This window comes from Cryptomeria japonica, chromosome 11 (genome assembly GCF_030272615.1).
Source record: "Cryptomeria japonica chromosome 11, Sugi_1.0, whole genome shotgun sequence".
Classification (NCBI taxonomy): Eukaryota; Viridiplantae; Streptophyta; class Pinopsida; order Cupressales; family Cupressaceae; genus Cryptomeria; species Cryptomeria japonica.
Genome location: NC_081415.1, coordinates 692,746,682 through 692,818,770, shown reverse-complemented (window position 1 = coordinate 692,818,770; position 72,089 = coordinate 692,746,682).

The window sequence follows — 72,089 nt, the reverse complement described above, 5'->3', positions numbered from 1 at the left end:
TTCGCTTATTTTTCACCTTCCTCTAATTTTCAACCTCAATGCACTAACAACTCTATCAGCACTTCAAATTCAAGATGAAAAACATGTATATAGTTGTATTTAATCTTGGCGTGAACTTTCCCTCCAAAACTCTAACTCAAAAAATTATTCTATGTGCCAATCTATTCATTCCTCAAATCTCGATGATTATACTGGTGGGACTATCTGTTCATGCCATAAATCTCACCAGTTCTCTAGCAAACATTCTAACTTCAACTGACACTTTCTAAATTAATCAGATCTACATTTCACCATTGTGATCTACTACCAGTTGTTTTCTTTATATTGGTGAACCTGCTTTACTCAGCTCAACTACCGATTGCTTCAAGTAAACCAGTCTCTGCTCACTATTCAAAGATTTTAGTCCCTTGTTCCTTATCGATTCACTATTATCCTTTTTTCATTAGCTATGATGATATTAGAATTGGTATTGCCATCAATGACAACTTCTTAAGTACCTCAAACTTCATCATGCCCACTATGATGCCAATAATCTCCCCATTTGGCATTGGTGGCAAAACATCTAGCTGGATTGAACTGGATCTCCCCATGTTCTAATATCTTCTATTCTTGCTAATTCTCTCCCTGTTCTCAGCCTTCTCTCTCGATGCTGCCTTTTTTGCCAGTACTTCTCTGCCACTCTACTAGTACTACTCTGTCTCTCTACTAGTACTACTCTGCCTCTGTAGTACCCATGCCCTAATCAATTTCTAATCTCGGTTTAATCTTAGTTAGTTTATCATAACATAATGATTATAGTCAGATGTGTTGATTTAGTGCATATCTGTTAATGTGTTTTTCGCACCAGTTGTATGCAAGTTGTTTAGTGTTCCTATTTCGTGGTATTAATATCGAGCTAATGCTTTCATTAAGTTTATATATGTATGCATGTATGACTCTTGGTTGCAGGAGATTTCAGATACAGTACCGCATGAGTGCGAGGTTCGTCTTCACCTGGATTCATAGGTTTGAGTGTACCTCTTTAATCCTTAGAGTTGGATTAGGTGGTCGTAAGATCCTAGTTGACCATAGTCGTGCTCAAGTGAGCATCGTCAGTCATCGTCGGTATTCCCTTTTGTTTGGATTTTCGAGTCGTCTGTCTGGTTGACATTCTTGGTTTGCGTGTTTGGTGTGTATGGTTAAATTGATTAATTAGTCCTTAGTATTTAATATGATTAAATATGTCTTTGTGCATTAAAGATTAATGGACTAAATTAAACAAGATTTCTTTATGTGATTTATCGTTAACCTAAATTGCTCGATTTAAATTAGGAGCAAGTTCAATTAAATGGTTAAATTTAATTATTAAATGTATTATGTTTATGCCTACGAAAAGAAAGATTTAATTTTAATTGAAATAGAATTAATTTTATCTTCTTGGCATTTTGGAAATAGAAAGGTTAAATTGAATTAATTGAGAAAATCAATTTTGAATTGAAAAGCAATTTAATTTGTTGATATAGTTGGAAAATAGTGATTTTTGGGAATTATTTTAAATAAAAATTTTAAATCCAAAAATTAGATTTTTTGGTCAAACTTCTCCCATTTAACCTAGACCTTTGGAAAATATTGGGGATGGAATTTTTTTTTTTGGAAAATATTGGGGATGGAATTTTTTTTTTTGGAAAATATTTTGGATGGAATTTTTTTTGGAGAAAAATAGAAAATATTTTTGGATGGAAAATTTGGGGATTTTGGAAGGAGGAGGAATTCTTGAGCTTGCAGGTTGGGCTCTTCAGCAAATCTCTTCCAGAATTGCATATGAAGGTAGGATTCTAAATTGTTTTCTTGTTGCCAAAAGAATTTATTGTTCTGGTTGAAAGAAATGAATTTATTATTGAAGAATCGGTCTGATTGATGAATAGAGTAGAATGGAAATAAGATCTTGAATTATCCCTCTTTGATTTCATTCCTTGTCTTCAAATCAATTTCTGGTTTGCTAAGAATGATTTAAAAATAAATAAAATTGAAATTTAGTTGGGGGTTTGGTAGATTTGATGTTAAATTTGTGAAGATCAATCTTATTTTGCCAATTTGGCGTTGTTTTGGAGAGTTTTTCCTTCCTAAATCTGGGCATTTGAAATTGCCAATATTGGAAAAAAAAAAACTCATAGTTTTTTGAATATAAAAAAAAAAATAACAATAAATTATTTTTTTAAGTCTCTGCTGAGCTGAGACTGTATTTTTCTGTGTTCTGTTAATTTTGTAACAGCAGATTTTTATTTCAAAAAAATTTAAATTAAATTATAAAAAATATATATATATTGTTTTACGTGAGGTGGGGGAGCCAAGGCTCAACCCCAACCTCACGCTTGGGCTGCCAAGAGCCATATGGATGTGGGGACCATTCCCTTTTCAAAGGAAAGGGGAACCACGTGGGTTGCCCCTTACCCTTTTAAAAGAAAAGAAAGTTTCTTTTTTTATTATTATTAATTAAAGTTTCTTTTTATTATTATTACTTTTAAATTAATGTATATTATTAATAATATATTAATTTTTAATTACTAATTAATGTATATAATATATATATATATATATATATTAATTATAGTGAATTATAATTAATGAGTATTATTAATTATATATTAATTGTCTTATTAATTAATGTATAATTTTTTAAATATATATTAATTGTGGTTGAATTATGAATTTATAAATTAAGGTATATATAGTTAGAGATATATATACTGATTATTATTTTAAGTTTGTATATTTGTTTAAATATACGCAAGGAAATATTTTGGGTAATTTGGGAGATGTTTATCTATTTTTGGTTTCTTTAAATGTATATTTCCTTAATTTGAAGAGAGTAACTTGGTTCTAAAAAAAATGAATTTTGAGAAATTGTTTTCGAACCAGTGTGAGAATGATGTTTTATTTTGATGAATAAATATCATATTTTAATTGATTTATGTTTATTTATTTATATTCATGTGAATTTGGTTTGAAAACTCATGATGACGTATTTATGTAGTTTTATGATGCGAATGAACTTTACTGAGTTAGAAACCATGAATGGCCTGTGCCTAGGCAAGGTAGACAAATTGCAATCAAACTTAGATCAATTAGAAAATTGGATCGATTTTAATGTTTAAATCAATATGGAAAAAGATTGTCTTTTCCGGTTATTGCCTATGCAAGTTTAATTTCTGTATTCACTTTTGCTTAAGTAATGGAAAGCCTTGCTTTGTTTGATTGGACCCGGTTGTAAGGTTGATTTGGGTACCTGTTTTAGTCCTTGGTTCCAAGTTGACTATTGTATTGTGGTGGTGTTGTAGTTGGTCATATTCTTTATGTGGGTGTTGAATGATGGATCGTGGTTGACCATAGTTGGTCAGGTCTTTGGTTAGAGTATCGTCTATCAATGCACGTCATATGATGTCGTGTTTGACCAAATGGTTGTTTTCTCCATTTCAAACTCCGTTTGCTTGACCATGTGTGTTCCTTAGTTTTTGAGTTCGTCTGAGTATAGTCTAGTGTCGTATGGGAAAGTGGCTTTTGATTGGGGGCCGCACCCAAAGTGGTTGCTAGGTAACCTGTCGAAAGTGAGTCTAATAAGTGATAACCTAACAGTAGATTAGAATGTTAATCTCTAAGTAAGATAATTGTGCCTCACACATGGGACAAGTGCTAACATAGACTCGACATGCTGTGAGAAGCCTTGAAATGGCAAACCATCATCCTTGTCTTCACGAGAGGAGGTGTGGGTCCACATGAGGCTTGGATGGGCCGCAGGTTCGGACTAGGTTGCCAGGGTAACCCAGTGTATGGGGCCGAAACCTATGAAGACCTGCCATGGTAAACATTCTAGGTTGTGTGATGACACTTGTCCCTACATTTGCTAGTGTGTTGTTGTATTGTCTGATAGGAGTACCTTTGTGGGTCATCCTTTTGTCTATGCCCTTGTAAGTACTTGGTTTCATGTCAGACCTTGGGTGGTGATGACTCAGTTTTGTGTATGCTCCAATGGACCTTTGTATTAGCTTTGATTATGTTCAGTTGGATCCTTTTCTTTTTAGGGATCGTTTATGTATTTATTGATCGATGCGGTTGTTTGTATATTGATTATGTTTCGCCTTGATGGCCAGATTGTAAATGGTGTAACCTCATGTATTCTTAACTTTATTAATTATCAGAGGGGTCTTGCAGTTGAGCAGACCTAGAGATGTAGCCCTTTAGAGGTGAACTCTGAGATCATCTTGGTGTTATGTGATGCTTTTATTCTTATATTTCATGTTTAGTGTTAGCATGTATGAATGCCATTTTGATCGAATGCATAAGTGGTTTAGATGAGATTTATCATAGATGCATGTATGCAATCATCTTTTAAAATGCAATAAATTGGAATATGAAAGAATGTAACTTAGAGTAATGGAATCTATTCAGTTTTTGTTAAGGAAATTAAATATGCATGGAAAGATCTCATATGTTTATGATAAAATTTTAGTGTGTTAGAATAGTAGATGCATGGCTTATATTTTAATGAAAAGCTTGAATGTAGATTATGAATAGATCTTAATGGATGAAACTTGTCTTGTGATTTATATTTCCATCTTTTGAAAGAAATTATCCTTGTGTAAGAATTATCTCGTTATAAGATAATCAGCTTATTGGATTTATTAGTGTGTTAAGTGAAATGTGTAATTAAGTAATCACGTTGGGAAACTCTGTAGGTGTTAGTTGATGTCTTCCGCTGTGTAATCTGAACTTTGGTATCTTGTTGTATCTTAATGATGTGTTTAACTTTTAAAAAAAAATTATTGCACTCTATTCTTATGTTTTGGCTTAATCCCTTCGGGGTTTCTTGGCAGGGCATTATAGCCTCTCTAGTCATTCATCCTCATATGTCCAATCCACTATACATTTATTGTCCCCCTTTTTGCAACAATGACAAAGAATAAAGGAATCAAAGTATACAAAATGATTTATGAGAGTAAGTCAAAATTTTCTTTGAAATTGACCTTAGCAGCCTCCAAAGAATTCCCATGTAGGCTTAAATTGTTTCATAGTGATAATTTGTCCATGCAAGTGTGTGACAAAATCCTCCATGTCATCCACTATCTTGCAGTCAGGTCTACTGATGAGGCCTTCTTCTTGTTTCACATTGCCTTGTAATAAATCAATGAAAGGGGCAAGATAGCACTTAATCTCTAGCAGTTTTAGAGCTCGTTTCTCCTATTCCTCTTACAACTTGTTGATTTCATGAGTAAACTGTTTTAATTTTTCATTGAAAGTTGCTACTAAGCTTGTAAGAGGATCAAAAGAACTTAGTAGATCTTGAATTTCCTTTTGAGTCTTTACTCTTTTGTCTTCAAGATCTTTGATGAAATTGGGGAAGTTTGAGAATCTGACCAATAATTGGCCAAATTACTTTAAGATTGATTTTACCTCTTGAGTGGTGGTAGAGAGAGCAAATTTTTCAACTAATATTTATTCCATTAATTGCTCACCTCTTCTGGTTTCATACTACCTTGTTGCAACCTTCTCCAAATAGGTTGCCTTTGAGCCGATTTCTTTGACAAAAGTGCCCAATTGATCTATGATAGTTACATTCTCATCAACAACAATATCAGGAATGAGATCAGATAAGATTGTCTTTACAGTATTAAGAATTCTTGCCTTCTTTTTCGTTGCTTTAAGTTTGGCCTTTTCAGCTTGAATTCTCAATTTTTTTGGAACTTTTATTAACTATTTGGGGGTCATCTTCTTGATATCAATTACTGAGTCTTCCCATTCTTCCTCCTCTATTTACTTTTTCTAAAACTAACTTCCTCTTTATCGGAGGAGTGTCCACCACTGTTTTCTCACCACCGGATGAAGAATCTTCTATCTTCTTCTCTTGTTCTGGTTCCTTGGTCTCCCCTGGACCAATATCAGTTGTTCCTTTTTCCTTCCTTTCTTGTTCATTCTCCTCTATTCCATCAACAGATGGTATTGATGAGTCTATCGTCTTGGGGTTTTCTTCCTCTGCACCTTTTTTTGGCAAATGAGGTTCATTGCCAGTATAGTATGTTGTGGGAATATTTATTGTCACTGGATTCCTTTGAGGTTTTTCCTCATAAGGGATTACCTCAATTGTAACTTCATCATCTCTGGGATGCTTGGTTTGATCAGTTCCCTTTGCTAGTGTATCATCAATATCAATAGTTTTTGTGTCAACTTGAATTTCATTCTTAGAATGTTACCTGCAATAAGTTAGTTTCACAAAATACCAATGGAAATACTACAGGGAATCCAAATTCAACCAATGAAACTACATGAAGTACATATGAAATAAAATACTAATATTACCTTCATGGATTATGTCACATTGTGTCTTAACTCCAATGTTCTTGGTTGCAGATGGTGTGCTCTCAGACAATGCACTGATGGCTTCCAAGATGGCATATGAAGAATGGACTAATAACTTGTAGTTAACTGATACTATGATATGCAAATACTACATGAATATGCTAAAATGATTATGCTAAAATGCTAATTGCTATATAATTATTCTATTACTATTTGCTTCAAGATTAAAACTCATGGATGCAAAAATTAATTTGAAGACTAACTCTCTCTCAACTAAAGCTCTTGATTTTATAGACCTTGACAGGATGAGATGATGCAACTTAGATCAACTATTATGATCAGATCTACAGATTTGGATGGCTGTGAGAAAAGGTGAAGGTTGAGAGAAAGGGGGAAGAAGAAGACAAGTGTCACTCATCTCACCTTGAATGGGTTGCTGAATGAGGGAATCTAGGGATCGTTAGAGAAGATTTAGGCATGATAGGACAAGTGGACTCAAGTCCTTCCTAAGATGTAGGGGGTGTTGGAGAGAATATAGTAAATGGTTATGAAATATGTGTATGTACACAATTTTCATTAAGTTTGGAAGTTGGAGATAAATGATGAGTTAATATTTAAGAAATATTAATTTCTTTAGCCACATGTTGGATGAGTGGGCAAAGGGAAGATGAAGTGGAGATGGAAGGTGAGTTGGAAAAGGGATTTAAATAATTTTGAAATTATTTAATATTTGAGACTATAGGATAGGAGAATAACTATTAAATATTAGATATTTAATTGTTTGGAAAAGATAATTAAATATTAGATAAAACTTGGTTAAAAGGATAATTAAATATTAGATATTTAATTAATTAGAGGAATAGGATAAATGAATTATATTAATTAATAGAAAGACGTGAAAATGAATTAAATAAATTAATCTTTTCAAATTAACTATTTAATAGAAGAAAAATCATTAAATAAATATAAAATATTTATTTAATTGCTCATAGCCATTTTTATGTGTATACATTTTGCCTCTCTTTGAAATGATGTCGAGACAATGTTGTTTCAAAGATTAACTCAAGTCTCGATAATGCGCCTGATGGAGATTGAAAATCCTAATTGTGTGCCCCCTTAGGAGATTGATCGTGAAAATGTTGAAAAATCTAGTTTGAACGATTAATCTCATGATATTTGATAAAAAATTTAGTCAATTAAATTCATTTCTAAACAACAAATTAAATTGCCCCATTCAATAGCATTAATTACACTTCCAAAGAGTAAATATAAAATTAACCAAGGTTAATTTTTATTTCAGTGTTATCTTTGTCAGCTTGTCAAGAAAATATTCTTGGTGAGGTGGCAAAATGGTGATTCCTATGGAGAACCATCAATTTGAGCGTGTTCAGCGATATCAGCAACCTCCCGAGTATGGGTATCCGATATGTATCTTATCCTGAGCTTTGTTTACAACTTCTTGTTTGACTTTGCATGGTTTTAGGCGCGTTTTTGAATTTTTTTAAAATTTTTTTGTGATTTTTGGCATTTAGGTTAGCACATTTGTATTTTGTTTTAGCGCATCTGCAATTAGGTTTAGCGTATTTGCATAAATTAGCGCAAATAATCTTTTTGTTAGCGCATATGCATGGGATAGCGCAAATGTTTCGTTTGTTAGTGCTTTTGCTTTGTTTTGCGCATATGTTCATAGTTTTAGTGCATTTGCACAAAAAGTTAGTGCATATTCCTCAGTTTAGTGCTTTTGTTCAATAGGATAGCGCTAATGCTCAAAATTGATGTTTTTGATAAATGCAAAAACTAAAAATCACTTTAATGGTTAGATTTAACGTGTTTGATGCACATGTATGATGAATAGGGACTTGACTGATTGATTGATTGATTTGATTGGATTGATTGATTAATTGTGTGATTGATAGATTAATAGATTGTTGATTGATCACTTGATTGATTGAAAACCATGATTGCTAGGTTTTAAAATGATTTGATAGCGTAAGTTGCTTCAATTTGATGTGATAGATTTGATAGCATAGATTGCTTCAGTTTGATTTGATAGATTTGATAGCTGATTGCTTCAGTTTGATTTGATAGATTTGGTAGTTGATTGCTTCAGTTTGATTTGATAGATTTGATAGCGTAGATTGCTTCAATTTGATTTGATAGATTTGATAGTGTAGATTGATTCATTGACTGAATTCTCTTGAAAAATAGGAGAAACTTGATGTTCTCCAGTGTCTGGAGAAATTACCAACAATACGTCATTTAGTGCTAGAGTTGACACAGCCTGAGGCTAGACATATAGATGCCTGTGAATTAAGCCATCTTTTGTATATGCCTGAGATCACGCATAATAGAGGATTGTTGACAGCATTAGCTGAGAGATGCCACAGTGAGCATAACACTTTCCACTTGCCTACGGGAGAGATTAATGTGACACTCGAGGATGTCTATAGGATTCTGCACATCCCAATGACTGGCGAGTTAGTGCAGTATGATTTTCAGTATCAGTTTGGGACAAAGGATTGCAGAGCCATTTTTGCTGATGAGAGCATCTTGCAAGGAGAGATCCGATTGGAGGATATGGTGATGTATTACGAGACTATTTATGTGATTCTTGCTGGTTTGTTTGGAGGATTTATTTGTCATGATAGGCGATCATGAGGTTTTTCTGTTGGATGGGGTGAGATTCTCCTAAGTATGATGCAGCATCATACTTGATATGCTTGGGGTGTTTGTATGCTCACACATTTATATCATGATCTTCACTAAGTGGTGTATGATGAGAGTGCTATTTTGTCTACAAGATGCACTTTATTGCAGATCTGGTGTTGGGAGCACATTGCTATTACTCAGCCTATCCATCATAGAGATCATGGAGAGAGACAACCATATGTATATTTTTATGCAGGTATCCTTACTCAACATAAGCTGGGTAAGATGGAGTATTGGTGTTGGGTGCTTGATTCATTGGATAACATTACTTGGAGACCATATGTTGATTGTGAGCCATGGATGGATGATGCACAAACATTACCATTTATCATGTAGAGTAGATATCTCATTGGTCTAACTCCTTATATTGTTGAGCAACATTTGATTAGTCAGATTCTGAGATACTTTGGGATGATCCAGCCTATGCCTATGGGTGTGACGATAAATGTTCGATGGTACAGAGATAGGTGAGATTGGGGACCTTCTTTGTCATTTAAGATTGCTCGTGCGGAGTTTCTTTCTACTCCGAAAGTGTCTTATGATATGAGATTTCACATTCTTGATCCTGCGGTTACTGCAGATTATGCTCAGTATATATTAGCTCATCCATTTCCTCATATTACTGATCCAATAGATCCTCCTCCTAGCTTAGGAGATGAGGATGATGATTCAGATGATCTAGTTTTTAGGAGACGGAGACGAGAGCTTAGAGCTTCTTAGGAGGCTGAGGGAGGTGGAGATGAGGGTGGGGATGGAAGTGGTGGTGGTAAGAGACCTGGACGGAGGGGAGGTTGACTGAGAGTCCATGGAGAACCGTTTGGACCGATTGGTAGGATTGGGAGACCATGTCCTATGGGTGAGAGCGATGTTGGATGGATATGGAGGGAGCATGGTAGGGAAAGCATGAGATCACGGAGAGGATTTCCATTGACAGGAGGAGGCAGGATGACTGGACTGGATGGGGGTTGCAGGAGAGGCATTGATTTTGGACAGATTCAGCCAGACCCTAGGGTTATTGCAGTGCATGGTGGAGATGATGAGGATCCTGATGATCATGTTCCTCTCATTAGATGATGAGTTCAGAGAGTCACTTGGACTGAGATTCTAGTAGTTGGACATGTTGGTGGTGAGGAGGGGATTGGGATTCATGCACCACAATAGGATTTGTCAGAGCAGGATGCACCAGTACATGATATGCCAGAGCAGGAGACCATTGATAGTCTGAGAGCACAAATTGATCAGCTTTGAGCACAAGTACAAACTCTTATGGTTGAGAGGGATAGAGTTGTTAGGAGACAACAAGATACTCAGGGCCTTCTTGATCATATTCAGCAGGTTGGATCAGGTACTCTCTCAGCTGACATTGTTAGAGCACTAGTTCAGGCTGGGAAGGAGACTTCCAACTGGCGACGATGATATGAGGAGGCAGTTGTAGAGAGCCAGAGAGCAGGTAGTTATCATACCACTATGTTGATGGATACTAGCAGTGGTGGGGTCATGGGACCTCCTCAGAGGAGTGGTGAGCATGGGAGACAAACATCTGGAGGATCTTCTCGCCCACAACCATAGAGATGGACAAAGTCAGGTGGTAGTGGTACAAGACAGTCGTGACTTGATTTATAGCATTTGTATTGTTTATTTGATATCATTGTATAGTTGGACTTTTATTATTTTATGATGATCTATATGCAGACATGGACTCTATATGATGATGATATTTATTATGCATGTTACTCTATTTGATGATTATGCTTTATATGATGATTATATGGATGTATGATTAGATGGATGATAATATTTATGCATGTTTCTCTATTTGATGATGATGCTTTATATGGATGATGCAATGATAAATGCTTTTGGTGATTATCAATTTTGATGATTCTTGGATGCAAATGCAAATGATTACTAAGTTAACTGATATGTAAATGATGCAAAATGCAATGATTGATATGGAAATGCAAATGAATGATTACTTTAATACTTATGATGATGCAAATGCAAATGATCTACATGAAGTATTTTTGATTTTATATGTAATACTTATAATGATTATGAATCTAAGTGCAAAGATGTAACTAAATGATCTTTAATGAACTTTTAATGATAATACAAAATACTAATGATGACACACTACATGATTAATGAAATGCACTTAATTTGAATGCAAACTAATGCAATGATTAAAATGAATGCTTATAATGCAGAGGAATAATGAGCTAACTAAAAATTGTACTACCATTCTTCATATGCTATCTTTGTAATGGTGCTATGATTTCATCATTGAGCTTTAAAATGTTGTAAGAAAATACAAGCAACTTGACATAATGATTCAAGATGACCTGAGTATTCCTTACATGGATTTTGATATAGAAAGTTAATACAAGCAACTTGATATAATGGATCAAGTTGACCTGAGTATTGCTTGCAGAACAGACAAGGATTATCTCCTTTCATGCATGGCTTGGAACATCCTCCTTGATCTTTTGCCGATCATATCCTGAGACAAGTACATATCATAGTAATAGATAAATCACAGACAACAATTAAAGAAAATAATCATGCCTCATCATAGATTCTCTATTCATGGACATCCTTGAGTTGCATAGAGTACATGATTAGAAATAAAATCAAGATATAAACATTGAATCTTGTATGTCATTCACATGTTCTAATGGTCATTAACTGATATAACCATCTTGATGAATGATCTCTGATAATCCTTTATTACTTGCTAATTGATTCTTCATTTCCTAAGTTTGATGCTTCAATTGTTGATGAAATACCTTGATTTCCGTTACTTTGTTGCTCATTATCTGTTTCAAAATCCTAGGTGTTTTTGGTTTTTCTAAGTTTTTCGAATGTTTTTGGATTTTCAAAGACTCAAAAGATCAACTTAGCAAAAGGAATTAGGATTTTTCCACCAGTGGAAACAAAAATTTATTATTGATATATGAATTGATCAAGATCCAAACCATGGCAGAATAGAAATGCAGATATGATTGATTTTGATAAAATCTAAGATAGTGACTATGACAAGTATGTCAAAGATTGATAATTGTTGGTAAGCTGCATATTTCTGTTGATGGTTCAGAGCAATGGATGCGAAGGAGGGAATGGATAAGCTAAGATAGATGGAAGTGATAGATGTGGTAGGATGGAGTAGATAGGTGCACAAAGTGATCTCATAGATGGAGGAACTTACTTCTTAGATAGTGCCCGTTTACCAGGTTTTCACCTTCTAAATTTATTGCATTTTTTTGGATTTTATATGATTTTTGTTGATTTTTTTAGGACTTTATATGCCTTTTGTTGATTTTTTCAGGACTTTATATCTCAAGCATAGAATTTATTGAGATGGATAGAATAGATAGGCTCATCAAACCAATCACCTTCAGGGGTAGATAACTTGTATGCTTCTGATCCATATGTTGCTACTATGACAAAAGGTCCTAGCCAATTTGGTTCAAATTTTCCCTTCTTTTCCCGTTCTTGCTGATTTCTTGGATTCTCCCTTAGAACTATATCTCCAATCTGGAAAATACGCGGCTTGACTCTGTGGTTATAGCTTCTTGCCATTCTTTGTTGGTATACTTTCAAATGTTCTATTGCATTTTGTTGACATTCCTAAATCAGTTCTAGTTCCTGGAGTCGGGAGACTCATTGTTCTTCTTCTGGCATAAGACCTTGCAAGGATAGTTGTAGAGAAGGTATCTCTACCTCTATAGGTAATATGGCTTCTGATCCATAGACCAAACAATATGGAGTTTCCCCTGTTGGAGTGCAAACGCTATTTTGGTATGCCCAAAGAGTGGGATTTAGCTGAATGTGCCAGTCCTTTCCATCTTCATTGACTGTTTTCTTCAAGATTTTCAAGATAGTTTTGTTTGATGCCTTAGCTTGACCATTTCCCTATGGATAATATGGAGTAGAAAACCTATGTTAGATATGAAACTATTCACATAGCTCCTTCACATCTTGATTTTTGAATGGTCTTCCATTATTAGTAATAATGGTCATAGGAACTCCATAGCGATAGATTATATAGTTCAAAATAAATGATGATATTCATTTTCCTATCACTGTTGTTAAAGGCACTTCTTCAATCCATTTAGTAAAATATTTAGTAGCAGTTATAATAAAGTTATGTCCATTAGAAGATGAGGGATTGATCTTTCCTACCAAATCAAGGCCCCATTGTGAAAATGGCAATGATCCTGTCATAGGATATAACTCTTGTGTTGGTGCATGAATGATATTCCCATGGATTTGACATTGTTTACATTTTCTAGCATATGTAAATGAATCTCTCTCCATAGTAGGCCAATAGTAACCCATACGAAGAAGTTTCTTAGCCAATGTTGAACCACTTGAGTGTTTCCCACAAATACCTGCATTAATGTCATAAAGAACTCTCTTAGATTCGTCTTTTTCAAGACATCTCAACAAAGTACCATCTAGACCATGCCTATATAGGATATCAACAATAATAGAATAGCGAGAGGACTTATGGATAAAATTTCTTCTTTGATTACAAGATAATTCAAGAGGAAGGATATGATCTTTTAAATACTGATAAGTTTGACCGTATAAGGATTGACTGGTTCTGATATATGGCAAATTCGATAGGTATGCTGGGATTCAATGGTAGGGGTTAAGATATCTTCCACGAGAAATTTGTAATGTTGTTGATTCTCCTTATTTTGAAAGAGAGATGCTATTGTAGCAATTGCATCTGCTGCTTTATTCTCATTTCTTGGAATCTGGGTGAACGTTATTTCTTTAAAGTGTTCTTTAAATTTCTCTACCAGTTGTTTGTATGGCATAAGCTTATCATCCTTTGTTTGATATTAATCATTTATTTGGTTGATGATAAGTTGTGAATCACCATAGACATGTAGTTCTTTGACATTTCATTCAATGGCCATTTTAAGCCCTATAGCTAATGCTTCATACTCTGTAGTATTATTGGTGCATTGAAATCGTAGTCTATACGATTTCGGAATTGTGTGTGCTTGAGGTGTGATGGAAAAGATTCCTGCACCTGATCCATATTGTGTATAAGAACCATCAAAGTACAGTTCCCAAAAGTTTGTACTTACTATCAAGATATCTACATCAGGAAATTTGATATGCAAAGGCATGTCATTTTGTAAAGGTGCATCAACCAATTGATCAGTGATGACTTGTCCCTTGATAGCTTTCCGGTCAACATATTTTATGTCAAATTCACTCGGTATCATAACCCATTTGGTTAGTCTCCCTGTCAATGTTGACTTACTCAACAAATATTTGAGAGGATTTATCTTTTCTATTAGCTTCACAGAATGAATCAACATATAATGTCACAGCTTCTGAGTTGTAAATACAACTACTAGACATGTCTTTTCAATTGAGGAATAATTTAATTCATAGCCAACAAGCGTTCTACTTATATAATAAACTTCTCTTTTTTTCCTTCATCATCATGTTGAGCTAGGAGAGCGCCTAATGATACACTTGTTGCTGAGAAATAGAATAACAATGGTTTCCCTTTGGTTGGTGATATTAGTACTGGAGGTCTCATAAGATATTCTTTTATTTGCAAAAGGGATTCTTCACATTTTAGATCCCATTTGAATGGAATATTTTTATGTAGAAGATGGGTAAATGAAAGACATTTATCTACTAACTGAGAAACAAATCTCTTGATTGATTGCAATCTTCCTTATAAAGATCACAATTGACTTATGTTCTTAGGTGACTCCATCTTCATGATAGCTTTGACTTTTTCAGGATCTACTTCAATGCCACGAGCTGATATAGTGTACCCAAGGAGCTTTCCAGAGGTTACCCCAAATGTACATTTCTTTGGATTTAATCTCAATTGATATCTTTCCAGCCTATCAAAAATCTTGCTTAAAATGTTCAAATGTTCTTGTCTTGTATGAGATTTTGCAAGTATGTCATCGACATAATCTTCCATAAATGTATGCATCATATCATGGAAAATTATCGTCATAGCCCTTTGATAAGTCGCTCCTGCATTCTTAAGCCCAAATTGCATAACATTCCAACAATATGCTCCCCATGCATAGGTCAAAGTTGTCTTCTCTTGATCTTCAGGTGCGATTCTTATTTGATTATATCCTAAGAAGCCATCCATTAATGAAAACATCTCATGTCATGTTGATAAGTCCACTATGATATGAATGTTTGGTAGCAAGAAATCATTTCTTGGACATGCTTTATTCAGATCTTTGAAATCTGTACAGACTCTTATGCTTTTATCTGGCTTTGATACTGGTACAATACTTGAAACCCATTCTAGATAAGCAACTAGTCTTATGAAACCCACTTCTAATAGTTTCTTCCGCTTGGTTTTTACAAGAAGAGAAATGTGCATCTTTCTTAGCTTCTGCTTAACGAGTTTTGATTTTAAATCCATATTAAGATTATGCATGATAAGATCTGGATTAAGTCTTGGCATATCTACATAAGACCAAGCAAAATTTATTTATCTTTGCATAAATAATTCCATGTATTCTTTCCTCTCATTTTCTGACAATGAGGCAACAAAATGAAGTATTTTAGGATCCTTCAAAGTACAAATGTTTACTGCTTCTATTGGTTCTATCAGGATAGCAGATCTCTCTTGAAAATATGCAGGAAGAATGTCAAACTTTCCATCTTCTGGCACCTCAAGGAGGTTTTCACCATCAGATACATCCTTTGTTTTCTCTTTTGATTGATCTAATCTTTCCATGAAATGGTTTTCAACAATAGGTCTCTTTCCTTGTTTTATTTCGCTTTTGCGACTGGAAAGTTTGGCATTCTCCTAACTATGAGAAACATCACTTGATTCTGCAATGGAAGATATCTTAGGATGGATGGGTTCAACAACGTTAAGGTACACGGCTAAGTCATGATCAATGGAAAAGACATTCAACTCAGGATTGTCTAAATTATCCCAATCAATCAATTCAAGATGAAGATGGGGTGAATCATAATCACTGTCATCATTAGGTATTTCAACATTCATGACATAATGATCATAATTTGGCATAGAATAGGTACTATCATAGATTAAATGTTTTTGAGAATTGTCTTTCTCAAGCATTTCTGAATTAGTCTTAACAAAATCAATATTAGCATTTTGTAGTTCACACTCAAGTGGTTCTTCAACTGATGTTTGTCCCTTAAATGAATGGATTATATCAACACACGCATCTTTAATATTGTAAATTCCTTCTTGATTGACCTCATTTGAATTTTGGAGTTGACATACTTGTGTATATGATAAAGAGGATTCTTTTGCTAGATTTTGTCTCCTTTCAAAATCAACTTGTTATGGACTGATAGTCAATCCAACTTGACTATCTCTTAATTCTTCTATGGTTCTACCATATCTGGATACATCTTGTTCCTGTTTTGATGAAAATATTGTATTTCTAGATGCTTGATCTATCTTTGTTTGTGCTTCTTGTGGCATTACTTCTTTGTCTTTGTCATTTCCTTTCCTTTATGCATACGCCTCTTTTCTCTGAACTCTGAGTGTTTCTTGCCTTCTTTCTAATCCATCTTTTGTTTTGCAGTAGACAAGTCTTCTTTCATGATAGCTGCTTGGTCTTCATTGTGTTCCTTACTCAATGTAGTAGATAAGACATCTGGACCCCATTCATACTCATTGGAATCTGTCTCGGAATCCTGATTTAAGATTACTCCACTATACCATACTGGAATGTCATATGGTGCAAAAAGTTCTCTGATTTCTGCCATCTCTATTTTTATTGCTTCTGGAATATCTTGTTCAGATTTTGCATTTGTTTGTATTTTCAGAACTCGTTGACAAGATTTTTCTTCACCTTTGATGGTAATCTCCTCTTTTTTCTTTTCATGTTCTTCTTGCTTCTTTTGTTTATTGGTTACTATATCAGCTGCTTGATGTAGCTTTTCATGCCAATTTTCTTCTTTAGAAATGGATTTCTTCTTCCATTTATGTTGTTGATGATTATGTCACCTTTGATTGGATTTTAGATATCCCAGCCCAGATTTATCTTATGTGGATTGTGAGTGCGGACAAATAGGTTCTGAAATACCTTAATGTTGCTTATCAATTGGTCCTTTTCCTTCATATCTCTTTTTTTGCATGATTTCATATCCTTTGCCATATTGTTTTATGGGAATATTGACTTATGTTGTTGTTTCTATAGTTTTATCTTCATCCTTGTACAACCAACCAAGAATGTCTTTGTCTTCATTTTCCTTTTCAAGAGTTCCAACACTAACAAATATTCCTTTAAACATATGTTTTGATCTTTCTGATGGCATTGATTGAATATCTGTAGGCTTTACATATGACTTAGGGGAAAGTGGAAAATTATTCAAATAATACTTTCCCATTCCTTCATCATTTAACTTGAGGTTTTCTTCAAAAGTTTCCCATAAATTTTCTTGAATTTATTTGGTAGGATATATTGATTCTCTATTATGTGGAACTCTTGTATCTTGTGTTAGCTTCAAATTATTGCAATATTGACTGAAATCTGCCATTATAGTGATCTCTTTTCCTTCATGAGGAAATTTCATACATTGATGATATGTAGAAGGAACTGCTTGCATCTTGTGAATCCAGGGTCGTCCTAGAACAATGTTGTAAGAGAGGTTCAAATATAAAACCTGACACAATGTATCCTTTTCTACAGGTCCTATTCTTATTGTTAGTACAACAGTTCCTTTAGAAGAATGTTTTGCTTTATCATAAGCCTTGATGGTTATTTTCTTTTTCAGGTCTACTACATTTTCTGAATATCCCAAAGCTTTTATCAAACTTAATGCACAAATGTTTAAGCCAGCTCCTCCATCTATGAGCACACATTTGACACGATTTTTATTAATGGAGACTTCAACATGTAAGGGAGCATTGTGAGGATGTTGCAAGGATGCGTCATCATTTTCAGAAAATGATAAGCAATGAGGAGCTACAAGGTGTCCCACCATGTTTTGGAACTGATCTACATCCAAATCTTTTGAAACTATTGTTTCCACTAAAGATTTCTCCAAAATTTCCTTATGCATAGGTGAAACCTTGAGAAGTTCCAGAATTGACATTTGAGCAGGTATTCTTTGTAATTGCTCTACTAAATTGTATTGTTGTGAAGTGGATGTTGGGTCTTTTGCTATACCTAGAAAGGTAACTTTTGCTTTGCTTCTCATGATAACATTGATTGGTTTTGAAGATGAATTATCTTTAAAAATGATCACATTTACCACATCATCATATGTATAAGTGTAATTCACTTTGGCTTTTCCTTTGTCATCTTTTAATTGGGATGATTCACCTTCGTCATAATTTGAAAGTGGAGTTTTGAAAGCCAGGTGTGACTCATTTGTCTTATCGCTATCCACTGTGATGGTTCTATTATCGATTAGATCTTGGATAAGGTGTTTCAATCTTTGACAATCATTTGTTAGGTGTCCTTTATTCTAATGATAATTGCAAAAATGATTGTCATTCCATCAATTGGGCTTGACCGATGGTTCATAATTTCTTTCTTCTGGTAAAACAATCAATTTGTTGGCAAGTAGATTTTTTAGAGCTGATTCTAAAGGTTCTCCAATGTTTGTGAATTTCCTCCGAGGATTGGAGAAAAACGACTTGGCTTTATTATTTTCTGGATTGTTATTGCTTGGGATTTGACTTGATAGATTAAAAATTGGTTGTTGTTGTTTTGTAGTACTATTATCGTCATTTCCTTCATTGTTGACATTCCTATTCTTTGACCAGAACTTGGGTTTGTCATTGTTGTTGTATGAATTATTGTAAAGTTTTAGTTCTCCTTTCTTTACCATTGCGTTCTCTATTTTCAAACCATTCTCGATCATTTTGGCAAAAGAGGGAGGACATTGCATCCTTAGTCGATAACTCATTTCACTGATAAGATTATCAATGAATATGTCCATTTTTCTTGATTAGGTACATCTCGGGGATACCTATTAAACATGCATTTCCATTGTTGCAAGAAGATCATAAAGGATTCACCATTCTTTTGTTTAACATTGCAAAGATCTAGCATTGTTATTTCATTCTTTATATTATAGGAGTATTGTGAAATGAATCTATTCACAAGTTCTTCAAAAGATTTGATTCCGGATGGTAATCTTGAAAACCACTCCATTGATTGTCCATTCAGACTCCTAGGAAAAAGACGCATAAGGTAAGTTTTATCATGAGCAAATTCCATGCTCATAGTACAAAACTCCCTAATGTGATCTTGAGGATCAGATTTTCCATCATATTTTTCATATTTAGGAATCTCGCAATGTTGCGGAAATGGTATCATATTCAAATTTTTATCACAAGGATATGGGTATATATCTTCTAATGAATACTTCTTGGAGCTTGTCCCATTTTGCATGTCTTGTATCTGTTGTTGTAGAGTTTGTATTTGTTGAGTAAGGTTTGACAATGGATTATCCACATAGTTTCTCCTTGTTTCTTCATGAGTTCTCTTACCACTACGCTCTTTTCTTTTGTCATCCCTTTCTTTCCTTGTTTCTTCATTGCTTTCTTTGTCCACATCTTTGTTATTTGGCTCATCTATGTTTTGGGTGTTACTTGCCTCCGCATCTTGTTTCAAGCTTTCTATGTTAGAGTCTTGTGGTAGTTTAGCTCTAGATTTTGCCACCATCAAGAGATATTTTCTTTTTGTTTTGCCAACAATTTTTCCATTAGCCTATCAAAATTGAAATCTTGCTCAAGATCTCTAATGGTGCTATAGACTGCTTCTTCGTCAATAGCAGTAAATCCAAAAGTTTGGAATACAGGATTATCTTCTTCCTCCATTTTTTGTTGTTTTCTAAGTTGTTCCTGTTCGGCTCTAATACAAACTGGTATGTGATTATTTCAAATTTATTGAAATTTCCAAAGGATAGAGTCAATAGGTGATTATTGGTTTAGGAAGATATGCCTTGTTGATTTTGCCACTAATGTTTGTTCGTTGGGATAAAGAATCTCTTTGTTGAAAAGCACATCTTTGCAAAATTTCACCGTCAAATTTTGTACTGCAGCCACGTAAGTAGTGACGAAAACGGTGTAGGAATGTCCTATGTTTCAATAAGATCTTGTGATTGATATACAAGAATCTTATCCTTTTCTGAGTAGCTTTATAATTGGGTTTTCTTTTCTTAAGGTGATACTTAAAAGTCATATAAGCATTTGAAATTTTCAAGTTTGTTTGATTCCAAAGTTGGTGCAATTCTGATTTTTTGATATAACCTAGGTTCAAAATAGGAAAGATATATCCAAGATTATTGAACCTAGTATAAATTGATCAAGCTTCGTGATAGAGGATTTGATTATCCTGATGAGAGACTTGACAATGGATGTTGATATTTTTGCACTTAAGATGTTTGAATCAATAGCTTGTTGAATGTTGATGTTTATGGAACATCTTGGGAATAACCTGTGGGATTAGTGACCTAGTTGTTGAGCTAGTTTGAAAAATACGTGATGGTCTAGAGAAAAGCCTACTTCAAAAATTATTTTGATACTAACATTTTGATACTCTGTTTTTGATCTGGTATTTCAAGTATTGGAAAGCTTTTGTATTGATCTTTTGATCAAACTTTTTCAGCAATTTGTTGGATTTTTGCTCACTTGTAGATGATAATTTTCTTCAATTTTTGACCATTTGGAACATGTTACAGACATAGAAGACACAATGTTTAATAAACAAAATGCATAAGCAACTACAAATCCTATGGCAGGCTGAGACAATAATTGTTGAATCTCACATGGGGTTTCCCCCGAGGCTACGCTATTCAAAGCGGATATTTAGATGCTTGACCCCACTGGCTCCACCCTTGGCACTCACTTCTTTGGGGCAGCCAAGCACTATTTTCCATGAAAACTCCCTATGGAAAAATTTATATCTTTACTAGGAACCGTATGTATGTGAGCCGCTTCAAAGGTCCGACCTCCTGAGCCAACAACTAGAAGGATTTTGGCAACTAGTACAAGTGGTTTTTAGTAAAGGCTTCCAGTCATGTGGCCATACATGTGGCACTTTTAGCTCTATAAATACAAAAGGTTCCCAGCCTATAGAGGTTACGCTCCATAGGGTTTATGGGGAAACATAGTGCCGGTATGAACTTATCAGCACATGTTGTTTCGGACTTTCATCACAAACACGATTTATTTATAGTGGATTGGAAGGATTTAGTATTAGCCCATTTCCATTTTAGGTTGTTCCCCTCTCACTGGCCCCCTCAAGGAAGCTCAGGAAGGTAGGCCCTCTAAAGGATTTAATTGCTTGAAAGTAAAGAAATCATAAAAGAGTGGGTTTGGATTTTTGGTCACCCAATTAAGGGGAGAGCATATACCTACCACTTTCGAGACACAAAATATAAGTGTTGTTTTTAATCCTTTCAAAGCAATTGTTGGCTAAGTCCCATTTGGAGATGTTGCTCCAACAAGCACACTAGTACGTTTGGGCCTAATTTCCGACGGCTAATTGTCAGATTTGCGATGACACAACATCGGACTTCCAACCAACTTTACTGTCGAAAACTCATCATCAGGCTTCCTGACGATGCCATTTGTGTTGGTAGTCTAATGATGTTATGAACTCCTCCAACAACGGCTATATTTGCACCCCTGGCCACAAATTTTGGCAGATTTCCATCGAATTTCCAATGGATGCTACGTTTACTCCTCGACGACTGTCCGACATGGAAGTGACATCGGATATACGACGAGAGATGATGTGGGTCAAATGGCTTTGTCATTGGTGAATGAAAGCATTGAACGAGTTCTACTTTTAAAAATTGCATAAAACATTTATTATTTATTTGATTCAGTGTTATTTGCAAAAAATGATTATCAATGATGTTTTCTTTCTCCAAGAATTGTCTAGGATCTTTCTGTCAAATAATATGTAACATCAAATGACTAAATCTTTTCTTTACAAATGCTTATTTTATTTAATTATTATCTGAACGTGAATTAAAAGTTATATCTGTATGGAAGCAGAACATACAAGCTGAAGAGTCATGTGCAAGCAAATTTCGTAAAAGAAAGCAAGCAGGCATTATCTTGAATGACATGGAAACAAGCTCATCAGCTTCCTAGAAGAGACCAATTGGAGAAAAGCAAAGGAAAGTGTTAAAGAATGATAAATAGATAGAGAGTATGCAATACAAACAAACAATGTCTGGAGTGTGTGATGTGACATCTCTAATTTATGTTCGGAGGGACTAACTGGTTTTGGAGTTCCTGTGAAACCTATTGGACCACGCTTGGAGGAAATCAATGTGTTCATGCAAGGAGCACCTTTTTTCCATTATGAGAATGATGCTTTTGCACCAAAGGATATTTGGAAGTCAATATCCAAAAATTTCTATAGTGTGGAACCAGAGTTGGCAGACTCGAAGTAATTTTCAGCTTTCAGAAGACCAAGAGGTTATGTACACAATCTCCCAATAGAAGGGTGATTTCAAGCATTACCTCTCCCCCCCATGACTATTAGGAAGCACTTCCTCAGACAAAGGACTATTGGCCTCCATGAGATCAATGAAAAAAATCAAAGCATAGACTCTAGACGATGTGGTGGTGTTCTTCGTGAGGAACTCTACACTATAATTGAAAATTCACAAGGGAAACTACAAGATAGTGAAGAGAAATAAATTTTTGAAAAGTGGGAAGAATGGATCTTGGTTTGGGTGGGGCCAAGTCAGGTGGCTCCTCTAGAGGTTGACAAGATAGAAATCATATTAGGATTTGAAAAAGATCACACTCGTGGAACTTCATGTGCGACTGATTGATTGCGGTGTTTGGGTAATGCATTCCAAATAGATACAGTTGCATACCATTTATCTATCTTGATTAAAGACTTTTATCCTGATGGCATTAAATTAAAGTTCTTTCTCTTCTATCTAGCATTGGTGGAGAAGAGGTTGCTTTGCATCGACCTGACCTGCCAATAGGTGGTAGGTCAGATCGATGCAAAGAAACCTCTTCTCCACCAATACCAGATAGAAGAGAAAGTACTTTAATTTAATGCCATCAGGATAAAAGTCTTTAATCAAGATAGATAAATGGTATGCATATGTATCTATTTGGAATGCATTACCCAAACACCACAATCGATCAGTCGCACATGAAGTTCCACGAGTGTGATCTTTTTCAAATCCTAATATGATTTCTATCTCATCAACCTCTAGAGGAGCCACCTAACTTGGCCCCACCCAAACCAAGATCCATTCTTCCCACTTTTAAAGATTGTATTTCTCTTCACTATCTTGCAGTTTCCCTCATGAATTTTCAATTATAGTGCAGAGTTCTTCATAAAGGACACCACCACATTGTCTAGAGTCTGTGCTTCAATTTTTTTCTTTGATCCCATGGAGGCCAATAGTCCTTTGTCTGAGGAAGTTCTTCCTGAATAGTCATGGGGGGGAGAGGTAATGCTTGAAATCGCCCTTCTATTGGGAGATTGTGTACATAACCTCTTGGTCTTCTGAAAGCTGAAAATTACTTCGAGTCCACCAACTCTAGTTCCACACTATAGAAATTTTTGGATATTGACTTCCAAATATCCTTCGATGCAAAAGCATCATTCTCATAATAGAAAAAGGGTGCTCCTTGCATGAACACATCTATTTCCTCCAAGCATGGCCCAATAGGTTTTGTAGGAACTCCAAAACTAGTTAGTCCCTCCAAACATAAACTAGAGACATCACATCACACACTCCAAACATTGTTTGTTTGTATTGCATACTCTCTATCTATTTATCACCCTTTAACACTTTCCTCTGCTTTTCTCCAATTGCTCTCTTCTAGGTAGCTGATGAGTGTGTTTCAATGTCATTCAAGATAATGTTTTCTTGCTTTCTTTTACGAAATTTGCTTGCTCATGACTCTTCAGTTTGTATGTTCTGCTTACGTACAGATATAAATTTTAATTCATGCTCAGATAATAATTAAATAAAATAAGCATTTGTAATGAAAAGATTTAATCATTCGATGTTACATATTAGCTGACAGAAAGATCCTAGACAATTCTTGGAGAAAGGAAACATCATTGATAATCATTTTTTGCAAATAACACGAAATCAAATAAATTAAAAAATGTTTCATATAATTTTTAAAAGTAGAACTCATTCAATGCTTTCATGCACTGACGGCAAAGTCGTCTGACCCACACCATTATCCATAATAGAACAAATCAATATAATAGGCTATTATAAAGAATATATACAAAAATATGAAAGAACATTAAATTACCATTACAAACCCATAAACCATTAAATAGTGAAAATAGATATAAATTTGTAAATGTCTCCCTACAAACATCACAACCATAACCAAAACAAAAAAATTTCTTACCCGCAAAAACTAAGTAGCTGGTGAGTTGCGAGTCTACAACATCTCTCAGATGATCAAACCGTTTCTTAATTTTGTTCTTCTTATTAGTCAATGGATTTAGTTGTGTGTACAAGTTTTCTATTTGAAGCCTTATGTTTCCCTATATTTGAGACTTAATAAAATTCTTGTGAGTAGGAAATTGATTCAAGAGTTACGTGTGAAAAATTTGGCAAAGTAAATGATGGCAATCAAACTCAAATTTTATCTGTCTTGAAAGCCTTTTATCCTGATGGCATTAAATTAAAGTTCTTTCTCTAATTTATGGTGATCTTTGGAGTAGAGGTTGTTTTGCATCAATCTGGGATACATTTAACTTGTGTTGTATCTATGGAAATATGTATCATAGGTCGATGCAATGCAACCTCTGCTCCACCAATACCAAATAGAAGAAAAAGTACTTTAATTTAATGCCATCAGGATAAAATGCTTTCAAGACATATATTAGCTATAAAAGGAAGCCTACCCTGTCATTTGAAAGGGTCTACCTATAAATCAAGTGATCTCTTAATTATAAAATCAATTCAATTCCAAGTGAACAAGCAATCAAGCATTGAAGGAGAATTCAAGTTGGTGCAGGTACATTTGGAAGACCAAAGGACTCAATGAATTCATTAAAGACTTTTGAAGATCTTAGGAGTGAAGAGCCAATCAATTATGATGTCTTAAGGTCCATTATGGTGAATGTAAGAGTGGAGAAATTGCTTGCTAAGGAGCAGCAGTAGCAAATCTACCTTAAGGAGGGGCACATTTTATGATTGACAGTGTTTAGACATTTCAAATGAAAGGTGAATCCATCATCATTTGGATGGTATAGTGTTTGAAAGAGGGGTCTAAAAGAAACCCTACTTTTAAGGGTTTGTGAGAGGCTAAATAAGGGATTTTGTATCTGAGAAGGTTAAAACTTGTAAATAATTGCATTTCCTTAGTTTTGAATCATATGCTTTCGAAAGCAACCTTTTGATAGTAGATTTTGTGTACCATCCTAATCCAAAAAGCATTATTTTTCTACATTTGATAGTAATTTCTAAAATCATTCATTTTCTATATCCGATTGTTTATAATGATAAGAATTTGATTGTTCCATACACTTTCCTTTACTATTTTAAAAATATCATCGACCAAAATATTGTGCAGCAGTATTATGGAGTGCATTTCATCATACCACTTTCTTTTCAAAGGCGACTGATCAATTGCACTGTTTGGGTAATTCATTCCAAATAGATATAGTTGCATACCATTTATCTGTCTTGATTAAAGACTTTTATCATGATGGCATTAAATTAAATTTCTTTCTCTATTTTTTGGTGATCTCTGGAGTAGAGGTTGCTTTGCATCGACCTGGGATACATTTAACTTGTGTTGTATCTACGAAAATATGTATCCTAGGATGATCTAATGCAACCTCTGCTCCACCAATACCAGATAGAAGAGAAAGTACTTTAATTTAAAGCCATCAAGATAAAATGCTTTCAAGACATATATTAGGTATAAAAGGAAGCCTACCTTGACATTTGAAGGAGTTTACCTACAATTCAAGTGATCTCTTAATTATAAAATCAATTCAATTCCAGGTGAACAGGCAATCAAGCATTCATCCAAAATTGAAGGAGAAATCAAGTTAATAAAGATATTTAATAGAGGAGATATTTAATAAAGATATCATCTTTCAAATTAAGAAATGGGTAGGAGATTAAGAATACAAACCTTCCATATTGCACACTTCAAGGTATATTCAAATTACAAGTTACATTTATAGGGTCTGTCCTATTCGAGCTAGCTACTATTTCAACACATTCTAAAACATGTATCTATTTCTATGCAATAATTAGTAGTAGCTACATAGACTAGCATGGTACATAAGTTCTTTTCTAATAGTGCCCTTCATATGAAATTATTTCAAGATTATTTAGTTGTATCTACCTTCTTAAGTTATGCAAACAGAGATTAGATTAGGTTTTGTATCTACTTTCTTGCTTTGTAATTCTTGTTGTGTTTAATAAATTTTTATCCCTTTGGTGAAAAAAAGGAGGTTGATAATAAATATCTATGTTGTCTATTAGTTGATTCCCATCACAATAAGTGGTTAATACTAATCCAAAGTAACACTAACAGGAAACTTTGATGACAATATAATACACAACACTATTGAACTTACCCCTGTCTCATATAACCCTATGTTGGCTAGGCCCCACAATAATTAGAAGATCCTAATTACTACTATCCTAAACCTTGCATTGACCATCACAATTTCACAGTGAGTTGAGTTAATTAGTCCATTAGCAGTATTGGGAAAGAGTTTGGTATTGAGTTAGGTGTTGGTGGAATGTTTAAGGAGGTACACTATCATCATAATTAATGTTAGAGAGTGTTGTGTGAAGAAGAATGGCCATGAAAGTAGTGACTGTCCTAAGTCTTTGAGACTGTCACAAAAAGTAAGTGTTGCAGCCGTGAATCTTCCTTTGACCTTTGTGTGTTTGGGAGGGTAAAGTCCCATGGTGGTATATGTTGAGTGGTTGGGAGGGTAAAGACCCACATATCAACTATCTACTTTGACATCCTAGGATGGTGTCCACCTACTCTAAAACCTTGTGGGCACTCTCTGTCTGATACTAACATATACATAGCATGTACCTCTCATATAACCCTATGTTGGCTAGGCCACACCATAATTAGAAGATCCTAATTACTAAAAACAATAGATTCTCCCCTAAAAGGTTGTTGAGTCATAGAAGGCCTAGTTTGATAGCCCTATAGTCTCTCATACCTAAAATATCCTTGTGTCGATGATGGTCAAATGTGACTACTATTGGTATTTTGGAATGGTTTTGTCATTGATGTCAACAACTACTAAACACTTATCAACTCTGGCACTTTGGAGAATCAGCAACATTCACACGCAAGCAAGTGACTCATGCACAGTCACCAGTATCTAGTACACCGGCAAGATATAATGATCACCGACACTTGGAATGATATGGAAAACACTTGGTTATGTCGAAGACATTGTGTGGACACTTTGTCTTAGAGTTTTGTTTATTGGTACATTAGCATTTGCATATTTGTTGTCACCGGCAAATAGGTCCAGGTTACAATGGTAGGTTTATCTTTTCTAGATCAGCATGGCATGCTATGGAGATGACTTATTATTGTTGTAAATGCATTAAGCCGACATATTTAATCGGGTATTGCACTGGGTATTAATTGATATGTAAATTAATTTTATTGCAATATCTTGTAGAGCCGACCTACTAAAATTGGTCTTAGGTTATGGTACAAATGTAAGATCTTATTTGTAAGATCAAGTGTGGAATATGAAAAAGGATTGTGTGAAGGTATTTGCGAGAATAAGAAGAGCTATACACGCAGACATCATTTGAAGATTGAAAGAGGGTTTTTGTGAAGACAATCAGGACTACACCAGTACTGAATCTAGCATATGAAGATGCTAATTTTAGCAGTACATTCTTATTGGATTTAACCATCCAATTGTAGTCAGTGTGACTCCCATTTTGTGATTGAGCAATGAGCTCTAGGAGATTGGCCTTTCTGCATGTGCAGACCCCATTTATGTACACTTACTATCAGCAGTAGTATCATCTGATTGTGGGTAAGGTTTCCTATCATGGTTTTTCCCCTTACAGGGTTTCCACGTACAAATATTGGTGTTATGTGTTGTGGATGACTTTGTCTTTATGTTTCATGCACTAATCCTTACCGGTATAGCAATTAATTGTTAAAATTGTCTATCGGCATATTGAACTAGTTTACCGGTATTAAGCATTAAGTTGGTTAAGTTGTTTTTTATTGAAATTTATTTGACAAGTGATTCACCCTACCCCCCTCTCAGTTGTCTCCGGGACCTAACAACTACCCTATGGTGCCTACTATGCTCTAGACCTTTATCCCTAATATTGATACTATTGGGTTTTTCTTTGTAAATCATATAGTAAGTCTAAATTATTCTTTGAAGGATGGGGAGGCCTATGGACACTTTAGATCCTGAGTCAAGGTTACAAACTTCTCTCATGCCTCTTGTGTCCTCCCATGTACCTCCTTTTCCATAAGAGACTTTGCCATAGCAACCCTAAGGTCATTTGGATTGGCCATGTGTAGGAAAACTGAAATTTTGGGTTTTCCACCCCTAATGAAATAATTGACAAGTAGCTTGTCTTGAATGTAATCTACAAACTACAAGAACTCACAAAACTAACTCTCATGTTGAGCCACTATGAAACCTTATTATGTAAATTGTGAAATTCATCTATGCATCTCTGTCAAAAATATTTTGAAATAGAACACACTTTGAAGCACTCCAAAATGGTATCTGGAGAGGGTTTCCAATGTGAGTTGGTGCATTTTATCCTCCCAGTACCACAAGGTGGAATCAACTCCTCTCAAAAATTGCATTGAAAATTATGCCTTTAGGTTTCTCACATATAGATGCAACCTGAAGCATAAGTCCAAGATAAGTAACCAAGACTTATCCTCAACCCCATTTGTGGATCTTAAAAATGTAGAGGATTGGAGATGAAGCAACTCTTGAATATGATCCATTGGCTCATGATATGTGCTTGATATAGTCTATACCTCTTGTATTTATGTATGATGAGGCTAGGTAATATGTATTGATCAATATTCTATCTCCTCTATGTGTATTTCCCAAATTCAAGGTGAAGTCTTAATAAGCTCCCAAGATGCAAGTATATGCTCCTCTACTACAAGTGGATCCTCATGGCTTGTAAGATTTGAGGTCCATACTCGGGCTACTCATCTTGGTGAAAACTCTCAAAGTGATATGACCCTTCCTTCCATTTGCTACACCCTATTTTCTAACCCACACCTTATAACCTTTACCTCACTTCCTATCATTATTACCTTCCATCTACCTTTCATGTCCCCTATCTTAACCTCCTCCACTTTCCTACATCCTATCCTAAACCTTAACCTCATACACACTTACTTTTACTTCACCTACCTAACCCCATTCCATCCTTCACATCCTTTTATCTCCCCCCATTCACTTTCCTACCTTCCAAACCCCTAACATATCCTAACTTACTCTTTCACCATTACATCCTTCACCACTTACCTCCCTATCTTATCCTAACCCACACCTCATAACCTTATACCTCTTAGCTTCCATTTTATACCACCTTCCTAATGGTACACTTATGCTCCCTTCCAAAACACTAACAAAAAATAGCACTCAATCACTACACAGTGCTCTCACGGTTCTGCAACAGGGATTTTGTGTCACAACCCTATATACTAGCATCCATAATTAGGATATATTTTACATAATGGCACTCGATCACGCAGGTTTAGGTCATCCCTCTCCTTAATTAGGATATATTTTAAAAATGGAGAGTAGTGTTAATATGTTTCAGGCTAACTATATTGTTCATCATTTAAAATGTAGTGTTTAATTAATATATGATTGTGGGATTGTTCAACGGTTTAGGTCTTGTAAGAAATTCTTCTTTTAAATTGATCATATCATATTACAGAAACCTCTCACCATCTCTATTATTGGCAATTAATCTAATAAATCTATAATAAACTTTGAATCTAAATATTTGAATATGTATAACAATGAATTTGTTGATTATGCCCTACCTTTTTCCTGTAGCGATTAAACCCATAGGGAACCTATGTTTGCCTCCCTCCTTTGTGTTCATCGGGGGATGGCCCCTACCTACATGTTCCCTATTGTGATCCCCATTGTGATCCCCTAATATGCCCCGAGACAACAAACTAAGATACCTTGGGAGGGCCTTTAGGTAGGCACTCGTTCGCTCGATCGGGAAGGACAGCTTACGCAAATAGTTGTAGTCGAAGCCAATGAAGATGGATGGAGATTTGATAGTGAGTGTCCAGGAATCTGAGTTGTTTCCAATGTGGCTTTGCTTGCTTCTTTAGGTCAATAATTCCCATTCATTGGGAAAGAACAGAACCGAATCGTACTCCCTCCACTTCCAACCTGAGCTGCAAAACCGGTTGGTTTCACACCAATGATCTTCCTCGCCACAGCCTCAAGAGTAGGGATTTGGGACCCAATAATAACTTCTCAACTTACTAGACCCCCACCCAGGACTTCTTGAGCATGTAATCAATCCAAATTCTTTCGCTGGAATCGGCATGGGAGGAACCACTTCATTCCGCGGCTGGAGCACTAGTAGTAGATAGCTAGGATAGCTGATGATTAAACCCACAAGTTCCCTGTAGAGGCATGATTTTGTAATGGAAGAGGCGGCATGAAGAGGCAGGATTTTGTAATGGTAGAGGTCGACAAGACGAAGAGGCAGGATTTATGAAATGACTTGGTCTTTTTTTTTTTTTAAAGTAATGCACACAGTCATCGAAATTTCGATGAATCCAGACAATTTTTCTATAAAAACCCAAATGTCATTGCAAATTCCTTCTCTGTCAAAACCAAATGTTGCATTATCATTGTAATTCCAACGAAATCAGGCATTTTTTCAAAAAAAATCAAATTTGATCACAATATACCTTCTCCATCGGAAACCTCCATCAGAATTTTAGGCTAAATGTATTAGTGGCATGGTGTTTATTTTAGCCTTTTTTAAAAGTCTATGTGCAACTATTTTAGAGAAGTTACTAAAAATGCAAGTTGCATGTTGTCAATTCATCCTCTTAGTTAAACTAAATGAACAAGATATGATATGTTACTTCCCAAAATAAGGCTTTTAATTAACTAGATGATGAAATGCATAAAATTTGTCTTAAATACCATCCTGCACATGCATGTTAGTAGTCTGAAAAATCTGATTTCTTGGACATTCGGACCTACAAGAATTTTTTGTTAGTTTGTAAATAGAAGTGCTAATCTAACATATGCGCTATCTTCTTGCTCAAAAATGCTAACCTGTAGGTCAAAAGCGCTAACCTAGACTACAAAAGTGTTGCTCTGTGGATACAAAAGCATGATTTCTTTGACAAATGCGCTAACCTAGGACACAAATGTGCGAACCTGTGATGCAAATGCGTAGACTTTAAGACAAAAGCACTAACCTAAGATGCTTATGCGCTAACCTATGGTGCAAATGCACTAACCTAGAATGCAAATGCGCTAACCTAGGATACAAATGTACTAACCTGCAGAACAAAAGCACTGTCAGAATTCACACATGCGTGAATTTGTATTACAAATGTGTTAATTTTACTTTTTGCGAGATTTTTAAGCTATATGCGAGGTCTATGAGCCCCACAGTGGGCGCCAAAATGTGTCGAATTGAATTTCATTCTCAGAATGTTACCTGCAATAAGTTAGTTTCACAAAATACCAATGGAAATACTACAGGAAATCCAAATTCAACCAATGAAACTACATGTACATATGAAATAAAATAATAATATTACCTTCATGGCTTATGTCCCATTGTGTCCTAACTCCGTTGTTCCTCATTGTAGATGGTGTGCTCTCAGACAATGCACTGATGGCTTCCAAGATGGCATATGAAGAATGGACTGATAACTTGTAGTTAATTGATACTATGATATGTAAATACTACATGATTATGCTAAAATGCTAATTGCTAATGATTATGCTATTATTATTTTCTTCAAGATTAAAACTCACAAATGCAAAAATTAATTTGAAGACTAACTCTCTCTCAACTGAAGCTCTTGATTTTATAGACCTTGAGAGGATGAGATGATGTGGCTCAAATCAACGGTCATGATCAGATCTACAAATTTGGATGGCTGTGAGCAAAGGTGAAGGTTGAGAGAAAGGGGGAAGAAGAAGACAAGTGTCACTCATCTCACCTTGACTGGGTTATTGACTGAGGGAATCTAGGGATGGTTAGAGAAGATTTAGGTATGATAGGACAAGTGGACTCAAGTCCTTCCTAAGATATAGTGGGTGTTGGAGATAATATAGTAAATGGTTATGAAATATGTGTACGTACACAATTTTCATTAAGTTTGGAAGTTGGAGATAAATGATGAATTAATATTTAAGAAATATTAATTTCTTTAGCCACATGTTGGATGAGTTGGCAAAGGGAAGATGAAGTGGAGATGGAAGGTGAGTTGGAAAAGGGATTTAAATAATTTAAAAATTATTTAATATTTGAGACTATAGGATAGGATAACTATTAAATATTAGATATTTAATTGTTTGGAGAAGATAATTAAATATTAGATATTTTATTAACTTGGTTAAAAGGGTAATTAAATATTAGATATTTAATTAATTAGAGGAATAGGATAGATGAATTAATTAATAGAAAGACACAAAAATGAATTAAATAAATTAATCTTTTCAAATTAGATATTTAATAGAAGAAAAATTATTAAATAAATATAAAATATTTATTTAATTCCTCATAGCCATTTTTATGTATATACTATTTCAACAATTGATTTTTGCTCAATCGGTGGCTCTGCATCATTTGTCAGATTAGAAATATTTGACACAACATCACCTATGATATCTTTAACTGAAAATTCATCAAACCCATTAGTGGTGTCCTTGTCTTTTCCTTTTCTCTTTCCTTGAGCAGCTGTTTTTTGTCATTGTTTCACTTCTTTTTCTATTTCCTCATTATCTTCCTTTTGCTGGATAAAAATTGTTTTCCATGTGTCAACGCCCTCATCATGCACACCTTGAATGTCTCCTATGGCCACTCTCCCCATTCTGTTCCTTATTTTGAAGTGGTGTACACATTCTTCGACCACTAAAGTTGCTTGATTATAATCCAATTCATGTTGCACTTCCATGAGTACCTTTGTTCTATGTTCCTTCTCAATTGCCAAGGCAGTTTTCCATCTCCCTTCAATGAGATTTTGTAAATCTAATGGAATTAATCCATGTAGTTCACTAGGGGTTCTGCATAAATTATGTAGGTTCTAGATGAGTGCATCTTCATTTTTTATTTTGTTTTCCTCATTGCAGAGGGGATACTTTCTCCCAACACCAGCTAAACCTCCATATTCTTTAATCCCATGGACCAATTCATCAATAGTTGGAGCTACATTCCTACCACTTATTCTGACCTCTTTAATTACCACATCAGACTGTGTGTCAGAGTTATCATCCTCCTTTTCATCTTTCTTGGGCTTCTTCTTAGCCTTTGTCTCAATTGACCTTTCATTCTTTTTCTTTCTTGCATATGTGACTCCTACCGGTCCACTTCTACCTTGGGAGGATGTAGGAGTATCTGAGTCCTTTTCTTTCATATATGATGTCGGTTTGCTGGATGCAACACCCTTGGATCTTGTCCTAGACATTTTCTTCTTTTCATCTATTTACTCTTCATTTTTGCTTGATTTTTCCCCTATTTGCTCACTTGTACCAGTGGAAGCAGTGGAACTGGATGCTTCACCTCCATATTTCCTATCTAAGGTGTCAATTATTTGCCTAACTTTCTTTTGAATGATAGGCTCTTTGAGTTCCTTCTTAATTTTGGAGCTTTCCTCCTCATATGTTCCAAATCTCTTAGCTTTTCTGTCTACCAGTTTAGATAGTAACATGTTTGCATATATTTTGGTAACGTATCTCCCACTCTCATAACCCATAGTGGGTACCCAAAAAGTTCTAGGTTCAACTGCTTGAATGATGCATCCTTCAGTATCAACAAGAAAGCAAATAGTGTCCTTGTATTTTTGAACTATACTGGTTGGGATTCTTTCTCTTTGATGCATTCTAGTTTGGAATTCTATAAAGTAACCCCTGATGAATACTAAGAGGGGGGGGTGAATTAGTATACAAAAAAATATTGAACTCAAACTCTTAAACAATTTAGTAGTTAACTACTATAATAGATTTACTAACAAACCGGTTAAGACAAATGCAAACCAAACAACAAATAAATCATTCACCCACAAGAGAATAATCACCATAACACAAGATATTTTTGATGTGGAAACCCAAATGGTAAAAACCATGGTGAGTAGAAACTCACAAGTAACTATCTGTAGAATAGAAACAAAATTGGTTAAGGTCAGTCTGGTTAAGATCATACAATGTTCTTCACCATAACAGATCCTTTTAGGAATCTAGATCTCTGTTAGGAGATAAGTCCTTTTAAAGACTACCTTGTGAGAGGATTTCAGATTCATAGTTGTGAACCACCTTGTTAGAGGATTTACAAAGGCTTTGCTAGGCCTACCCAGTTAAGGGTTTTAGACTTGTTGAAGATATGAGTAATCAACAAGTAGATGATCTAGATACTAGCACAATATGCTTGGTTAGATCCTTGATAGCTCTTTATTAATGCACATTTAGCATTACTTCAATCTTCAATATCTCCACACTCTGTTTCTTCACACAGACCTAATCATCTCTTCTATAATCACACATACAAAACCCTCATCAACTCCTAAAACCCTAGACATCATATCCTTATAAAGGAGTTTGATTTCATGTTGGTCCAATAAGATTACATTACAAGTTCCTAGGTTTAGTGCATGTAGACACATTTGGTAACATGACACAAAATCACCGCCAAAGTGTCAGTGGATGATAACTCATCATAGAGTAATATTGTTTCATTACCGATTACCGGTTGTCAAAATGAAGACTGGAAAAATGTTATCTACCGCTTTGTTCCTTCGTACCACTTTGAGATCCTTGAACCGGTTGAGGTCTTCATACCCCTTTGGGTCTTCAGTTAGTTTGTGACCGGTAAACACCTTCTGCGAAACATCGATAGTCTAAAGACTATAATGCATAATACCGGTTGGAACCATTACCGATTGAGCATAACTCATGCATAAAGAAAGAGATCATAAAACAAGTGTGTGTCCATCAATGAAAATCACAACATCATCAAAAATGCCAACAATCTCCCCTTTTGGCATTGATGGCAACACTTAGGAAAATTTTGACATCTAGATTTTTTACTATAAAAATATCCCACAATCAAAATTACTCCCCCTACGCATATACATTAGCCCTTTTTGCAGACAATATGAGGTATACTACTCCCTTAAAGAAGTAACATGAAAGTATACATAACATGCATCAAAATTTTAAATACTACTCCCCCTTTGCCAACAATGACAAAGTAATGCAGAGTAACCCCTGTTTCTCATTAACATTAAAATAAGTAAATGTTTATGACAATAATGAGTGAAACTTATCAAAAAAAAATTTAAAATCCTGCATAAAAGTCTCCATGGCTAATGACCATGACTCAAGTAATGAGGTAGCAACCTCACTTTCCATCTGCATCTGTGATACTTGTTCTTCCATGGCATCAATTTTACTCATCTCTTGAGGTACCATTAAAACTTCTAGCTTAAGAAAGCACTTCTGAAGAATTTGCAGTCTAGGTAATAAAACTAGTTGAAGCTCGTGCAAATCTCTTGTCCAGTTGCTAATCTCCAATTCTATCCTGACAGACTGAAGCTGATACCGGTGAACAGTTTGCCCATGTTTGGTGAAAGAGTCATAAGGCGTCTTAAAGTTGCTTATGCCTACAAATCAGATTGCAGTTTATCCTTTTGTACAAGAACATCATCAAAAAATAGATTTGGTTGGCTTATTTTGCTCAACAGTAGTTTTTCCTCATCCATAGCATCTCTTATATCCTTCTGCTATTTCTGAAGTTGAGACCAGAGCTCATTCAGTTTCTTAACTAAGGCAGTGTTTAGTGCCTTTTGATGCTTCTTCTATGCATTAGCTTCAACAACTTCTTCCAGGCATTGTACCTGGTCCTCTACAACTGTACATAGAAGTTTTAGTTTGGCCATAGAGGAATCGGTAACGGGGAGGTTGGTACCTGCAATCAAACTAGTAAGGGTGTCAATCGTAGTGTGAATGACATCCTGCTCCTTTTTCCTCCTCAATGTTTCTAGTCTTTCTTGTGCTAGCTTTATGCCTTGTAGAAGCTTTGATTCATCTACAAATTGGAGGTCAATAGGACTGGTGATGTCAGCTGGTTTGGCTTGACCACCGATTGCCTTTGGAGTCTCTGCTTGTTTGTTCTTTTCTGCTTCCTTCTTCTCTTCTGCTTTTTTCTTTTCCTCTTCTTTCTCCCTTTGCTCTGCTTCATGCTTTTTCTTCTCTTCCTCCTTCTTTCTTTCTTCTTCTTTTCTCTTTTCCTCTTCTTGTTTCTTCCTCTCCTCATCTTTCCATTTCTCCTCTTCTTTCTTTTCCTCCTCTTCTTTCCTCTTCTCCTCTTCTTTCCACTTCTCTTCTTCTTGTTTCCTCTTCTCTGCATCTTGTTTCCTCTTCTCTTCATCTTGTTTCCTCTTCTCTTCATCTTTCTTTTCTCTTCCTCTTTCTCTGCTTTCTCTTTGTCATCCTTTTCCTTGTCCACCTTCTGTTTCTCTACTTCTTCTTTATCTTGTTTCTCCTTCTGTGTGTCCGGAGTGGCATCTTCACCATCTAATGCGTCCACATCAATAGTGTCAACCTATTTTGTAGCTGGTTCTCCTTCGCCATCAAATGCCTCATCCGGTTTTCCTGTTTCTGTTTCCTATTCAGCTTCTCTATTTGCTTGAACTACTTTATGCATTTTCATAGCGGCTTTAGTATGGGAGTGTGTGTCTTTCACCACTTCAGAGGCTTTGCCTTCCAGTAGCAAGAGTCTTCTTCTTCTCATGAAGAAGAGACCTTTGTACCGGTTCATGAATTCAAACAATTCAGAGTTTGAAGCATTAGGGAAGTATTCTGCAAAAATAGTTTCTCTAATCTCCTGTTCTCTCTCGATGGCAATTCGCCATTTATTATCTAAAGAATTTTACAAAGAATTTGGTGTCTCAGACCTAATTTCTGATGGTGACCGATCATGAACACACAAATAATTAATGATTTCCCGCTCTGTTTCCTCTTTCTCGCTATTGGTAAAATCATCAAAACACTCCTTCAGATCACTAAGCAATTTTCTTTTAATATTCTTAATTGTCCTCTGACAATGTGTCATCGGCTTATAAGAAGAGATGTTAATATTTACTAGTGCTGATGATGCAAGTGCATTGCCGGTCGTTTTTGCCTTCTATCTTGTTTACCTAGTCTTCTTAGGTTGTACTTCAGGTTCTGTATCCTCAGACTCTGGTGAGGTTCTTTTGGTCTTTCACTTCCTTTCAAAAACTTTAGCAGGTGCAACTTCCGATTTCTTCTTGGCAGGTGACCTCTTGGTCACTTTTCAGCTGGCTGAGGTAACCAGTGTCGATACCGATGGCACTTCCTTTCCCTTTTACTGAAGGTTCTTCAATCAGTGTTACTGTTGGCATTATGTGAAACAGTATGAGGACATAATGATATTGTATGTTGTCATTGATGTCAATATGTGATATGATGTGAACCGACATATGTGATATGTGAGAAGAGAGAACCGACATATGTGTGAACCGGTATATATGCCAAAGTGAAGCTGTATATTTGTTCAAGGTGAACCGGCATGTCAAGGTGAACCGGCATGTAGTTATGGGAACCGACACATGGAAGCATTGTATGACTAATGGTTGGTAGGTAGTTTCCACTTCAAGATTTCCAGTTGAAGTACCTCAAGCCTATGTGACTCGATCAATGATCTTTGTGTGATGAGTTAGTAGTATAACGGACAACAGATTGTGTTGCCACGTAAGCCCTGTGCGCGTGAAAGATCTTGCATGAAGAAGACTATCCCTATCCACCTTGGGAATGTGCGAAGTTTTTCAAACGGTGATAACGCGTGATGGGTTATCAGCCGCCATGAAATCGGTGGCTAATGGATGATGGAGAATGTCTTGAGATCGATTCAAGATTGTTGCATTTAATGAAGTATGATTCAACGGTCAGGATTGAACCGTTTGAATTGCTTAACCTAACAGGTTTAGGGTTTAGGGTTTTTGCTACCGACCTGTCTGTTTCCTATAAGGTCAATGTTGTGTTTCTTTCTAAAGTTGTTGGCAAAAGTTGTATGTGTGTATCCAAGGGAAGTGATATGTGATTCTTGCTAGACTAAAGGAGAGAAGAGATACCTGCAAAGTGAATGTGTGGAAGGTGAAGAGGAGCCAAAATGGATCTGCATTAGCATTGAGTGTTGTTACCAGATCATTGTAATTCCTATTGATCTTTAACCACTTCAACAGTTGTGAAATCCCTTAACAGGTTAGCCTTAACCGGCTTGATACAAATCCTTTAACAGGGTAACTTGAAGTTATTGAGTTCTGGGAAGCTATAGAGCTCTGGAGATCCTTTAGCTATTGAGTTCTTGAAATCCTCTAACAAGGTAACCCTAAGCAGGTTTAACCCTTAACAAGTATTATAGCCATCCTTAACCAGGTGATCCCTAACAGGATCGGTTCCTAGGAGAACCTATTGTAATGTCTTTAACTAGACAAGGATCCTAATAGAGCAGACTTCTAAAGAGTTCAAAAAGCAGCTTGTGGGTATTCATCCCCACCGTGGTTTTTCCCAATTGGGTTTCCACATGAAAAATATGCGTGTCATGTGTGATGCTTTTATCTTGTGATGCTTTGTTATTACTTGTTAAGGATATGATGGTTCAATGTTTTATGCCTGTCTATAAAACATATTGAATTAACTATTGTGAAGATTTGATGATAGTTTACCTGTTCATGCATGAGGGTATAATGGTACTATAGTATTGAGCTAAGAGGAAAGCTAAGTGAGTAACCTATTTATGACTGTTTTAGTTGTTCTGGGTCTTACCAGTTGCACTCTGTTTCAACCAGTGTCACTGCTTGCCAGTCATTTGGAGTATTTGTTGTCAAACAGGTTTTGGACTGTATTTTGCTGGTACTGATTCACCCCCCCTCTCAATACCAGTTTGGTACTATTCATTCATCATTAAGTTATCAATTGGTATCAGAGAGCTCTAGGTCCTCTGTGTTGTAACCGTAACTGCTTGAGGTAAAGATCTCAGTCAAATGACGAAGAGGGAAGGTCCAAAGTTTAGCAGGGAAAATTTTAGTATATGGAAAGATAGGATGAAGATATTCATCAGAAGCATGGGTGCTCAACACTAGAGTTATGATGAGAATGTCTATGTTGCCCCTACCGGTGCTCTCACCGATGACCAAAAGAGAGAGATACAAGAAAATGGGCAAGTCATGGAAGCCCTTACTAGTATTCTATCTGACATTGAGTTTGTCGATGTTCAGGACAAGGTAAATCCCAAAGAGGTATGGGATGCTCTTGAAAATATCTATGGTGGTGATGAACATGTAAAACAGGCTAAGGAAGAAAGCCTGAGAGGGAAGTTTGAAGATATACGAATGGTTGAAGGTGAGACCATCCAGCAGTATGGAATAAGAATCAAAACAGTTGTTGGAGAAATCAAGAGTGCAAGTGGTAAAATAGAAGATTCCACTATGGTAAGCAAAGTCCTGAGATCCCTATTGCTGGTCTATGCAATAAGGGTTGCTACTATTCAAGAGTTGAGATCAATAGACAAGACTAAGGTATCCTTGGACTCCATCATAGCCAAGTTGATAGCCTATGAGCTAAATAGTTTTGATGGTAGTGTTCAAAAGACTAAATCAGCTTTTAAAGCCTCTACTATACCACCCAGAAAAGGAAAAGAAGCTAGCACCAGTGGTGAACCTAGACAGAGCAGAGAAATGGATGATGAGGAGATTCTGATGGCATTTGAAGCTCTCCTTGCCAGGAAGCTTCCTAAGGGAACTAATAAATACAAAGTTAAGCTACCTTTGAAATGCTTTACTTGTAACTGGATAGGACATATTGCTATAAACTGTCCTAATGGCAATAACAAGGACAAACCAGAAAGGTTTAGGAAATTTAGACGAAACCGGAGAAACTATTTTGTGGAAGTTGATGAAGGTGTCATAGATGAAGAATCAGAGGATGAAGAAAATGAAGATATTGTGTTTGTTGTTGTCGAAGAAGATGTGCCAGACAAGAAGGCTCTTGTCTCCCGGTTTGATAATTCCAATGAGTGGATCATTGACAGTGGCTATTCTCACCATATGACTGGTGACCAGAGCAAGTTTCTATCCATGGAGGAGTATGATGGAGGTGTGGTTCACATTGGCAATGATGCACCATGCATGGTCAAAGGTAGAGGGTCCATCTCTCTAAATGGAAAGAGTAGTGCTGACAATGTGTATTGGGTTGATGGTCTCAGACACAACCTTCTAAGTGTTGCCCAGCTGAATGATAGTGGCCTCACTTTGGAATTCAAGAATGGAGTTTGCAGAATCAAAGGAGAAGATGGTGAATTGGTGGCCGCCAACATGCAGACCAAAGGTAACCTATTTCTCTGAATGCAAATATAAGTACATGTCTTATGACTAAGTTTGATGATAGCTGGATATGGCATAAGAGACTCTACCATGTAAACTTTGATAACATTGTGAAGGCTAGTAAGATCAAGGCAATTAGAGAGTTGTCGGTGCTAAGCAAACTGGATAAAACCTTGTGCAGAGAGTGTCAACTGGGAGAAATTTCTTCCTCAACCTTTGAAGGTAAATCTTTCACTACTGACAACTTTCTTGATCTTGTGCATATTCATTTGTGTGGTCCTATGAAAACTAGAAGTGTGCAGGGTGATAGGTACTTCATGATTCTCACTGATGACTGCTCAAGGATGATGTGGGTCACATTCTTGAAAGACAAGTCTGAAGCCTTTTTGAAGTTCAAATTTTTTAGAGCATTAGTGGAGAATGAAAGTGGTAAAAGGATCAAGTGTCTCAGAACTAATCAAGGAGGGGAATTCACTTATGGTGAATTCAACAAGTATTGTGAAGAATTTGGCATAAAGAGGCAACTGTCTGCCCCCCGAACTCCATAGCAGAATGGCCTAGCAGAGAGGAATAACTAGATTGTGGTTGAAGTAGCTAGAACCATGTTGATTCAAGGAAAGGTAGCTCACACCTTTTGGAGAGAAGCGGTGAGCACTGCAGTCTACACAATGAACCGGGTACTCATCAAGAAAGGTAAGGAAAAAAATCCTTATGAGTATTGGATTGGTAAGACACTTGTGGTTAGATACTTTAGGGTATTTGGTAGCAAATGTTACATCAAGAGGAGTGAACATCAGGGCAAATTTGAAGCTAAATGCGATGAGAGAATATTCCTAGGATATTCCACCAAGAGTAAAGCTCTCAAGTGTTACAACAATAGGACTCAGAGAATTATGGAAAGTATCAATGTAAGAGTTGATGAATCCTCTGAGAAAACTGAGGAAACTGGTAGTGACCAAGCTGTAAATGAACTGGTTGCAACCTTCTGGGAACCGATTGTCAGTCAACCAAGTACCAGTAATAGTGTTCCTGAACCGGTGAATGCTGATACTGATGAAGATGAGGATGAAGAGAAAAAGCAAGAAGAACCAGTCAAGACCATTCCTCAGTATGTCAAGCTGAATCATGATCCTAAGTAGATCATAGGAGATAAGGATGCAAGAATCCTTACAAGAAGAAAGATCAAAGAAAACTCATGTATGATCTCTGAATTTGAGCCTAAATCATTCAAAGAGGCCCATAAAGATGAAGACTGGATCAAGGCAATGGAAGATGAACTTGACCAGATAGAGAAAAATGGTACATGGTCCTTGGTACCCAGACTAGAGCATAAAAACTTCATTGGCACCAAATGGGTGTTCAGAAACAAGCTGAATGAGGATGGCACAGTGATTAGGAATAAAGCCAAATTGGTGTGCAAAGGATATGCTCAAGAAGAAGGAGAAGACTACGGAGAAACCTTTGCTCCTGTAGCCAGATTGGAAGGAGTTCGTATGCTTCTTGCATATGCAGCTTTTAAAGGCTTCAAAGTATATCAAATGGATGTAAAATTTGCATTCCTAAATGGTGTACTTTAAGAGGAGGTGTATAGTGAACAACCAGATGGGTTTTCCCTATCTGAAGATAGTGACATGGTATGTAGGATACATAAAGCCTTATATGGTCTAAAGCAAGCACCTAGGGCATGGTATGAGCGCCTACATTCCCATCTAGTGAAGATTGGATTTGAGAGAACAAGTGAAGATAGTAATATCTACTTGAAGTCTGAAGAAGATCAGATCTTGATCTGTGAGGTTTTTGTTGATGACATTATTTTTGATGGAGATGACATGATGAGTCATGAGTTTGCTGATGAGATGAAGAAAGAGTTTGAGATGTCACTCATAGGGGAGATTAAGTTCTTCATTGGATTACAGATCCAGCAGATGAAAGATGGAATCTTTATCACTCAGTCCAAATATGTCAAAGAGGTGTTGAAGACCTTTGGCTTGGAAGATAGCAAACTAGTTGGTACACTGATGCTGACTGGTTGCAAATTGTCAAAAGAGGATGATTCCGCACTGGTTGATAAGAAGGAATACCAATCAATGATTGGTAAGTTGCATTATGTAGTGCATAGCAAACTGGATATTGCACATGCAGTTGGCCTTACTGCAAGGTTCCAGAAAATTCCAAGAGAATCCCACTTGGTTGTAGTCAAGCAGATTCTTAGGTATCTAAAGGGAATAGTTGACTATGGATTGTGGTACCCATACAGCAATGATTTCATTCTGAAAGTATTCACAGATGCTGATTGGGCAGGTAATGTGGATGACTGAAAAAGCACAATCGGTGGTGCATTTTTTCTTAATGGTAGACTGGTTTCATGGATGAGTAAAAAGCAAAGTTGTATCTCTCAGTCTACAATGGAAGTGGAGTATGTTACAGCTTTCATAAACTGAACTTAGACAATCTAGATGAAGCATGTTTTAAATGGCTTCAAAATCCCTATATCTGAACCAGTAAGTATATTATGTGATAACACAAGTGCTATCAATATTTCAAAGAATCCGGTTTTACATTCTAGAACCAAGCATTTTGAGCTTAAGTATCATTTCTTGAGGGAAAAGGTTCAGAATAAAGAGATTGCACTGGAACATGTTTCCAGTAAGGAGTAGTTAGCAGACATATTCATCAAGCCTCTCCCAAAGACTACATTTGTGCATTTAAGAGATGAATTGGGGGTACTACCCCTTCAGGAGGTGAACTAAAAGTATTTGTTCCACATCAGTCAAGTATTGCATAGTCAATTTTTTGTTGATTGATGTGTTGAAAGATGCTACTCCTCGGGGGGAGCAGCATAATAGAACAGGGATGCTTGTGCCTCCACTTTGGCAATGTTGTCAAAGGGGGAGAAGGAGTGAAGCAGAAAAGATATCTGCAGAAAATGGGGGAGAAAATGTGAAGCAAAGAGATATCTTTGTATATTGCCATCAATGCCAAAGGGGGAGATTGTTGGCATTATGTGAACCGGTATGAGGACATAATGATATTATATGTTGTCATTGATGTCAATATGTGATATGATCTGAACTGGCATATGTGATATGTGAGAAGAGAGAACCTGCATATGTGTGAACCAGTATATATGCCAAAGTGAAGCAGTATATTTGTTCAAGGTGAATCGGCATGTCAAGGTGAACTAGCATGTCAAGGTGAACCGACATGTAGTTATGGGAACCAGCACATGGAAGCATTGTATGACTGCTGGTTGGTAGGTAGTTTCCACTTCAGGATTTTCGGTTGAAGTACCCCAAGCCTGTGTGACTCGATTGGTGATCTTTGTGTGATGAGTTAGCAGTATAACGGAGAATAGATCATGTTGCCACATAAGCCCTATGTGTGTGAAGGATCTTGCATGAAGAAGACTATCCCTATCCACCTTGGGAATGTGCGAAGTTTGTCAAACGGTGATAACGCATGATGGGTTATCAGTTGCCATGAAATTAGTGGATAATGTCTTGAGATCGATTCAAGATTGTTGCATTTAATGCAGTATGATTCAATGGTCAGGATTGAACCATTTGAATTGCTTAACCTAACAATTTTAGGGTTTAGGGTTTTTGCCACCGACCTGTCTGTTTCCTATAAGGTCGATGTTGTGTTGCTTTCTAAAGTTGTTGGCAAAAGTTGTATGTGTGTATCCAAGGGAAGTGATATGTGATTCTTGCCAGACCAAAGGAGAGAAGAGATACTTGCAAAGTGAATGTGTAGAAGGTGAAGAGGAGCCAAAATGGATCTGCATTAGCATTGAGTGTTGTTACCAGATCATTGTAATTCTTGTTGATCTTTAACCACTTCAACAGTTGTGAAATCCCTTAACAGGGTAACCTTAACCGGCTTGATACAAAACCTTTAACAAGGTAACTCAAAGTTATTGAGTTTTGGGAAGCTATAGAGCTCTGGAGATCCTCTAGCTATTGAGTTCTTGAAATCCTCTAACAAGGTAACCCTAACCGGGTTTAACCCTTAACCGGGTGATCCCTAACAGGATCGGTTCCTAGCAGAACCTATTGTAATGTCTTTAACCGGACAAGGTTCCTAACAGAGTGGACTTCTAAAGAGTTTAAAAAGTAACTTGTGGGTATTCATTCCCACCGTGGTTTTTCCCAGTTGGGTTTCCATGTGAAAAATATGTGTGTCATGTGTGATTCTTTTATCTTGCGATGCTTTGTTATTACCTGTTAAGCATATGATGGTTCTATGTTTTATGCCTGTCTATAAAACATATTGAGCTAACTATTGTGAAGATCTGATGATAGTTTACTTGTTCATGCATGAGGGTGTAATGGTACTATAGTATTGAGCTAAGAGGAAAGCTAAGTGAGTAACCGGTTTATGATTGTTTTAGTTATTCTGGGTCTTACCAGTTGCACTCTGTTTCAACCAGCGTCACTGCTTAGCAGTCATTTGGAGTATTTGTTGTCAAACTAGTTTTGGACTGTATTTTGCCAGTACTGCTTCACCCCCCCCCTTTCAGTACCGGTTGGTACTATTTGTTTATCATTGAGTTATCAGTTACCCTTTCCAAGTAGGTGTCGGTTCTCTTTTTCTTTGCATTTAAAGGAGAGGAAATCAAGGTAGAGGCATACCCATCCAACATGTCATACATCACCTCATATCCCATTGGTTCTACCTCTTCCTTTTTAGGCTCTACTCCTTCCATTATGAACTCATCTACTTTAATGGTAAAGCAGATGTCCTCTTTATATTTCTTAACAATATCCCTAGATATTCTCATCCTTTGACTCATCTTCCTCTTGAATTCATCAAAATATTTATTCAAGACCTTAGGATGTCTGATTCCCACCGCTTGGAGACTTTCTCTAATTTGTTTGGTGACCAGTTGGTCAGCAGACCATCTAATATCATCGACTCTCAGGATATAGCCTTGAAAGTAGAAAAATAGACCTACCAAAAGTTGTCCAAATTTGAACCTTAGAGCACTGTCCTGTCTGATGGACTTCAAGTTTAATAGATGTTGCTTGATCATTCCAGTAGGCAGAATTTACCACAGCAGTAGAGATAGAGTATATTCTGTTGGCATAAAATGTCTGGTATCCAAACACCATGCAAGCACACTTCACTAATTCATCATTGATGGTGTTGACGGTCATTCCTCGTTGGTCACTCAGAGAACTGGTGAGCTTAGTCATTTCATTCTTGATGACCTTCCTTAGGGCTGGCATCTCACCACTATTGCAGAAACTGGTGATGACATGAATTGTCTCAGGCATAATGGCATGTGTCCTCTCGAGATACATCTTGTCACCATGCACTCTGCTCAAGATGATGCGGATGTGCTCTTCTGTGAACTCTTCAATAAAGTAAACTGCATTGTGAATTTTCTTCCTCTCCAGGATGATGTATTCCAGTTTGATCTTCTTGCCATCCCCACAGAATAGACCTAGTTGGGATTTGCTAGGGATCCTAGGTCTTCTAATTTATAGTCAATGTACCCTAAAATATCTCCTTCGACAATGACTCCGACAGGTATTTGGGACAAGGAATTGTATTTCATTTTTTTTGAGTGAATTCAGCTGAGTCCATAGGTACACTAGAACTAGAGTACGATGTAGAAGCCATGATTAACTGATAAACAAGAATTTTGAGAAGTACCTTCAAAATTTTGAAATTTAGGGTTTGCTAATGCAGCTTCGCAACACACCACTTTGGTTGTTGGATTACTACTTGGTGTTCTTCACTTGATTGATTGACAATATCTCCAGATTCTTCTACAAGATTTGAAATCTCATTGAATCACAAGTCGAATTGCCTTTTGTTGCTCTGCACTTGAAAAATTCTTTGCTCGAAAATTGATAAGTGAAAATGTCATTGAAAGATTCCTTTTAAACAAGTTCTCACCTACCATAATAAATGCATCACCATTAGGGCATAAACCCTAATTTTGCCTTTTACTACTTCCAGTCTTCTGCCGATTGATAGGTAATTAAGGTCTTTTAATAGTATAAACTGGGGGTTCAAAACATTTCACCGATTTGCTCCCCCTAAGCTTTTCTGAAGCTTAATTTGTCGGTTCAGAGACTTCCACACTAGGTGCAGAAATAGGTTCATCCTATGGCACTTCTTCAAATTTCTTCTTCCATGTTTTATTCATTCCTTCTTGAATGGTTTTAACATCAATCTTCCCTTCTGGAGTGACCGGTATATCATTTGATAGGTTCTTTCTCATTCTGTAGGTTCTGGCAGGGTGTCATGGTTTGTTGCAATGATAGCATACCATTCCAGGTGTTCTCCATGGTCCATTGTTCATTCTACCATTCTTCCTTCTGCATGTTTCAGCAGTGTGACCGCTACAATGATAGATCAAATAGGTTTCTCTCCAACCGATTGCCGCTTGATAGCCACCATTACCTGACTGATGGTCATAGGCATTATACCGGTTTGGATTCCGGTTCATAGAGGATTCAGGAAAAACTCCTTAAGTCCTTTGAGGATATCTCCCAATGTTGTGCATAAGAGACCTGCACTCAAATGCTCTATGCCCAAACTTTTTGCATGTATAACAGTTTCCATTGAATATATTAGATCTAGGCTTATTGTTTAGAAAATAAGGAAAGTTATTGTAGGCCTAATTTCTACACACATTAGATGTATGTCCTTCTTTGAGACAATTAAAACAAATAGGTCTAAATGTTTACTTACCTTTATCCTTTGATGTAGGTTGCTTCTTTGATGCTACATCTTTTGTTCCAGAGGTCTCACCTTCCTCATAACCAGAGAAACCAAGTCCAGTAGTATTCTTTAAAGGTTTTGTTGATTAAAGATTTTGCTCTAGCTTAGCAGTACTCTTATTGAATTTGGCAAGTATCTCCTTTGTCTTAGTGAGTTCTTTGGTAATAGAAGCATTAGATTCCTTCAAGGTTGCATTCTCAGAAATAGCCATGTTTAGTTCACCTTGCATTTCTTCTTTTTCCACTTTACTCTGTTGGAGATGAGCGGTAAGGGCATTGATTTTAGCTTGCTTCAACTTGGAGATCTCATGATCTTTTTCTTTTACCAGATCTTTAGCTTTCCTTCAGTTCTCAAGCTCTTGACACATTCTGATAGTCAGTCCTTCCAGTTCTCTTCTCAGGTTGGCATTAGATTCATTTAGTTTTTCAATTTCTTCAACTAGGGCCTCAATGTCTGGTTCATCAGAAGAACTATTTTTAGTAAGTTCCATCAGTTTCTCAGCATGCTCTCTTATTTTTTCCAGAGAGGCTTTATATTTGACTTTGAGTTCATCATAGGCTTTCTCAGTCTGAGTGAGCCGATGAGTAAGTTCTCTCACAATGTATTCTTCTGGATATCTCCTTCCAAGTGGTTAGACTTATAGAAAGGTTGGCTCTGATACCAATTGATGAATACTAAGAGGGGGGGTGAATTAGTATACAAAAAAATATTAAACTCAAACTCTTAAATAGTTTAGCAGTTAACTAGTATAACAAATTTACTAACAAACCGGTTAAGAAAATTGCAAACCAAACAGCAAATAAAGCATTCACCCACAAGAGAATAATCACCATAACACAAGATGTTTTGACGTGGAAACCCAAATGGGAAAAACCACGGTGAGAAGAAACTCACAAGTAACTATCTGCAGAATAGAAACTAGACTGGTTAAGGTCATACAATGTTCTTCACCAGAACAGATCCTGTTAGGAATCTAGATCTCTATTAGGAGATAAGTCCTGTTAAAGACTAACTTGTGAAAGGATTTTAGATTCACAGTTGTGAACCACCTTGTTAGATGATTTACAAAGGCTTTGTTGGGCCTACCCAGTTAAGGGTTTTAGACTTGTCGAATATATGACTAATCAACAAGTAGATGATCTAGATACTAGCACAGTATGCTTGATTAGATCCTTGATAGCTCATTGTTAATGCACATTTAGCATTATTTCAGTCTTCAATATCTCCACACTCTATTTCTTCACACAAACCTAATCTTCTCATCTATAATCACACATACAAAACCCTCATCAACTCCTAAAAACCTAGACATGATGTCCTTATAAAGGAGTGATTTCATGTCGGTCCAATAGGGTTACATTACAAGTTCCTAGGTTCAGTGCATCTAGACACATTTGGTAACATGGCACAAAATCACCGCCAAAGTGTCAGTGGATGATAACTTATCACAGAAATACCGGTTGGTAACTCATCACAGAGTAATATCAGTTCATTACTGATTACCAGTTCATACATTTTACCAATTACCGGTTGTCAAAATGAAGACTGGAAAAAATGTTAGCTACCGCTTTGTTCCTTCATACCGCTTTGAGATCCTCGAATTGCTTGATGTCTTCATACCACTTTGTGTCTTCAATCAGTTTGTGACCAATAAACACCTTTTGCAAAACATGGATAGTCTAAAGAGTATAATACATAATACCGGTTGGAACAATTGTCGATTGAGCATAACTCATACATAAAGAAAGTGATCATAAAACAAGTGTGTACCCATCAATGAAAATCACAACATCATCAAAAATGCCAACAACCCCACATTGTCTCTCCAAACTTATCACCTAAGTCTCTAATCATTTCACCTATCTGAACTGTGATAGGTTTATCTATAGACCACACTCCATTGCCCTTACTGGGAAATAATTTTTTCACATAAAAGGAGATATATACTAGTATTGAACCATACTTGAATGTTTTCTTTTTGTTCTTCTTAATTCAGTCCATGTTCACCAAGAATTGAATCCTTATCATCTCATAGATTTCGTATGTTGCATCCTCTTTGATGATCCAGTGAGCTGCATGGATAGCACGGCTTGGCACATTGTTCATGTGGCTTGATTGCTACACTCTATATGCTATTACTGTAGATGTTGTCATATCGGGATTGAGTCAATCGAGTGAGATCACTGGATGATATTGTCATTAGGGTTAGTGTTTGCCTATTTTGTTGAACCCTATTTCTCTTTGGATCACATCCTTTGTGATTTTGATTGGTGTTTCAGCTTCCAACCATATAAACTAGTCACTCACTCTAATTAGCACATACCAAATCCAATTGGCATGGATTTGGTTTGAAATATCAACAACATATGACAAACCCTTGGTCTGAAGATGCATATGTTCTACCTACAATAGACCATTATCATAGGACACTTTGAATTCATCTTGAATGAATTTGTCTCCAAGATCTTCAAGCTTGTAGTGGATGAAGGAATGGAGATCTTCAACCAGTAACACACCAGAGGGTATAGATGTCGCCAGCAGCTCATCGTCAGCTCTTGCCATTGACTCAACCACTGTGACAATTCATCTCCCCCAGAAAACCCATGTTTGCCACATGGAAGGAGGCCACTGGCCCATGGGAAAACATTCTGACACGTCATCTGCGCAGTTGGCCACCACGTCAGCATATCTGTACAACAAGGGAGAAGGGTGCGAAGGCCATTTTCCTAGTCATACGGTCGTCAAATTTAACACATTGAATTGTTGACGTTAGTCTACATCAGCACTTTTTTGAAAATTTTAGACCCCTCTCCATTGAGCAATTTGGTTTTTTGAGTCAACTTTGAAGGCTCATAACTTGCTCAATTTTGCTCCTTTTTAGGTACATTTTTTTTGATTTGGACCAATTTTTCGTTCTCTCTGCAATTGTGTGGTTATTTTGTGATTTTGGTGCACAGGTTTTTTAGAATTTTTAGATTCTCTTAGTAGTACCTATCCAATCCTCAATTTTGGAACTTCAAAGGCTTTGTTTGGGTTCATGAGACCTCCTTTTCAGGTGTCATTTTTTTTAAAGTGCATATTTTTTCGTCTACTTTCATAATCTGTCATCATTTTGAAAATATTTTGAGTGGATATTGTTGTTGGTATTATGGATGACTTTGTCATGTGTTGCATTGGTTTTATCATTGATGTCAACACTTATCTTCTTGAAGGTCTACATTATGTTCATTGGTATGGTTAGTGGCTTATGCACAGTCACCGATATATGTTCAGCAGTAGGTTATATTGTTCACCGACAACAATGATGACTTGTTATCATCTGGAGATCATTTGGTTATGTCGAAGACATGGATTGGAAGTTTGGATGTATTTTTCTTATTAATCTAATCGGGTTGACAAATTTGCCTTTACCGGTAGATAGGTCTAGGTTATGGACCAGTACATGTTATCAATTCCTAATCAGCACGACACATTATGGAGATGGTTTATTGACTGGATAATGTGGTAAATATATTGAGCCGACATGTTGTATCGCATCAAGACTTATTTGTAATTGATTTAATTGTAATATTTTTAGTGAGCCGACCTATACATTTGGTCTTAGGTTTTGTATAAATTATTGTAAGATCTTATTGAAGATCGAGATATAGGATCATGGTATGAGTGTGTTCGAATATTGAAGAGCAAAAATAAGTAGATCCATGTGTAAATCACACAAATATTATTTGAAGATTGAAGGAAGGTTATGAAGGTGTTTGACACTCACGTTCAAAGATTAAACTGGTATTGAATCCAGCATTGCAGATGCTATTTTGAGCAGTACATTATCATTGGATTTAACCATCCAATTGTAGTCAGTGTGACTCCTATTTTGTGATTGAGCAGTGAGCTCTAAGCGGTTGGCCTTTCTGCATGTGAAGACCCCATTTGTATACACTTACTATTTGCAGTAGTATCATCTGATTGTGGGTAAGTTTTCTCACTGTGGTTTTTCCCCTTACCGGATTTCCACATCAAAATCTTTGAGTCATTTGTTGTGGATGTTGTTTCTCTTTATGTTTCATAAATTAAGTTAAACCGGTACTCCCATGTATCTGTTAATCTATTTTACCGATATTTAAGTTTCATTTACCAGCATTAGTTTTAAGTTGGAATAATTTGCATTTGATCTATAATTCATTGACAACTGGTTTACAACTGATTCACCCACCCCCCTCTTAGTTGTCCTTCCCGGGTCCTAACAATTGTACTTTCAAATATTGGTCTTTTTTGGCATACTTGGTACTTGTAATTTGCTTGGATCTTAGTTTAGATCTCTTGCATTATCGGTTTGAGTCTCCTTTGGCCTCTTTGAGGTAGTTGTAAAGTTGAATTAGAAGTCCACTTTTCCATTTTTTGCAAGTGGCCCATTGTACACGCACAAAGTATAAAGTGTCAAATCATCATTTATTTATTTTTTTGGGGGGGGGTGTCTTGTGTGATTGTGCCTCTCTTTCCTTGTGCTCTTTCATTTTTGCTGCTATGAGTCCTCATAAATTTCCACCTTTAACTCCACATAATTATGCATCTTGGAAAATTAGAGCATGGAGCAAACTAATGGAAAAAGGGCTCACACATTACATAGATGGAACAAGAGCACTGCCAGCAAATCCTAAGGTTGATCCTAATGCTCAGTTAGAATGACTCACTAAGAATTGCATGGCTCTTGGAACTTTGTGTAAGTATGTATCAAATGACCTTATTTTTCACATTGAGAAGTGTTCTACAATCAAAGAGGCTTGGGATATCTTTCAGAAATTATATGGTCAAGTTGATGAAATCAGAGGCTACAAGATTGACAATGAGCTCACCAAATTGGATCCCAAGAGTTTTGATACAATCCAAGATTATGTCACCAAAGAAAATGAGCTAAGAGAAAAGCTTAAGGATTGTGGAATTGACAAAAAAGATGCTCGGTTGATATTCAACTTGTTGGACAAGCTTTCACCTGAATATGCAGCATTTGTTTCTAGCTTCCAAACTCATAGTTTGACAGTGGGGAGTTCCTACATTATGCCTTCATTTGATGCTTTCATAAAAATGTTGATGTTGGAACAATCTAAGTTGTTGAACATGGGGATTCTCAAGTCTTTAAAGTCCAAGGCTTTGGTGGCTAATCTGATAACTCAATGATGAACCACAAGTACCAAACCGGTACTGAGAGAGGGGGGTGAATCAGTACAAACACAAATGTAGTCCAAAATCGGTCTGGTATCAAATACTCCAAATGACTGACAAACAGGGATACTAGTAAAACAGAGTGCAACCGGTAACATCCAATACAGCTCAATCAGTCATGAACCGGTCACTCAATAAGCTTCCCTCTTAGCTCAATAATATAGTATCATTATATTCTCATGCATAAACAGGTAAACTTAATCATCAAATCTTCACAACAGTGAGTTCAATATGTTTTATAGACAGGCATAAAACACAAAACCTTCATATGCTTAACAAGTAAAACAAAGCATCACAAGACAAAAGCATTTCACATGACACATATTTTTCACATGGAAACCCAACTAGGAAAAACCATGGTGGGGATGAATACCCACAAGATACTTTTTGAACTCTTTAGAAGTCCGCTCTGTTAGGAGCCTTGTCCGATTAAGGACATTACAATAGGTTCTGGTAGGAACTGATCCTGTTAGGGATCACTCGGTTAAGGGATACCCGGTTAAGGGTTAAACCCGGTAGGGTCACCTTGTTAGAGGATTTCAAGAACTCAATAGTTGAAAGGATCTCCTAAGCTCTATAGCTTCTCAGAACTCATTAACCTCGAGTTACCTGGTTAAGGGATTTTAGTCAAGCCAGTTAAGACTACCCGATTTAAGGGATTTTGAATCAAGCTAGTTAAGGCTACCCTGTTAGGGGATTTTACAATTGTTGAAGTGGTTAGAGATCAATAGGTATTACAATAATCTGTTAACAGCACTCAATGCTAATGCAAATCCATTTAGGCTCCTCTTTACCTTCTGCACATTCACTTTGCAGGTATCACTTCTCTCCTTTGGTCTGGCAAGAATTACATATCACTTCCCTTGGATACACACTCACAATGTTTTCCAACAACCTCAGAAAGAAATACAACATCGACCTTATAGGAAACATACAAGTCAGTAGCAAAAACCCTAAACCCTAAACTTGTTAGGTTAAGCAATTCAAATGGTTCGATCCTGACCGTTGAATCATACTGCATTAAATGCAACAATCTTGAATCAATCTCAAGACATTCTCCATCGTCCATTATCCATCGATTTCATGGTGGCTGATAACCCATCACACGTTATCATCATTTGACAGACTTCGCACATTCCCGAGGTAGATAGGAATAGTCATCTTCATGCAAGATCCTTCACGCACACAGAGCTTACGTGGCAACATGATCTGTCCTCCATCATACTGCTAACTCATCACACAAAGATCACCGATTGAGTCACACAAACTTGAGGTACTCCAACCGAAAATCTTGAAATGGAAGCTACCTACCAACTGGTAGTCATACAATGCTTCCATGTGTCAGTTCCCATAACTACATGCCGTTTCACCTTGATCAAGTATGTCGATTCACTTTGGCATATAAACTGGTTCATGCATATGTCGGTTCTTCTCTCTTTTCACCTATCACATGTGCTGGTTCACACCATGTCTCACATTGACATCAATGACAACATACAATATCATTATGTCTTCATGTCGGTTCACATAATGCCAACAATCTCCCCCTTTGGCATTGATGGCAATATACAAAGATATCTCTCTGCGTCACTCCTTCTCCCCTATTTGCTGCAAATATCTTTTCTGCTTCACTCCTTCTCTCCCTTTGACAACAATGCCAAAGTGGAGGTACAAGTATCTTTGTTCCATCATGCTACTCCCCCTGAGGAGTAGCATCCTTCAACACATCAATCAACCAAAATTTGTCTTTCTAGTACCTGACTGATGTGGAACAATTACTTTTAGTCCACCTCCTGAAGGGGAAATACCCCTAATTCACCTCTCAAATGCACAAATGTTGTCTTTGGGAGAGGCTTGGTGAATATGTCTCCTAACTGCTCCTTACTAGGCACATGCTCTAGTGCAATCTCTTTATTTTGAACCTTTTCCCTCAAGAAATGATACTTAAGCTCAAAATGCTTGGTTCTAGAATGTAAAACCGGATTCTTTGATGTATTGATAGCACTTGTGTTGTCACAGAATATACTTACTAGTTCAGATACAGGGATCTTGAAGCCTTCTAGTATATGCTTCATCTAGATTGTCTAAGTGCAGTTCATGAAAGCTGTAACATACTTCACTTCCGCTGTAGACTGAGAGATACAACTCTTCTTTTTACTCATCCATGAGACCAGTCTACCACCGAGAAAGAATGCACCACCGGTTGTGCTCTTCCAGTCATCCATATTGCCTGCCCAATCAGCATATGTGAACACTTTCATATTGAACTATTGTTGTATGGGTACCACAATCCATAGTCAACTGTTCCCTTCAGATACCTAAGAATCCGCTTGACTGCAATCAAGTGAGATTCTCTTGGACTCTTCTAGAACCTTGCAGTAATGCCAACTACATGTGCAATATCCAGTCTACTATGTACTACATAATGCAACTTACCAATCATTGACCAGTATCCCTTCTCATCAACCAGTGCGGAATCATCCTCTTTTGTTAATTTGCAACCGATCACCATTGGTGTACCAATCAGTTTGCTATCTTCCATGCAAAAAGTCTTCAGTACCTCTTTGACATATTTGGACTGAGTGATAAAGATTCCATCTTCCATCTGCTGGATCTGTAATCCAATGAAGAACTTAATGTCCCCTATGAGTGACATCTCAAACTCTTTCTTCATCTCATCAGAAAACTCATGACTCATCTTGTCATCTCCTCCAAAGATGATGTCATCACCAGAAACTTCACAAATCAGGATCTGATCTCCTTCAAACTTGTAGATATTGCTATCTTCACTTGTTCTCTCAAATCCAATCTTCACAAGATGGGAATGTAGGCGCTCATACCATGCCCTAGGTGCTTTCTTTAGACCATATAATGCTTTATGTAGCCTACATACCATGTCACTGTCTTCAGATAGGGCAAACCCATCTGGTTGCTCAATATACACCTCCTCTTCAAGTACACCATTTAGGAATGCAGATTTTACATCCATTTGATATACTTTGAACCTCTTAAAAGCTGCATATGCAAGAAGCATACGAACTCCTTCCAATCTGGCTACAGTAGCAAAGGTTTCTCCATAGTCTTCTCCTTCTTCTTGAGCATATCCTTTGCACACCAGTCTAGCTTTATTCCTAATCATTGTGCCATCCTCATTCAGCTTGTTTCTGAACACCCATTTGGTGCCAATGGCATTTTTATGCTCTAGTCTGGGTACCAAGGACCATGTACCATTTTTCTCTATCTGGTCAAGTTCTTCTTCCATTGCCTTGATCCATTCTTCATCTTTATGAACCTCTTTGAATGATTTAGGCTCAAATTCAGAGATCATACATGAGTTTTCTCTGATCTTTCTTCTTGTAAGGATTCCTCCATCCTTATCACCTATGATCTACTTAGGATCATGATTCAACTTGACATACCGAGGAATGGTCTTAACTAGTTCTTCTTGCTTTTCCTCTTCATCCTCATCTTCATTAGTATCAGCATTCACCGGTTCAGGAACACTGTTACTGGTACTCAATTGACTGACAACCGGTTCCCAGAAGGTTGCAACTAGTTCATTTACAGCTTGCTCACTACCGGTTTCCTCAGTCTTCTCAGAGGATTCATCAACTCTTACATTGATGCTTTCCATAATTCTCTGAGTCCTATTGTTGTAGCACTTGAAAGCTTTACTCTTCGTGGAATATCCTAGAAATACTCCCTCATCACATTTAGCTTCAAATTTGCCCTAATGTTCACTCCTCTTGATGTAACATTTGCTACCAAATACCTTAAAGTAGTTAACCATAGGTGTCTTACCAGTCCAATACTCATAAGGAGTTTTGCCCTTACCCTTTTTGATGAGTACCCGGTTCATAGTGTAGACTACAGTGCTCACCGCTTCTCTCCAAGAGGTGTGAGCTACCTTTCCTTGGATCAACATGGTTCTAGTTGCTTCAACCACAGTCCGGTTATTCCTCTCTGCTAGGCCATTCTGTTGTGGAGTCTGGGGGGCAGACAGCTGTCTTTTGATGCCAAATTCTTCACAATACTTGTTGAATTCACTGGAAGTGAATTCCCCTCCTTGATCAGTTCTAAGACACTTGATCCTTTTGTTGCTTTCCTTCTCCACTAATGCTCTGAAAGCTTTGAATTTCACAAAGGCTTCGGACTTGTCTTTCAAGAATGTGACCCACATCATTCTTGAGTAGTCATCAGTGAGAATCATGAAGTACCTATCACCCTGCACACTTCTAGTTTTCATAGGACCACATAGATCAGTATGCACAAGATAAAGCAAATTGTCAACAGTGAAGGATTTACCTTTAAAGGTTGAGGAAGACATTTTCCCCAATTGACACTCTCTGCATAAGGTATTATCTAGTTTGCTCAGCACTAGCAACCCTCTAACTACCTTGATCTTACTAGCCTTCACAATGTTATCAAAGTTCACATGGCAGAATCTCCTATGCCATATCCAACTATCATCAAGCTTAGCCATAAGACATGTACTTATATTTGCATTTAGATGAAATTGATTACTTTTAGTCTGCATGTCAGTGGCCATCAATTTACCATCTTTTCCTTTGATTCTGCAAACTCCATTCTTGAATTGCAGAGTGAGGCCACTGTCATTTAGCTGGGCAACACTTAGAAGGTTGTGTCTAAGACCATCAACCCAGTACACATTGTCAGCACTACTCTTTCCATTCAAAGAGATGGATCCTCTGCCTTTGACCATGCATGGTGCATCATTGCCAAAGCGAACCACACCACCATCATACTCCTCTAAGGATAGAAACTTGCTCCGGTCACCAGTCATATGGTGAGAATAGCCAATGTCAATGATCCACTCATTGAAATCATCAAACCGGGAGACAACAGCCTTCTTGTCTACCACATCTTCCTTTTTAGCAACAAACACAATGTCTTCATTCTCTTCATCTTCTGATTCTGGTTACAATTCATAGCAATATGTCCTATCCGGTTACAAGAGAAACGTTTCAAAGGTAGCTTACCTTTGTATTTACCAGTTCCTTTTGAGAATTTCCTGGCAAGAAGTGCTTCAAATTCCATTAGAAACTCTTCATCATTCATTTCTTTGCTCTGATTAGGTTCCCCACTAGTGCTAGCCTCTTTTCCTTTTCTGGAAGGTATAGCAGAGGCTCTAAAAGTTGATTTTGTCTTTTGAACACTACCATCAAAACTATTCAGCTCATAGGTTGTCAACTTGGCTATGATGGAGTCCAAGGACACCTTAGACTTGTCTATTGATCTCAGCTCCTGAATAGCAGTGACTCTTATTGCATAGATCAGCAACAGGGATCTCAGGACTTTGCTTACCACAGTGGAATCTTTTATTTTGCCACCTACACTCTTGATTTCTCCAACAACCATTTTGATTCTTATTCCATACTGCTGAATGGTCTCTCCTTCAACCATCTGCATGTCTTTAAACTTCCCTCTCAGGCTTTCTACCTTAGCCTGTTTTACATGCTCATCACCACCATAGATATTTTCAAGAGCATCCCGTACCTCCTTGGGATTTGCCTTGTCCTGAACATCAATAAACTCAATGTCAGATAGACTACTGATGAGGGCTTCCATGACTTGCCCATTTTACTGTATCTCTCTCTTTTGGTCATCGGTGAGAGTACCGGTAGGAACAACATATACATTTTCAACATAACTCTAGTGTTGAACACCCATGCTTTTGATGAATATCTTCATCATGTCTTTCCATATACGAAAGTTTTCCCTCTTAAACTTTGGACCTTCCCTCTTCATCATTTGACTAGGATCTTTTCCTCAATCGGTTAAGCTTACAACATAGAGGACCTGGAGGTTCTCTGATACCAATTGATAACTCAATGATGAACCACAAGTACCAAACTGGTACTGAGAGGGGGGGGGTGAATCAGTAAAAACACAAATGTAGTCCAAAACCAGTTTGGCAGCAAATACTCCAAATGACTGACAAATAGGGATACTAGTAAAACAGAGTGCAATCAGTAACATCCAGTACAGCTCAATCAGTCATGAACCGGTCACTCAATAAGCTTCCCTCTTAGCTCAATACTACAGTATCATTATATTCTCATGCATAAATAGGTAAAGTTAATCATCAGATCCTCACAACAGTGAGTTCAATATGTTTTATAGATAGGCATAAAACACATAACCTTCATATGCTTAATAGGTAAAACAAAGCATCACAAGACAAAAGCATTTCACATGACACACATATTTTTCACGTGGAAACCCAACTGGGAAAAACCACGTTGGGGATGAATACCCACAAGCTACTTTTTGAACTCTTTAGAAGTCCGCTCTATTAGGAGCCTTGTCCGGTTAAGGACATTACAATAGGTTTTGGTAGGAACCGATCCTGTTAGGGATCACCCGGTTAAGGGATACCCAGTTAAGGGTTAAACTTAGTAGGGTCACCTTGTTAGAGGATTTCAAGAACTCAATAGCTGAAAGGATCTCCTAAGCTCTATAGCTTCTCAGAACTCATTAGCCTCGAGTTACCCGGTTAAGGGATTTCAGTCAAGTCGGCTAAGACTACCCGATTTAAGGGATTTTGAATGAAGCCAGTTAAGGCTACCCTATTAGGGGATTTTACAACTGTTGAAGTGGTTAGAGATCAATAGGTATTAAAATGATCTTTTAACAGCACTCAATTATAATGCAGATCTGTTTAGGCTCCTCTTTACCTTCTGCACATTCACTTTGTAGGTATCACTTCTCTCCTTTGGTCTGGCAAGAATTACGTATCACTTCCCTTGGATACACACTCACAACTTTTGCCAACAACCTCAGAAAAAAACACAACATCGACCTTATAGGAAACATACAGGTCGGTAGCAAAAACCCTAAACCCTAAACTTGTTAGGTTAAGCAATTCAAACGGTTCGATCCTGACCATTGAATCATACTGCATTAAATGCAACAATCTTGAATCGATCTCAAGATATTCTCCATCATCCATTATCCACCAATTTCATGGCGGCTGATAACCCATCACGTGTTATCACTGTTTGATAGACTTCGCACATTCCCGAGGTAGATAGCAATAGTCATCTTCATGCAAGATCCTTCACACACACAAAGCTTACGTGGCAACATGATCTGTCCTCCATCATATTGCTAAATCATCACACAAAGATCACCGATTGAGTCACATAGACTTGAGGTACTCCAACAGGAAATCTTGAAATGGAAGCTACCTACCAACCGGTAGTCATACAATGCTTCCATGTGCCAGTTCGCATAACTACATGCCAGTTCACCTTGAACAAATATGCCGCTTCACTTTGGCATATAAACCGGTTCATACATATGCCAGTTCCTCTCTCTTTTCACCTATCACATGTGCCGATTCACACCATGTCTCACGTTGACATCAATGACAACATACAATATCATTATGTCTTCATGTCAGTTCACCTAATGCGAACATAATCAAGGGAGTCAAGGGTGTCAAGGCAAAGATTCCAACAACAACAAGAAGCAATCTAAGTCAAAGACACAACAGAAAAAAGGACAATCATCCTCTCTATCACAAGGCAATTTTTCATCCTCTTCCAAGAAGGGGACTCCACCTAAGAAGGATAAACCAACTTGTGCTTATTGCAAGAAGTATGGTCATGATGAGTATTGATGCCACACCAAGCAAGTTGATGAGTTGACAAATCTTCTTAGGAAGAACAACACCAATTTTCCATCCACCTACAACAAGAAGGATTCATCTCCTTCCTCTTCCTCACAATCTAAGGGAAAATGGAAAGCATTTGTGGCTAAAACAGGTTCTTCACAGTAGTGGATACTTGACTCGTGTGCCTCTTATCACATGGGTTCTACAAAGGAGTAGTTCTCTTCATTGGAGCCATCAAAGGTACCTCACATTTACATAGCAGATGATACAAAAGTTGAGGTTGAAGGGAAAGGTTCAATTGACATGGATGATGGAACATTTGAGAATGTTCTTTATGTTCCTAACTTGTCTACCAATCTTTTCTCTATCTACCAAATCACTCACTATGAGAATGGAAAAAGGTTGATTTTACACTTGATTCAGTTATGGTAAAAGAACTTGATAATGATGCCTTGGTAGTAGTGGGACAAGTCAATGATAACTAAATAATTTATTCATTCTCCCACTTTGTGCCAAGTTATCCTTCTAGGGAATTGCTTACTCATTCAAGTTTAGAAAGTAAGCTATGACATGAGCAGTTTGGTCACCTCAACTACCGCTATCTTCACCAGCTTAGCACTAAAGACTTGGTCATGGGTCTACCTCAAATTAGTTTTTCAAAGGGTGTATGTTCAGGGTGTTCCATGGGCATGCATCCCGAGGAGAAGTTTGATAAGGGGAAAGATTGCAGAGCTTTGGAAGTTCTTCAACTTGTTCACAGCTATGTAGCAAGTCCATTTCCATCACCTTCATTTAGTAGGGCCCACTATGTCCTCACCTTCATTGATGACTACTCCCGCTTCACTTGGGTCTATTTTCTTATTCATAAGAGTGAAGTGTTTGACAGATTTCTAGACTTCAAGGCTCATGTGGAGAAGTAATTAGGGAAAGTGGTCAAGATTCTTCGCACAGATAATGGAAGGGAATATGTGAACAAAAGACTTGAGAATTTTTGTATATTTGAGGGGATTGATCTTCAGCATTCAATTTCCTACACTCCACAACAAAATGGAGTTGCAAAACGTAAGAATAGAACTCTCAAAGAAATGGCTGGTTGCATGATACATGCACGTTGTTTTGATCTTGCCTTTTGGGCAGAGGCTATCAATTGTGCCACACACATTTGAGTTCCACACAAAGATTTGATAGGTATTACTCATTTTGAGGGTTGGGCTGGAAGGAAACCAATTGTGAGACATTTTAGAGTCTTTGGGTGTCCAGCATGGGATTGCATTCCTCCATAGAAATGCAAGGCATTAGAATCTCAGAGTCAGCCTTGTATTTTTGTTGGATATCCCGAGGGTGTTAAGGCATATCAATTGATTGATCTTGAGACACATGAGGAGTTTATTGAGAGGATTGTTCATTTTGAGGAAAGCTCTCCTAGCTTAGCCTCCCTCCCTCCTCTACCTTCCTCCATTGTGGATAGTGATGAGAGTGATTTAGATGTTGATTCCTTCAACTCTGACTCCCAAGGTTATGCCTCTGTAGGGTCCGCTCATAGTTGAGGAGCCTCATTCTCCACCTCCACCTAGACCTCATTGGGCTTGACAAACACTTAAGTCAATGGGTTCTCTTGTTGGGGATTCCTCAGATACATGGAGAACTCGATCACAGCATCACGACATTACATATGCATACATTGCTACCGCTTCCAATCCATAAAAATTTTAGGAAGCATCAAGGTTTCCTGAGTGGGACCAAGCTATGGAGGAAGAGTATAGTTCCTTGATGAGGAACAACACATTGGATTTAGTCCCTCTCCCTAAGGGGAGAAAGATGATTTGATGTAAGTGGATCTATCAGACCAAGTTTGCAGCAGATAGTAGTGTGAATAAGTATAAGGCTCGACTTGTTGTGAAACGTTTCTCTCAGGTTCCATGTGTTGACTATACTGAGACCTTTGCGCATGTAGCCAAGATGAACTCCATTCACTTGACACTTGTTATTTTTGTAGCTCATGGTTGGGTTGTACATTAGAAGGATGTGAAGAGTGCTTTTCTTCATGGGGATCTTGATGAGGAGATATATATGGAGCAGCCATAGGGTTTCATCCAGGATTCTTCATTGGTTTGCAAACTAGGGAAATCTCTCTATGGCCTTAAGTAGGTCCCTAGGGCTTGGTACGCCAAGATGGATTCCTTCCTTCTCTCAACAGGGTTCACCAGGTGTCATTCTGATCAGAATGTCTACACTTTGCAATAGGATGATTCACACTTGATACTTGTTCTCTATGTTGATGATTTGATCATTACAGGGAGCACCACATCCATCATTAGCAGTGTCAAATCTGCTTTGCATGATAGATTTGCTATGACTGACTTGGGTCTTTTGCACTACTTTCTCGAGATAGAGATTTCACAGTCACCTTCCAGGATTACACTAGCATAGCCCAAGTATTCTCTTGATCTACTTACACGCTTTCATATGGATGATTGTAAGCCTGCATCGACTCCCTTTCTTTCAGGAGTCAAGATTGAGGCTAGGTGCTCTTCTCCATCAATTGATGCCACATTGTATCATCAGCTTGTGGGTAGTCTCATCTACTTGACTCAAACATCAAAGGGTACACATCATTATGGGATTCACTATGCAGAAGGCACAGGACTTTGTTTGGTTGGTTACACAGACTCTGATTGGGCTGGCAATCTTGATGATCGTAAGTCTACTTCTGGTTACAGCTTCCACCTTGGTTTGGTCCCCATTTGTTCACAGAGCAAGAAGTAGCATGTTGTTTCTCTCTCTTTGACTGAGGCTGAGTATCGAGGGGTTGTTAATGCAGTGACTAAGACTATTTGGCTTCAGCATATTCTCACATAGTTTGGGTTCTCCACTCCATGGTTGACAGTTTTGAATTGTGACAATCAGAGTGCTATTGCAATCTCGAAGAACCTGGTTCAACATCGGCAGACCAAACATATTGAGATTCATATACACTACATTCAAGAGCTTATTCAAGAGCAAGTAATTGATTTGTAGTGTTGTCCTATAGTGGAGTAGGTTGCATACATCTTCACCAAACCCTTCACTTTATAGGATATAATTACACTTTACTTAAGTTAACTTACGATAATGCATCTCATCGTAGTTTTGATATGAGACACTTAGGGAAGTGTGCACATAGGGATATAGCTTGTAGGAAAAATTCCACTGCTTGTGGTCTTATCTTGTTGTTACATTCCATATTCGGTGGGTCATCCACCTCTTGTGGAATATTATATTATTTCTCCTACCTACTGTAATACCCTAAAAATGGTCATCTAAACCATGAGCCCCTAATCTCGACAACATCATCAAGGTCCTAACCAAAGGCAATTAAATCAATCTTGAGAACACAATTAATTTCTAAAATCATCAAATATCACATGGCAAAATTAATCAATCAATATTAATTAAATATTTATTTAATTAATTGATCATTCCAAGCAAATCATTTTAAACAATTATCTTATTTATTTTATTAAATATCCTAGCATATTTAATTAAATAAATCAATTTGCCATTAAATCATCAAAAAGATGAATTAATTTAATTAAATAAATCAAATTGTCATAAATCTTCAGAAAAGGAAACAAATCAAGAAAGAGAAATTGGAAATTATGAGCACAAATCTTCAAAAATAGAAATAAATCAAAAAAGGAATTAATTGACAAAAAAGAATTAAAATTTTGAGAAAGAAATCAATTGGAGATAATCTTGAAAAAACAAATTAAAAATTGATAGATAATCTCAAAGAAAGCAATTAAAACAATTAAATATTAAAATTGAATGAAATAGAGAATAAATCAGTTTTTTCTTGATTTAATCTTAATTTTAGTTCAACTTCATTTAAAAACTGAGAAAAGCATCCAATCACATCAATTCACCTGGATTGTGCTTCCTCTTGGAAAATCTTGACTGCTCATCATCATTTGATCTCAGCCTTTGGTTTTTTTCTGAATTTTCTATAAATTCAAGGTCTCATCTCTCATTCAAAAAAATCCTAGAGATTATATTGTTATTATGTTGATTTTGCTCTAGGTTCATTGAGAATATTGCATACATATTTAGATCATTTATCTCATTTATTGCTTAAATCTTGTTAGATTAATCTTGCATCCATCTAGCATTAATATCATGCTCATATAAATTAAAATCCTTCATCTTGGTGTAGTCTAGTCACTGGATTGCTTATACAAATCTGAGAGCAATCTTATACTCGCATCTTTTAGAAGGCAATGGGTCGCTTTGTTATGGTTTTTCATATTCATGCTTATATCTGACTAACCATGCATGTAATGACTTGATTGAAGTGTTGTCTATTCCAGATATAGATACAGGTCCACTTTTCACACACACATTTCTAGCGCCCACCGTGGGGCAAAAGACTACATTTTTCAGCCTCCAAAGACTGACTTTTTATTTTTGTTATTTTTCAGGTTTTTTGACTTTTCATATTTTCAGTCATACAGCCTCTGCGTCATCTTGTATGACATTTCTCATAGGCTAAAATGACAAACTGCATGTGTCGTACAAGCAGAAATCCTCTGTCGTGCAAGAAGAAATCCTCTATCGTATGAGCAGAAATCCTCTGTCATGCAAGAAGAAATCCTCTGTCATACAAGCAGAAATCTTCTGTCGTGTGAGAAGAAATCCTTTGTCGTACAAGTAACTGTTTTGTCATTTTTTTCTATTTTTACTCGTTCAGTTCGGTGAGAATTGTCGTATGGTCAGGTGAGAATACTTGTACGAGTTACTATTTTGTCATGTGAAAAACAGAGAGTTTTTGTTTAGGATTTTTCTTAAAATAAGGCTTGTGGAAGGTCAATATATATGGAATATAATATTTAAGTATAAGTGATATTTCCTCTTCTCTTCTCTCTTTCTTATACTTTAAGTTATATTCCATATATATTGTCAGGATGTTTGAGAGGGGTTTTGAACCTCCAGGAGTTATAATGCAAAATCTAGTTTTTGGAGGATCTTCCAAATTTTAGGGCATTTCAGCATTCAAAGTGAAAAATTTGTAACCACAATTTGAAATTAGGCTTGTGTAAGCTCACCAAGAGATTTGATATTTCACTAAATTTTTCTTCTTGCAGGTTTCTAACAATTTCTTGCAGGTTGGAGGAGTTAGATTAGGATTCTTTTTTTTTTAAAACAAATTACTTTTCAGGGTTTTTTTTTACAGGACACTTGTCAAATAATTTATCAATCAAACATACACTTGTCAAAGAATAAAAATAAAAACAACATGACTACTAATGTGTTGTTTTTGCAGGTTGCCTAAATAAAATCGACCAAATGTCGTGTATTCTTTAAATTCATTTTTAGGCACTTAAATTGCTATCTGGTTAATGAACAAATCTGTCTTTTGTGTTTTTAGAAAAATCTAAGAGGTAGGAGAGTATGCTCTTGTCTTTACAGACAATCAGAAATCTAGACCCTTGAGGCTTTTTCTAAATTGAGATTTGTGTACCTTTAGTAGGCCTGTCATAGTGGGAAAAAGTAATCACCCTGTGAGAATGACCCAAGTGAGTACAGTTGGACCTGAGCATTCCAACTCACTATAATAAATAGGCCTCTAGTGATTAAAGTCTCAGAGGATGGGATTATTTGAGTTTTCTCTTTGAGATCTCTCATATCGAGCATTTTGTAGGGCCTCGCGGTCTCAATCATGTTTACATGACTACAACTTGTTTTTGTACCTTGTCGGGCTATACGCCTCAATCATGCTTGTGTGACTTCAAGGGGTAATTCCAAATGGAATTCCTGACTAAGAACTATAAGATTAGAAGCTACTTGATTCACCTCCGAAAGGTTGATAATCTTTGTGCAAGAGAGATAGTAACTCTGCCAAGACACTTGTCATATCGTGCCCCCATTAGTGTTTGGAGTCGGCTAATACGGTGTTGCAAATCCATTGTGTGATTCCATAGGGTTTGCATGTTGTGATTGGAGTTACTATTCATACTCTGTGTTTTCTATGTTTTCATCCCTCAAACTAAAAATGGAATATTAAAACTGGAGAAAACAAATTAACAAACTCAGTGATCAAAAATATGTCCGTGTCACAAACTAGTCTATCCTGGTCAAAAATTAGTCCATTTCAGAATTGGTCATTCTCAGTTGTCATACCCAGCCATTGAAAAACTCAAAATTGTTGTCTCTATCCTGTTAACAATCATACGAGCCTGATCATTTGTCATCCTGCACCATATTCTATGTCATATGAGTCTACTAATTTATTGCATGAAGCTAATCCTCTATCGTACAAGATCCAGAAGTCTGTCGTTCTAAGTTAAATCTTGTGTCGTATGAGACAGAACTGCACTGAATTCTTTGTCATTCGGGACCTACCAATTTGTCGTACGGTATGAGGCAGCAACTCGTACAAAACATAACTATTGTCATCCTAAAGTTGTTATACTGTCGTACAGTCTCAAAAATTCTATCATATGAGTCTCTGATTTTGTCAATCCAGAATAGTCAAACTTGTCCAAAACAATCTATAGTGAGCCTAAAACTAGTTATCATCCTCCTAAGCATAAACAACCTTGATAGTGTACCTCTGTCATTGCGTTGCATGATTTTGTCGATCATCTTTAAGCTAGTTCAAACAAACATCTTATCAAACCTAAGTTAACTTAGATAATGTCTTACACAAGATAGATCATTCCTGAAACTAGACCAGATCTTAGTTACTTCTCTCAATCACTACATTAAACGAACTACTAACTACAATTTGATCTTGACTTCTGCAACACATCTAGCTCTTGGTCATGTCGGTTGTAAATGCATGTTCAAACCAAAAGCTCTTCTAAATCTTTTGAGAAAAGTAATAATCTCATGGATACCTTAGCTCCAATTCCCATGGCTACCTTTGCTCAAATATTTCAAGATATCAAGAAAGAAATATATGACATGGAAATCCAATAAAAATAAATCAATGACTCCATTTGAAAAACAAATGCATGATATCAAGAGTGAGAAACTTCAAGGAATGCTAAAACAATTATATGATTTGACAATCAAAACAAATAATCGACAATCAAAAGCCAAATCTCAAACAAGATCACAAAACACCTTCACCAAGACAAAAAGACATCTATTCCCTAGATAGATAATTTACACCTTTGGGGCAATCTATTGAGTCAGCTTTGGAAGAGCTTCTTAAGAACAATCTTATCATATTGCCTAAAAAGACCACATGGGGATGTGCAGTTTTGAGTAGTTATTGTGCATATCATAGGCATAACAAACAAAAGACTTCAATGTGTATGGAATTAAAACATAAGATTCAAGATCTTCTTGATGATGGTGTCATTGAAATTGAAGATCCTAATGACTTACCTAAAGAAAAAGAAGGAACTACTTCTAAGCATAATCAAAATCATGAACCTATGTCTAGCAAGGATCCATATGTGACCTCAATCCCTTCCATGATGCCTTCATCTCCTAAAACGTCTCAACTAAAATCCAAACCATCTCCTTCAAACAGTGAAACTTCCCATGTTGACCTTCAAGGGTTATCTCCTATGGAAATCCAAGTTAATGCTACAAGTTCCTCTAAAGATTTAAAAATCCTAGATCCTATGCCATCATAAACTTCAATTCCAAATGTACCTTCTCTAGAGAGTCCCACTCAAAATACTTCCCCATCATGCCAAAATATGGAGACCTTCCAAGAATCCCCTACGCCTATACAAAATCCTATCCCTTCCTTAGAAGTGACTCCATGTCAAGTGGATAATCTAAAAAATGAAGAAACAAGTCCTATCATAAATCAAGATCAAGACCCCAAAACTCCTCAATCCCATCTAATGATTGAAAAAGATCATATTTCACTAGATTCCCATGATGATCCCCTTATACTTTCCATTTCTTCCAAGATGATCCCCTTCCATCTCTAGAACAAAGCATCCTTCCAAATCTCATTCCTAATCCACTTCCTAAGCAAGATCATGATGCCTCTTCCACCTTTTCAAATGATCCTATTCAAAATGAAGAGTCAAAAACCCTTCCTACTCTATCCAATGGTCCTCTTCCATGTCAAGATCAAAGTATCCCTTCATCTCCTTGTCATAATCCTCTATGTTCACTTCATGATTCCATCATACCTTGCAAGCCACCTCCACCTAAAAATGGACTTGCCTCTAGCATCAAAAGTAAGAAGAAACCCTTTGTTAAAAAGATCTTTCAAAGCATGCATTATCAAAGAAAAGGGTTAGACATTCATGAACATGGTATATTAGAACCCCCTGCTATAAAATAAAATCTTGATTATAATGGATACATTTCTCACTCTCAAGATGTTGGTATCCCTCATAAATCCTACATTTCTCCAGTTAAATCCAAATATATGCCTTCTTCTTCGCCCCTTCCATCCATTCTAGGTCCCTATATCCCTCCATCCCTTATGTAGGATCAACAAAGGCACACATCTTCGAGTACCCTCCATCCATCTAAAAGACCTCCATATCATTCCTATCTACCCATGCATCTCCCTCCAAGCGATTTGGATGCCAAGCATAAAAGTCATAAGTCAATCAATCCAAGGATCAACATGTCCCATCTAATCGACATGTCAAAACAAAGCAAAATATGATCCAAAAAGAAAAATAAAAATACAAAACGCCACAAAGGCCCACAAAGAAAGAAGAAAAGTCAAAAGTTATATGGGTTCCTAAGGCACTTGTACAAGCAATGTGCTCTAAGGAACTACAAAAGCATGAAAAATCAAAAACTGTGTGGATCCCTAAGCGACTGCTTGAAGAACAATAGTCTAAATAAAAATAAAAATTGGCATCCAAAATTGTTGTTCCTCCATCCAAACCTTCCGATTTTATTCCTCCATCACCTTCTTCATCCATTTTGGGTTCTTACATCCCAAAATCTATAACCTTTCCTCCATCCAAATCTCAAAATCTGAGATTCACTTCTCCTCCATATGTCCACCATCCCTCAAGGTGTGTGCCAATGTTGATTTTTCCAACATTTCCATCTAGCCATACACAATTCTTCCAACATCCCATCCATTATCCAACACCTCTTTTTCACCCTTCCATCCCTCTTATCCAATCCTTTTCATAAATCCTTGCCCTAGTTTTATTTCATTATCCTGCCAACATCTTTGAGCATACCTTCATAGCCATGGTCTATTGCAACTCATATTCCAAGGGTACCATCCAAAGAAGTGAGACGTTGGGGTTCTTCTTCCATCCCCTATCATGCCTCTATTATCTTCCAAAAAAAAAAATGATGAAAAAAATGAAAAAAAAAAAAAAAAATTAGAAAAAAAAAGTAAAGAGAAATAAATTTGTCCTTGTGTGAAAACCACTTCTTGTGGCACCTTGGGAAAGTACCATGATGAAAACCTAGCAAACAGGCATCATGTGTAATCCATTATCCTTTTGCACTTTACACTGGGGGTAAGTTCCATCCATGTACATCCATCTATTATCCTTCTTCCTCCATTATCCTTCACCCTCCATTATCCCTCATCCACTCTATCTACATTCATATCCCTTTTCCACCTTTGATCTTGACAAGGTTAAGGATCTTTACAGGTTTTCTATGTCCTATATATTGTGCTTGATCCACACCCTTTAGCTCCTATCCATTTCTCACTTACATCCTTCATTACCACCTTTGATCTTGATTATCCTATTTGCCTCCTATCCAAATCTATCCCTTGATCTTGATCAACACTATGGACAAAATGCAAAAACATGTTTTCCACAAACCTCTTGACATAGCCACTTCTTTGGACCATATGGCTTCGTTACGCTATATCCTTGCTTCACTATGCTATATCCTTGCTTTGTTGCGCTATACCCTTGCTTTACATTGCTAAAATATTTGCTTTACATCGCTAAAATCCTTGGTTTACATTGCTATATCTGGACCCTATGCTTTGATTAATGTTGTGAGATAGTCCTTGAAAGTGTCCACCATCATTCACTTATCCATTCATGTACTCAAAATTCCTTTTGCCTTGCTAGACACTAGGAGCAAACATCAAAATCCTAAAAAAATCATAAAAAACATTAAAAAATCATAAAAAGTCCTGAACAAAATCCTAAAAAATCATAAAATGTCCTGAACAAACTACTAAAAAATCAGAAAGTCCTAAAAATATCTTAAAAATAAGAAAAGTTTTGAAGAAAAGAAAAAAAAAAGAAAAAAGAAAAACAGAAAGAAAAAAATGAAAAAAAGAGAGAGAAAATGCCTTGGTGAAAACCTGGTAAACAAGGACCTTGGTAAAAAAAAAAAGAATCTCTGCCAAGCAGGTGAAAACCTAGAAAACAGGTGCCTCTTGTACTCAAGTGCTCCATCTATCAACGCAACGTTGGCATTCCCACTTTCATGCATCTTTGCTTTCACTTGTATATATCTTTTGGTCACTTTCGTGACATCCTGGTTCGTTAGAACCCTCATACCTTGAAATCGATCATTGTCATAGTCTTAGGTTAATCGACAAGAGCACATTTACATGTCCTAAGTAGTATCAACCAAGTCATCTTTACGTCAGTGATACCCAGTCTTCCACTCCGAGTCAGTTGCCTGCCTCCTGACTACTGAAGAGTTTTATCACTGAGTACACAAGCAAAACAAAACTGAAAACAATCACTAAATTATTTGAGATATGCATGAAATTTTCTTTGTGTGTTTTCTTTTACATTGGCTTTTTCTTATTATTCCCTCTGAGTAACTCGAGGAAGTCTATCTTGACTAAGAGGAGCAAGGATTGGGGGCATAATACTTTTTGTTGTTTTCTGCTTGTAGGAATTATTCTGATGATCTGAAAACATCTAATCAGCTGGGTGTCTGTGATAAGAGCCTTCACATCAAGGTGAAATCGCCTCACATACCTCGACTTTGCTTATTTGAATGCTATAGGGAGGTCCATATCATTTCTTTGTCTGTTTTGAGGGAATTTCTTTATTGTGCAATCCGGGTCCATGCGTAATCTATCCAAGGATATGAACAAAAAAAAAGTTTCATTGCGGACAAGATAATTAATATTGCACATGGAAAGAAAGGAACTCTACTCTGCCTGCTATAATTGTAAAACGCTCTGATGAAAATTAAGCTTTCCAAAGTCCAGTGACTAGGTTTAGGATTGCATCTCATTTTGCATTTCATTCTGCATCTTGTGAATTTAGAGTGATGTCGGTATGGTAACAATGATCTCCCTATTTTCTGAATGAGCGCTAGAAGCTTCATCATTTCTTCACTAAGTGGTCTTTTTTCAGCATTTCTCCGATTGAGTACTTGTGTATTGAGATGTTAGTTGCATACATAAACATCTCATATAGATTCATAAATTTCATACATTCATTTGCATTCATCTTATTGCATAGAAAAATGAAAAAATTTGCATTACTCATTACTCATTCACATTCATTTATTTGCATATGAAAAGAAAGAAAAATAGACATTCATGATCATTGCATTACATACATTCATGCTAAATTAGAAATGCATACATATAGAATAAAGTATATAGAACAACATCTCATAATCAATCAACACAAGTACAATGAAATCAAAACACGAGCTTGTAAATCGGCTATTCTGAGTCCATTTTCGGGATCGAAATTGAAATCTGATGTTAATTCTCTCATCGAAATTTTATGACATTGACCACTTAGTGCTTTTCATCAAAAGCTCTTTCTTTCTTCAAATTGCGCTCAATTTCTCATGAATCAATGTTGAATCTCAATTTAATTTCTACAAATCAACTTTGCGCTCAATTTCATATCGATCAACACAAAATTTTCAAAAATTCCTCTGAATTAATTTGTGCTCAAATCATTATCATCACTCAAAATTGCCTATCATCAT